Here is a 72089-nt window from a genome sequence, read left to right as displayed (position 1 = left end):
TTTTAATCCAGTCTGGGATCAATCATCTGTGGTCAGCCACGGCAGTAGAGTCATGTTACAAGGCATGAAAAATTATATCTGTGGCTAGGTTCTTTCATGAGAAGGGAGGGGCACTCCTTTTTCATGTGGGTGTGAGAGGTACTTCATATGGTCTCTCTGATACAGGCAGGGATTGAGGGACGAGATGTGATGACAGGATCAGAAAGATGTGACTTCAGAGGATTCCACCTGCTGTTGCTGACTTTGAAGATGGAGGAAGGGGATCTGAGGTAAGGAATGGGGATGGTCTATAAAAGTTGAAAAAGGCAGGACTCTCCCCAGAGTGTCCCAAAAGGCATGTGCTTCTACTGACACCTTGGTTTTAGCCCAGTGAGACCCATGTCAGCTTCCTGACTTCCAGAACTGTACGATAATAAATTTTTGTGGTTTAAGCCACTACATTTCTGGGTACTTCGTTACAGCAGCAATTGAAAATGAATACACTCAGAATGAATTTGTCAGTACCAGGAGAATGTGTGGATATAAAAGCAGCCAACTCATAGGTTCTGACATCCCAAAGGGGATCCTTACAGGGTAGTGGATGGGTGACATAAGGCACTGCTTTTCTTCTATGCAAGAGAACACCGGGATTTTGTGTTTTGAAGGTAAACCTATCTGTCTCTAAGGAGTTCACTCTGTTAACCTCAAGTTAGAGAATAGAGCTTGCTGTGGTTGAAAATGTATCAGGAATGTACAAAATAAGAGGCAGGATAAATACTGCTACTTTCTTATAGAGATTCAAATCGACAGAAAAATTACTCCTGAAAAATTCCAGTAATGGTGTCCACAGCACATAGCAGTCTGTGAATGGATGTTAACATTAAAAAATATTTTGTGTCTTCTTGTGCAAAAATTTTAAAATATTCAAGAAACATATATATGTATAGTGAAGCATATTATCTAAACTATATTGGCAGATAAATTAGGAATATTTGCCATTCCCCTTTGTCTTGGCTTATAGATTGTGAACTTTATAGAATACAATTAAAAGTTGGTATTTTACTCTCAAATTACTTACATTCTGGTATATCAGGAACTCAGAGTAAACTCTTCTTTTCCCCTAAAGTGGGTGAGGTAATCTGTATGCTTGTACACACACACACAGACACAGACACACACACGCACATATACACATAAAGACATCTGTTAATGGAATGAAAAAAATCACTATTTTAATCAAGGGACACAAAATTCTACACTGTTCTAGGACTTAATGACAAATATATACCTTGGAAATTTTCTGGAAAATCATTTAAGTTCCAGGGAAGTTGATGTAAAGACAGCTGAAGATTTTTCCAGAGTGATCTTGGTATGAAAATGGCAATTGTACCAATAAAAATACAGAGGAGTCAACAAATGGACAACTCTTTAGGTTACTGTTCTGAGGCAAGTAATCCATAGACATTCCAGCAAAAACTAAACAGAGGGTTCTTTGTTGTTGATTAGTAGCAAAAGGGCAGCATGGAAACATCTTACGAACAGGCGAGTTGGCACATATTCCCTTACGTGCTATTCTGAAAGCAGCAAGTGAAAGAAAACAGCAATGAAATTCTAAACTACATCTTGGCGGGGGTCAATTTATGGATGATTCATCTTACGGTTGAGTAAGGAACGAGAAAGATCTAATGAAGGAAAATATGAAATTGTAAGAACAACTTGGCTCACTTTCTTAATCTAGGGAATTTAGAGTCAATCTAAGCTAAATTAACAGATGAATTAACACTCTGACTTGAGATACTCACTGAAATTAACTGGTAAATGGCACAGTATTAACTGTTTTTAGCAAGTTACAGTATGATCATGACTCAGGGACAAAGCGACCCAGAAAACAGATGTCATAGGCAGCCCAGGGGTCTAAGAGTGAATGCATACTGATACAGGACAGAGAAAAAACTCCAGGGGGAACTTTCTTATAAGCTTGCAAATGTGGCCTTTCTCTTTCCAAGATAGCCTCACATGGGGAAAAATCTGATCTTGTGGGGAATATGGCGGCTTCCTATCAGTCTTTCTGGTATATTTGTACTATAGGGACCAAACATGAGTGACATTTAACATAGGTCATTAAAGGATACCAAGAAAGTCCCCTTTTAATTATTAAGCAACACCCTGGGCATATTCAAACCACTTTTTCTGTTTGATTTCCCCCTATGGGTGCAGGGAGTCACCACCTCTGCTCCCTACCAGATAAAGAGAGGGGGTAAGGTCTAAATTGTAAATCAGATGTAGCATTAGGAGAAAAAAATTACCTCTGCATTAATGAGCAATTGACAGCTTCCATGTGGTCAGAAAATTTTTAAGTTAGAAGAACTTTAAGCAAGCCTTCCTCATTTTACTGGTCAGTTCAATTTAGGTCAACAAATATGTACCATTGCCAGGCACTGTGGAGCTTTTGGATATTTAGGGATTAAATAAGATCCAGTCCTTGATCGGATGGAGTCTAAATAAAGTGGGGTAGGCAGAGGTGATATCTGTTACAGTGAGGTAAGAACTGCATCAGATGTATATATCAGTCAGTGTTCTTAGTTCCAAGTATTAGCAAATGACTTTGGCTGATCTAAATTGAAGAGCAACACACCAAACTCCCAGTCCCACAATTGCTGAGAGGGCTAGAGAATCAGGCACATGGCTTGTGAAGCCAAAGCAGCAGCCAAGATAATTGCTGCTGGATAAATTAGTTGTTTCTGCTAAGTCCTAGAAACCACAGTTTGCAGGACCATTACCAAGAGTCCTTGGCTCTACTCTCCACAGCTCCAGCGGACATATCCAAAGCAGGACATTGTTTGCACAGCTGCCTCTGTTCACTTCAAGAGTGGATTCTCCTCTGTCTCTGCTGCTTTGTGTCGCCAGTTCCTAATTCCAGGTCCCAGATAACTGTATCTGATTAGCCACTGTAAGTGCTTTGCTTCTCCCTTATCTACCAGGCTGGCTGGGACAGTGAGTCACTGGCATTTTAGCTTCAATGTTGGTTGTCACCATTAGAGTATGGATGGAGCACAGCAGATTTTAAACTCACAGTTTAGTACATCACAGTCTCTTTTAGCTTGAATAATCTCTTGGGTGACTTTTTTTTATTCTCAGTCTTGCAGTTTCTCCTCCTCCTTCTCCAGTTTTTAAGATGGTACCTAAGTGTACGTAGGAGGACAGACATAATATTATGGTATGGGGAAAAGAAGGGAGTCTGAAGCCATGTGATGCTATCTGGATCCTAGGTAGTCACTTGCTATGGAGGAGTTTGCTTTGACTCTGGTGCTTGACCAACAGGTCTTTTGGGGATGTTGTAAAAGCATTACATCCATTGATGTATGATTCTTACCATTTTTCTCAGGTCACAAAAGCATAATATAGCCTCTTTGTCCTAATCGCTAGCATCTGCAGGTCCACTTGCCCCCTCGACACCTTCACATTCCCACATGAAGAATGTAAAAATAGTTACTCCCTGATTAGCTCTCCTAACTGGGCAAATAATACAAGGGTGTCAGTTGTGTGATTGAACATGGAGGCCCTGCACCTGATATATTTCACTTTTCAGTACCTACTAGTATGTTTCAACTGAAGCCCCCTTAAACTTCCACTCACCCTCTGGGTTTCTTCTTCCCACACACTGGGGTAGGAAGGGCTGGCTTTCCATACCCTTTTGCTATCTGTCAGGAAATAACAGATGTCCATGTTCTACTTATTTTTTACGTACAATAAATCTCATGGCTACAAGTGATCATGATTTCAGAGGAGATATGAAAACATCTTGGTTTAGCGTGAACAGAATATCAACCCAGTCAGACATTTGTGTAAATCAGTACAAGAAACATGTAAGCGTTGTTAAGATAGAGGGGTCAGAAAAGACTTTCTTAAGGAAGCAACCCTGAACTGTGTGTTGAGGATGAACTCCCTGCCCAATGTTAGATAGCTTAGATAAGGGGCTAGCTGTCCTTACGATATGTTAGAGGAGAGTTGGGAAGACTTCCCTGACAACAATCAACTTCATTAGCCTGCCTTCGCGTCGGATGGCAGAAATTTCATTGTGTGTCAGCAGTGTCTAGAAGGTTCACTTCCTCCACAGTGGCTGACAGCTAGATGACTGAGCAGACTGTGGGAGGACTGGGAGAATCCCATAGAAGCAGACATGTGAGGAACTAACAACTACCGAGAGAATTCCCTTCCTGGGTGGGAGAGATCAGTGATTAAGAATTATTCAAAGTCTAAAGGTCAGAGTTTTGACTTCAGAAACAGGAGATTAGATTGTAGGGGAAGGGAGCCAGAAGTGCTGGAGATGATGATCAAAAATTGTAGATGGCGGCAGGACCAGGTCTCCAAGATACAGTCATAGGACTGGGGCCAGTCCTTGGGAAGCTGTTAGCAAGCCAAGTGCGCAGCATGAGGCAGAGCTGGTAAAACAATTAGTTCTGATCCAGGAAAGCATTCATTTCAGGTATTGACAGGGGTTAAATTGATAGACCTAGTACCTTATCATCCTGCAAATAACGGTTGTGGAAGCTACACCAGACTAGACTACAGGAGCATTCTGATAACAGTATTTTTCTAGGTATTTAGAAAGTTCTTTAAATGCAGATTATTTCTGGGAGACATAAAGATAGTATTAACATCCAGTTTAGAGTTAATATCTCAGTTATTTCATTCATTGGTTGTTTATCAGAAACATTTACATGTAAATTACTGAGTTAGTGAGTGGGAATAAAATAAGGTCTTGCCTTCAGATTAGAAGGTAAAACCACGTACACACACACACACACACACCAATGAAACAAAGTATAAAATCTGCTATGAGAGGACTAGATAATATATGGAATTTGTTAGGAGAGAGAGAATAATTCAGATTAGGGCAGACAGGGAGGGCTTCTTGGAGAAGAATGTTTTTTCATTGGGCTTTGAAAGAAAGGAAGGATCTGAACTTTTAAGGGTGGGCAAATAATATTTCAGAGAGAAGAAACAGCATGGAGAACAAAATCTGTAGGGTTTAGGGAAATGGCAAGCGGTTTGTTTTGGAAGTAATATAAATGACATAAGGGCAGGTGAGGTTCTGGTCAGGAAACTGTGGTACCTGTGACAAAGAAAAATAGAATGACTCAGTTTGAATTCTGGAATGACCCAAGAGGGAACTTCAGAACAGCTCTGGGTAGGTCAAGTAGGTTGGGCCACATGAAGCCTGTGTTCCTTAGGGGGGGCAGCATTTAGGGAGGAGAGAGAGAAAGTGCAGAAAATGGAAAAGAAATTTCTCTTTTGTCACCATTCTGCCATCTGCTTACTTTAGCTGAATCCTTACATTAGGTTCTTGGGTTCATACCAGGACTTGTCTATTTCCATTTTATGGGTTGTTTCTAATGAGAAATAAAAGAGACAGATGCTGTATGTAACAAATGGAGAATACACATTTCTTAGTTTTTGTTTGTATTTAGCACTTTCTGTTCCCAATGTGGCAAAGAAGCGAAACAATAGCGCCTTTAATTTTACCCGTTTTAAAATTTCTTTTTTCTATTTTTCCTTCCAATTTTTTTGCTCTTGAATTTTGAGCAGTCAGAAGTAATGCTGGAATGTACAGAAGGAAAACACAACATCAGGGAATGGAAAGGAAAATGGGAGAAAATATCAACAAAAGTTTCATCTTGCTCACATTTTTAACAGCATATTTAAAGAAATCCAGGCCATTTGGAAAATGAAGGGTAAAATGTCTCCATTATATCCTTAGCACCTGTGAATGACAATCACAATGCTGATGCAGGAGGAACTAGAAGCTTTTAGGCCTCACCTGGGAAGTCCTCATTCACCTGTTCCACCAGGTAGTGAGGTATCCTCAGCTCTGAATCACTGAAAGAGAAACTGGTGGTGCAGTTTCCTCGGCTGCATGAGGATTTGTTTGTGTAACGATTTTTTAGTTCTTGGCAACACTGAGGGCGCCTTCTTACTCCTTGGCAAACATCAAACTTTTTTGTTTTCTTTTATAAAAATAGTTTCATATTTACAAATTGTTCTTAGATATACACACCTGATACATACATGTTTATTTTTTGCTTTGCTTTTCGATCTTCCTAGGGTGAAACTGCAGCCACCCACCCTCTTCTCCTGGTTTCAGGTGAGGAATTTGAATTGTGCGTATTGTAGTTCTTCTGCCTTTTAGGGTTTCCGGTTAGGCAGCCTGGAGCCATACCAGGAGGACTCCTAGTCCCAGGTGGCTGGGTAAGCAGTAGTTCAGGCGCCACATTCAGAGCGAGGCACGTTTGCAGAGTCCTTGGTTTTGGTAGAACGACTTCGATTCTTTCTACCAAATAATGTTCCTGAACTGAAGAGACTGGGGTTCATTTCCACAACTGTAAGTGTTGTTTTTAAAAATTAATATCCTTTTCACTGTTGATATATGGTACAAATAGGAAATTGTGTCATTTCCAGAACAATTGACCAAACTAAATGTTTCTCCCTTCCCAAGCCCTCCTTGGGAAGGAAAAAGGGAAGGTAATTGATATCCTGTGGGTTTGTGGGACATGGTTTAAAATAAATTTTAACATATATAATAGACTAATACCTTGAGAGATGGCATAGAATGAAATGATGTATAAAAAGAAGAGTAAGACATGAAACATTCAAAGTCAAATGTAAACAACAGAACCCCACTTTGACTTGCTTCAAATATGTAGACGGTTGAAATCCTCTGAAATTTTTAAGTATTTCAAAAGGCAGCAGGTGTGTTGAAAAGAGTGTGGGCATTGAAGTCAGATAAAGTTGGATTCAGTGGCTCCACTTCTTTTTTGCGGTACGCGGGCCTCTTACCGCTGTGGCCTCTCCTGCCGCGGAGCACAGGCTCCGGACGCGCAGGCTCAGCGGCCACGGCTCACGGGCCCAGCCGCTCCGTCGCATGTGGGATCCTACCGGACCGGGGCATGAACGCGTATCCCCTGCATCGGCAGGCGGACTCTCAACCACTGCGCCACCAGGGAAGCCCGACTCCACTTCTTATTAGACGTGTGGACTTTGGCAAAATAGTTCACCTTGTCAAGCCCCTGTTTCTACACTTATAAAGTGGGTATAAAACCTACCTCACTGGATTAGTAGAATGAAATTAGCATAATGCATAATAGTAAATAGATACTTAGATAATAGCTGCTGGAGGATGAACTTGGCTTCTTCCTAATTAAGTTTCAGTTAAGCTTCAAAAACAGATTAAAGAGATATTTGTTGTAGGATTCTACTTATATGAGGTATTAAGAGTAGTCAAATTCATAGAAACAGAAAGTAGAATGGTGGTTGCCAGGGGCTGGGGAAAGGGGGAAATAGGAAATGTTTAGTGGGTAAAGAGTTTCAGTTTTGCAATTTGAAAATGTTCTAAAGATTGGTTGTACAACAATGTAAATATACTTAACACTACTGTACATTTACAAATTGTTAAGATGGTAAATTTTACATTATGTGTTTCTACCACAATTAAAAAAACAGATCAAAGAGCATGTAGTGAAAATTCTGGTGCCTCCCATTTACTAAGGTGTCTCTGACTCCTTAAAAGATGTCTAATTCCATTTTCAGTGGGTCTAATTTTAGGATCGATATTGGATCACCTATGTTAGTGTCTGGTTCTTACATAATAATTAGTGGAGAGGATAATACATTTTGGGTATATTCTTTTCTTTTACAAACTGACTGATTGATTTTTTTGGCTGCATTGGCTCTTCCCTGCTGCGCACATGCTTTCTCTATTTGTGGCTTGCAGGGGCTACTCTTCTTTGTGGTGCGCGGGCTTCTCATTGCAGTGGCTTCTCTTGTTGCGGAGCACGGGCTCTAGGCATGCGGGCTTCAATAGTTGTGGCACACGGGCTTCAATAGTTGTGGCACGCAGGCTTCAGTAGTTGTGGCACGCAGGCTCAGTAACCGTGGCTCACGGGCTCTATTACCCCGTGACATGTGGGATGTTCCCGGACCAGGGCTCAAACCCATGTCCCCTGCATTGGCAGGTGGATTCTTAACCACTGTGCCACCAGGGAAGTCCAATTTTTGGTATACCCTTAAAGTTATCTCCACTTTTGTGGAGATCCTTGTATACCCTCCATGAATTAATTATGTGATTATCTCTAATTCATAATAGTGATTTTTAGGGCTTCCCCAGTGGCGCAGTGGTTGAGAGTCCGCTTGCCAATGCAGGGGATACGGGTTCGTGCCCCGGTCCAGGAAGATTCCACATGCCGTGCAGCGGCTAGGCCCGTGAGCCATGGCTGCTGAGCCTGCACGTCCAGAGCCTGTGCTCCGCAACGGGAGAGGCCACAGCAGTGAGAGGCCCGCGTACCGCAAAAAAAAATAATAATAATAATAGTGATTTTTAATATAATTTCATAGTTACGGTACAGAATATAGGAATTGTGAAGTCATAATTTGGTTATAACTTACTTGAAAACTTTAGATACAGCTTAAATGTATTATTTATTTTGGTGTTCTCACCTTCCCTGGAGCTAATTTATAAACAGATAATTTTATGTGTCTGTCTTAGAGATAATAAAGACTATTAAGACAGGATCTGTTAAACACTATCCTATCTTAAAATACATTAGCTAATTTGGAGGACAAAAGACAATTTGGAATTAAATTGATTTTAAACTTGAAAGCGTGTCATTGTTGAATTTTTGGAAAATCTTTTCTTGAAAAACCACACAAATACCTAGCTGTCTATTAAAACTAAGTGTCTCCTGTGATATTTGGTGATAGCAACTAGTATTTGTGACAAGTATGCAAAGTTTTGCGCGTGATATACCATTTAAATGTAAACTCTCTCAGGAACTGTGTCAGGAAGTCCAGGGTAGCATTAGAATGAAAACAAAGGAGAAGGAAAGCTACAGAAGCAGTTGATAAATATAGTATACTATCTAAAAGGGCAGCATTATTTTTGCTGTTGAATGCCATCTATAGTCTACTCTCTCTAGGAAGTGTCATTTATTCACTTAACAATTACTTCTAGCAATCCTACAATGTCCTCCCACTGGGTTGGGCTTTGGGGTTAAAGAGTGACTGAGGCATAGCCCTTGAGGGGATCCTGGTCTACTAGAGGAGATATGTACTCATAAATAGCTAAAGGGAGAAAGTGCTAATTCATCAATCACTCAAGTCATTCCTGGCCTCACTGTTGGTTAATTCCTACTGCTTAGAGTATATGATGCCCAGTATCATGAGATTAAAGAAGCTTCCATAAATTTTTGCTTGAACTGTAATCATTGGAGACCTGAAAAAAATAAATTTGAAAACTTATATGTGAGTCAGTCAAAAACAAAGTGGAGTGACTTCCCAAAACTTGGAAGAAACGCATACCCAGAATGCCAGAGGAAAGAGAGGTCATAGTGTACTGGATACCAGGTGGGTACTCTGGGAAGTGGTAGAGCTTTATTTTTAGCCAGACCTGGAAGGATGTACAGAGTTGAAATCATCAGAAAAAGTTGAAGAAAATATCTCATCTATAGCAGCATTTCCCAAACTTTATATGGATAATATGATTCTAGGCAATATGTGGACTGGGCAGTCAATAACATTGGGTTACACAGTGAGAAAGTTACTATATGTTTAAAATTACTTTCAGTTCTTCAAGGACAAAGTCTTATTGTTGTAGATATGACTTTAAAATTCTTTTAACACTTGTTTAATCCTTTATAACAACAATAGAATAAGTAACACATTCAATGATTTTAGCAGGCAAAAAACGTTATAACTTAATAACTTTTAGGATAACAGTTATTTTTATAGCTATTGCCTATTTATTCCAATAGATACTGCTTTTTTTCACTTATGGTACTGATAGAAATGTGCTTTTAAAAGACTTATCTGAACTAAAATGAGAGTGGATTTAAAGAAAATATTAAATAAAAAATAGTTCAGATGGTAATGGAAGAATCATGAAGAGGTATCAGAATGCCTGAAGTTTGTGAAACACTGAAGTATGGGCAATGCCACGTACAAAAAAATCAGGAAGTGCAATTGAATAGGCTGGTTTTATGTATATCTGGAAAGGAGGGATATTGAGCATTCTATGGAGGGTAACCTAGGAGGCTTTGTGTGATTATGCTGGAATAAGTTTGATTGTGGAAGATTTGAAGGGATTTGCACATCAGCTTCTAGATGGTGGAGCTCCACAAGGGTCCTGACCCAGGGACAACGTGTTGAAATCTGTGCTTAGGAAGATCACACAAGGAATGGCATATGGGTAGGTTGGAGCACAGGGAACATGAATGCAAAGAGAGCACTTTGGAAATAGGTTTTAATGATCTGAGCATGAATAAATAACAGGTGCTGGGAATGAAAATGGAAGAGAGGGATGGGGAAGTCATTCAATAACAAAGAAAATAATAATAATGAATGATGACAGACAAGATGCTTTTGAATTTTTAAGCTTGGTGGCCTGAGAGAATAACAGTAACACTGAGGCAAAAGAGAGGGAGCTAGTTCTTGTGTGTTGGGGGGAATGATCCTTTGTACTTCAGGCAGTTTGAAATTGAGCTGAGTTGACCTTCCAGTGGAAAGGGGAACTGCGTTGCTAATCACGTGGAATTGGAATTCTGGAGAGCCATCAGAGTTGGCTAGAGAAATAGAGACAGAAAGCAAGCACCTCCCTCCTTAAAATGAAACTTAGTTCTGTTCTTCCTCCTGCCTAACTCATAGAGGAATGCTGAAGAAAGAGAATCTCCAATTATCTAGGGATGGAAAGACGAAGGAAGAGTTGACTGTTTGCTTTCGATATTTTATTTTGTCCTGGGTGTTCCCTCTTGATTACTATAGCTGCCACCTTGCTCAGAGATGACATTTCTTTGTAGGGTCCTCCCTGGGAATAAACAAAAACATCTTCATCTCTAGCCAGGAGAATGGCCACTAGGGTTACTTTCCAGGAATGGTAGAGGGGAGTTTTGTGTGTCTTATATTTCCACTGGGAAGAGCGCTTAATTTGGAAATTTTCCTAAAAAATACAATACATAGTAGATTTCTGTTTAAAGATAGATATTGCAAAGACTTGCACACTCACCTTGCAGCTTAACAAATAAAATTTTAGAAATTTTAAAAAATGAAGTGCTCTACCTGATTCTGTTTCTCCCTCTCCCACCTCAGCAGTCACTACCTTCTTGTCTTTGTAGATTTTCTCTCCACTGTATGCTTTTATTCTTTTTTCTGCTTTTATTTTTATATTTTATTCTTTCCACTGCTATGTGAACATATCCATAAATACTATGTAACATTGTTTTAATGTTTCAAAATGTTATATAAACATTAGAGTTACAGTGTTCATCTGCAACTTGCTCTTTTCTTTCAACCTTGTACTTCTGAGGTTAATCCATGTTGATTATTTTAGCACCACTTATTAGTTTTCATAGCTGTATGGTATGATGCTACTTACATTATTTATAAGTAGCATTATAAATAATATTCTTATACATGCCACTTGTGTACAAATGTAAGAATTATTCTAGTGAATATTTCATAGATTTGCTGAGCCGTAGGCTATGTATCTTCAAATTTATGAGATACTGAAAATTTGTCTTCTAAAATATTTATGCTAGGGCTTCCCTGGTGGCGCAGTGGTTGAGAGTCCGCCTGCCGATGCAGGGGACATGTGTTCGTGCCCCGGTCCGGGAAGATCCCACATGCCGTGGAGTGGCTGGGCCCGTGAGCCATGGCCACTGAGCCTGTGCGTCCAGAGCCTGTGCTCCGCAACGGGAGAGGCCACAACAGTGAGAGGCCCGCGTACCGCAAAAAAAAAAAAAAAAAAAAAAAAATTTATGCCATATTTTATTCATAGACAAAATGGATCTGAGTTCCTGTTTCTCCCATAATCTCAAGACTCTTGTTTATCTTAAATGTTCTAATGAAATAATCTTTCCAGATGTAACTGAAAACCAGACACTTGTGGCATCTTGCAGACTCAGATATGTTTGTAGCACTGTAATCTGTAAAATATAGTGCAAAATTTGATCTCAAATCAACTTCCTTGTTTCTCAACCTATGGTGTGAGAGATTGACTAACTTTTCCATTTAACAGACATTACTTTTGTATTAATAATAATCGTGATAATGGTATTGATAACACCTGTTAACACCAATTGACTGCTTACCATGTACCAAGTACTGTCCTAAGCCCTTTAATTAAAATATCTTATTTAATTAATTTTGGGGTAAGATAATGAGATTATGCCAATTTTAGAGGTGAAGAAACTGATTCACAGAAATAGCATGTCAACAGTAAGTAGAGATGGTGGAATTCATATCTAATCAGTCTATTTCAGCTAAGACAAGTGATAAAGGTTAGGTGGGAACAGACTGGGAAAAGAGACATCAAAGTACCATACTCCTTAACTTCCAAAAGTTTAAAATCTAGTTAATATTTAATAACATCAAAAGAGCATAAGTCTGTATTTGTATTGGGGAGAATTTAATTTTGTCTAGCAAAATTGGAAATGATTCTCATAGGTGATCAAACTTTACTGAGCCTTGGAGATGAGAGAGAGGAAGTTAAAGCAGCAAAAATAAAGGGAGTAGCTGTTTAGAAAATATAAGGCAGTGGAAAGTACAAGATAGATTTGGTAAAGTTACTTTATCCAGTCATTAACTCAACAAATAATTTCTGAATATCTGTTATATGAGAGGCACTGTGAGCTAAATTGTGGGACACAGCAGTCAACAAGAAAGACACCATCTCTCCCCATAGATGGGTGTGCTTGATGATGTACTATTTGGGGAACTGGGGGGAAAATATGAAAGGAATACGATTGGAAAGATAGGTTACCTCTAATTATGAAGGATTTTCAAATATCAGCCTAAGGATTGTGTACTTTATTCTGAAGGCAGTGAGGAATCAGTGTGAATCACTGTGAGATGAGTGGCATTATTCTTTTATTTATTCAGTAAACATTCTACCTGTGCTTTGCTTAGTGCTAGGGATATAGGGATAGAGGGAGTGACAAGTATGTATATAAAATTGATAATACTATGTGAGAAATAAGGCAGGGGTTACACAAGATAGAGAAGCCTAACCCAGGCTGGAGAGAGTGGTGAGAAGAGGGGGACCACGGTGGGAGATTCCTTAAGATGCTTTGGGGGATAAAGGAAACTGCTTGAAGAAATTTTACATTGGAGTTTAGTCTTTTATAAAATAACATTTTATACTGTGGTATATGTTGTCCTGTAGATTATTTTTCCTTCTTAATTTCTTTTTTCTTTTGTATGGAGCTAAATACTTACCTTTGTTTAATTCTATATCATAGCTTTCAATTTCTCCTCCTGACTGAAGTTACAGGAAATATTTTATAACAAAACTTAACATTACTAGAAACTAGCCAGTTTGACCTCATGAAAATTTATCAGAATAAAACTTTAGGTGGGTTTCCCTTCCCACTTTCTGCCACTCAAAAGAAAATAAATTTTGTTAATTTACATATCATTTCATATATCAAACTTCTTTTTCTGAAACTTTCTCCTTGATACCTATAGCATAAATATAATTCTAGACCCTCAGACTAGGGTGCCAAGAGGAGCCTCTTTATCCTTTGCTACTTGAAAAATAGCAGGTCTCAAGCAGAGTGAACAGTCTTTGCTTACTAGATCATTCTCTTTTTTGGATGATTTTAATAAACTGAATATTCAGTAAAATATTACTTGTTTTTGAATATCAAGAATTAAACATCATTTTCCAGTTGTAAAGGTTAATTCCTCAGTATTTACATGTAGATTACAAACTTAAAGTATGAATGTATTTTTATGTTATGCCTGTAATCCAGCCTATTTTTCTGTATTCTCATGGGAAAAAAAAGAAAGCATGTTTGTTAGAGCTCACCTACTTATAGACTCATTTATACTGTGTGTGGTGTTTCATTCAAGTTTCCAAATGTTATAAATGACCTGGTCAATTATTTGGGAAGGGTATTTCACTTGAATATAGACACACAACTGTGTCAGGATGTCAGGGCTGAAAAAAAAGATGTTGGAGACTTTGTACCAAATAGAAAGACTTGAAAATAATGTTTAAAAAATTAAACAATGAATAGAGGCCTTAATATGTATCCAAATATATTTACAAAGATATTAAAGAAAAAATGTACAGTAAGTTTTACCACAATAAAAAATTCAAATAATATAAAATCATATAGAATGTAAAGTAAGCTGAAACTCCAGGTTTCAGATTTTTGGTCTGCTAATCCTCTCCTCAGAAGTACAGCATGACAGCTTTCAGTTTCTCCTGACTCTTTCCAGTAAGAAATATTCTAAACATGGAATGTCTAGTGCCCTTCGTTTTTTTATTCAATATATTTCAGTGATTGACCCGTATCTTTGCATATGAAGAGACCACATTATTTTTTTACAACAATGGTTATGGGTAAGCCAAAGATTTTTATTGGTCTATTATTGATGATTTTTATATAATTTCTTGTCTTTGGCTACTATTACCACAGCTGCAGTGATCAAGGATGTTAAATTAGAAAAGTTGGCCAAGACTCTAAGATAACTGTTTTCAGATATCAAAAAGAGATATCTGACTAAAATCCCAAATTGGGAATATTTTCACAATTCTTGACTCCTCATCCACCTCCAGGTTATAAAGAAAAATAAAGGGAGAAAAAATACTGAGAGGATTTTGTGAGAATGATTTTTGAAGGGCTAACCCAGTGTAGAAAGGTAGACATGAGGGATGGTCCTTTTTTTTACCTCAAACTTAGAGGAAGTGGCTTTGTTGTGTACTCTTGGAAAGCTTGATGTGTTTTCCTGCTAGAAAACCAGAGCTGAGGGAGGCATAGCTAACAGAAGAATTGGATGCATTGCTCACTTCACAGGCGGTGCAGTCATAGACTTCTGAGGATTCCCTGAAGCTCACCCGTGTACATGTGCACACCCCGACATACACAGTATCAGTAATAACATTGCAGAGGCAAAGCCAGCTTTCAATCATACCAGTAGAGTAAAAATGTTCTGTCTTATTTCTCCCTTTTCTTCCCTCTTCTCCAGTTTTGGAGGCTTCAGTAAGAGGAGCTTGCAAATTGGGTGATAGAGGAGGTGAGGCAGATAAAGGGAAGACGTGCACAGCACCCCACTCCCAGAAGGCTGTAAACATGTAGGGCACGAGGGCAGGGAGATCGGTCTTACACTGGAATGTTGGTGTGCTTGATGGAAATATTGGATGGGGCATTCTAACTCACGAATCAGAACTGCATTTTGCAACTTTAAATAACCACAGAATTTTCTTTAAATCTAAGAGTGACCAGAAGGTACACGGGGCCAACTGGGGAATTTTCATCAGTGGTATTGGGAAAAACTCCCCCCAATGAATACATTTTTAAAAGGAAAGTGGTGGACAGAAATACAATTGCATTCTGATTCATCTCACAAATTGTTTAAAATGGTTACGTATATATCTTTGCCTATATGTAAGGGAAACTCGCATTCTTAAACAAGGACAATATATCTATGAATTTCCAGAGCAGAGTAGAGTTAATTAACTTGCCGTAAGAATAACTGAAACTAAAACTCTACTGGAGAGAGAATATGGAGAACATTTCCAGTATGATAATCCAGCATGGTAATCTGGTGTCTTTCAAAATTTAAATTAATTAAAATTAGCTAAAATGAAAAGATTTAGTCTCTCAGTTGCACTAGCCTTATTTCAAGTGTTCAGAAGCTACATGTAACTATTGACTACCTGATTTGACAAAGCAGATATAGAACATCCCCCAAATCACAGAATATTTGGTCCCTGTCACAGACATTAAATCATTTGATTCTCACAAAACATGGGGAAAAGGTATAGTTACTATTCACACTTAATAGGTATGAAAATCCAAGATCAGAGAGGTTTAGAATCTTGATCAAGTTCTTTGATTCCAGGTCCCATGTTCTTTCCTCTAAACCACATTGGTTGACCCTCAAGACAAGAAAATATAAAATCAGCTTCACTCTACTTTCAAAATACAACGGGGAATATTCTAAAATCTAGAAATCCCTAAGGGAAGGAAGCTTTGCTCATCTCTATATCATTACTGGATTGGTGGGAAACAGTCTTGTTTCTTGCTTCTATTTTACAATCCATGAATTTATTCACAGATGTAGATTCAACTAAAAGACTGTTTTAATGAATGAAAAAGGTTTTAGTAGCAATAGCAAAGTACTAAATAACTGCACTTATCTATATTTCCCTTCGCTTTTGTATGGTTCTCTAAGAAACTACTCAGTGACTTGGTTATGCATAGATTGTTTTCAGACCAGATTTACTTTCTATTGTTCTTACAAATAAGGTATATGAAATTCATAATAAAACTGTTGCTTCACACTAAACATCTAATGGTGTGTGGGTATAACTGTTTTATTGGAGAAAGAAAATACAGGAGCAAATTGAAAAAAAAAGATAATTAGCAGTAAGTGAGGTATGAACACACCCCCCCCCCTTCCATTATAGGAGGCCAGAGAGGTCCAACTGGAACTTGGACTAAGGGGTTTCCTCCAAGTCTTGCATTCTCAGAGGCTGAAGCCCAAAAATGGAATATAAGGAGGTCCTGAGTGCAAAAACTCAAGGGATGACTTGGAATCCTTAGGCAGCTCAGGAATGGAAGACAAGGAATGAGTTGGGCTCTGTCCACTTCTCTCCATTCTCATGACCAGACTGCTTTCCTAGTTCAGGCCACTGCCACCTCTCCTTGTCTCTAATTCTGCTCCACCTTTTGCTTTCTATGTTTCTAAAATGTAAATCATAAATTGGATCACATCATTCCCTTATTTTAAATTCCTCTGTGTCTTCTTTCTTTTAGGCTAAAGTTCGAGTTCCTCAGGATGTCTCACAAGGCCACTCAGGACCAGGCAGGTCTCTGCATCCTTTCCTCTTGCCACTTCCCCAGTCTTCCTACCTCTGTCCCTACCCCACTGCTACAGCCCAGCCTTCCTGAACTACTTGTTGCTTCCTGAATGAGCCATGCTAACTCTTGTTTCTACGTCCTGTGTATCATATTCCTTTTAGCTGAAGCACTCTTTACCCTTCTTCTCCCTACAAACTCCATTGTGGAGCTGGCTTGTGAACCCAGATAGCTCAGCCTCCAGAACCCATTTCATAAACACTGCATGATACCATGAGGCACACAGGATGAGGGACTTCTCCTGTCCTCTTGTATTTCATGATCCCAGCTGTTACTTTCATCCCTCTCTGCCCTCCCTGTTATAACTGCAGACTGCGTCCACCTTCCCCTGGGTCTCACCAGCAGCCATTAAGGTTGTCTTTATATTTGATTCATCAATTCAGATGATATAGTGTCACTACTTTCCCTTTACAAGGTATATTTTTTAATAAAGAAACATAAAAGTAGAAATTCATCCTGCCAAATAATACGCAGTCATCTTTGAAGACTAAAAAAGAGAGATGAACAACTACCTGAGTAGACTTAGGTTGACACTTTCCTAGATGCAGAATAATGTGAAAAATACTCAACAATGGACATGGCATGGACACTGACCTATCAGAATGGATGCTGATCAGCCTATAGTACCTGGTGTTCTCACTGAATATTCACTCTGCCTGGAAGCAGTGGATAGGCATGAAAATATTGCCTGGCTTTTATAAACTTCCATTATTGGGTAACACCCATGTTTCTAGTCTAGGATGGCAAGGGATGTCTTAGGAGCCTAACTATGAGGATATTTCCCTTGGTTCAAGCAAAAAGGAAATTAGGTACTGATGGTTGAGAGCATTGCTTCCGCTCCCCTCTTATGTAATGACTGATACATTGCTTGATCTCGCATGTCTTGAGTTGAGTTGGCTGTTTTCTGAAGTTGAAATTGCCTATAATTAACCTATGCACTCCTGCCTGTTGCAATTTGACAGCAATTTACTTTCTCTTCCAGGATTTGTTGTTATGATCAGTAAGTTGGTTGAGAATGTTGATACCGGAGTTCTCTCAGTAACCTGTTTTTTTCTTGGATGTCATGATTTTCTTCAGTTTTTATTATTATTATTTTGAAATATAAATTAGTGTTTGTTACTGGAAGAGACATTTTTATGTTTATCTGTAGCTGTCTGTTTCTAGTAATGTAAATGAGTAATCTAGTAATAATCTAAATGAGTGTGTGTGTATGCATATAAAATTATATAGCCACTTATTTTCCTTTATTCTCTATCATGCTAATAATTGTAGGATATAGTTAACTCACAGCTGCTTTAAAACTATTCACAAGGCCTTTTTTCCTCTATGAAAATATGTTTAATTCACAATTTTCTTACTGATTAATTTTATAGAACATTTAGGTTTATTTATTTTTCTATTTATTTTAATCATTTTTAATTTAAAAATAAATTAAAACTATTTTAAAATAAAAATAGTCTATTTTTTATTAAAAGAAGGTGGTGAGAATTGAAAGTGGATTCCTTAGTATTATTTTTGAATGACACTTTATGTACTCTTGACTCACCTCTGTGAGTTCGTCTTCATTTATTTTTGGTGTTTAATTCTCATGTTAATAAGTTCTTTGTTGTTGCTGTGTGCTTCTCATTTAATTTGAGCAATTGTACTTATTCCTTCATGCTAATTCTTATTTCAGAGCATGGTTCTGAAGTAATTGTTTACTCATGTTTATGCGATGATCTTCCTGGTGTGGGAGGGTGTGATGGGGGAGGATGGTGCTAGAGCACTGGCGAAGAGGATGCCAGGGTGTCCGTTGTGCTGAGCAAGGGAGGCCAGGCGTTTCACCAGTAACTGCACTGGTATGTCCTGGGTTGAGCTGCTGCCTCCAGCCCTCTGCCACATGCTCCCAGGTCCCTGTGTAATTCCCTTTTGCCCCAATAGCTTTGGCTGGGATGGTGCCTTTTTTTTTTTTTTATGTGCCTGAACAGGAGAAAGTGAAATCTGCCAACTCTTTATCTGTGGACCACATTCCCACCTTTGTAGCTAATGTTTTTCCTGTCTACTCCCAGCTTCCTTGCACAAGTATTGTATAAGCCACATAATCTGTCTGTGTCTCAATTTCTTATCTGCAAAAGGAGCTAATAACACTGGCTACTTTTCTGCTAAGATAGTCCTGAGGATTAATGAACTGACTTTCAAATGCACAAGTGTCTAAGATGATAGGCCGTCCACAAATTCAAATTACTATTCTTACCATCCTCCCTTTTTACTGCCACCAGAATATTAGATCACACAGGATCTAGTATTTATAAAGGGCTTTGCAGTTTTTACAATATCTTATAATCTTTAATAATTTAGAAAAGCCTCTCTCTGCACAGTCTCAGCCTCATACGTCTATGGACAAAGGATTTCTGTAGATCTTTTTCATGAACTCTTCATTGTTTTGCCAATTCAGATTATTATTTTTTGAATCCTATTTTGTCTCTCGAAGGATTTGTTCTATGTCAAGGCTGCTTGGGGTGTATGGGATTTATTCCTCTGATTGAATAATTTGGATAATACAAATGTAATTTGACTTATAAATTGGCAACCCTTATAAAAATATTGCCTCATTAGAAAGGAACTGGAGAGACTAAAAATGAGGCTGAGACCTGAATGGAGAACTCCAGAATGAAGGCTTAGACCAGGGACAGACTTCAGGAGCTTATCAAGTCATGATTGAATAATCAAAGGGCGGAGCCTGGACAAATGTTCACTTGTCTGGTTAAGCCTTAAATGTTTACCTTGGCCAGTTGATTCCCTTTCATCCCCTCTGGCCCAATAGGAGCCCAACATCCATTAAACTGATTCCTTGGCTACCCAGCTTTGTTCATTGTTTATACCCTGAGCTAGCAGGATACAGTTGGCTCTTTATCCCTCTTGATCTCCCATGCTGCCTTTGGATCCAGTGCTTAATTCTGGTTCAGAAAAGTCCCTGGGACTTTACCCAGGCACTAGTTTAATTAGTGGCAGGTTTTTCCCATCACTCATAGAAGGAGATCAGGCATTGCTTTGATCTATATCTTTTTGGCAATGGCTTGCTTCTCTTTCCACCACTTTCCTCCATGCCCAGGTGTCCTGTGCTCTCCAGGACATCCAGATGCATGTAGTCTTCTTGAGGTTTCTTTGCTAATAACCAAACTTCAGAACTTCCTATTATTTCCTTCTCTACCTGGATGAGTCAGTGCAGTAACTGGAAGGCAGTCTGCCCTCATGACTTTGGTGTTTCAGGGTTTCACCACTAGAGAGTGGTATTTTCTGCCTATGATCCTTGAAATTGTTTATGTTGAAATGGTTTTTATTAAATAAATATTTCTATAAGTGAACTTACCCATATATTCTAGTGGACAAAGTAAGCCTGTATACTGTAAGGAATAAAAATGAAAACAAACAATAAATGATAGCTTTGGAAGCATTTCTCCTAAAAGCCATAATGTTAAGTCTACTATTAGATGATCAAAATTTGATTCAAACTTTTCTGTTCCATCTGAAGTTGAGTGTGAAGAATAATGACTTTGAACTTTGTAGCTCAAATATGGCTTTTTAAAACTTTACATGATTTATTTAAAGTTTGTCTGAAATCTTTGTGCATCATGCAATGACATTCTATTTTCTTAGTTTTTGTCTGGAGGCATTTGTAAAATAAACCATGCTCCCAAGTTTATTCAGTTCTCAGTTTATTGATAGTGGTTACACAAGGACATGTACAGATTTTACTAACAGACAAAAGAATTTGATATGTATTATGTGAAAAATCAGAATCGGGTCAACATTTTAAAATGTCCAAGAAAGAAAAATAAGTTGTCACTAAGATTCCACAGAATCTTTATCTTAGCTATGCTTATTTAATACAGAAAAAATGCAGAGCCATATGATTTTTACTCAGAGGGTCAAAAAATTTAGATCTGTTAGTTTCGCATAGGGAATAGGCAACACACAGAACCAGTTGAAAGCAAACCTGAAAAGAAGAGAGGCCTATCCCTGCTGGGTGGGCCTAGAAGGAGGAAAAAAGAAAGAAAATAATGTTTGCTGCCTTGTTGAGTTTAAGAAAATCTTAGACTCTCTTTAATTTTTAACAAAATTCAAAACTACTCAATCCTTTTCAAATAACACAATTTTAATGTTAAGCCCATATTGGGATTGACTGTTCTGTTGTAACAAAAATAAACATCTGGCAATCAGGGAACCTAACCTGAGAACTGATGTTGACCTCATCACCACCTTGGTAAGTGTTTTTAGATAAATCACAATTTCAAAGCCTCAGTTTCCATATTTATAAAAGGAGACAATTGAATTTGATTGAGAGTTTTCAAATATGTACCATGGGAAACTGTAAGTTCTGTGGAGTGACTCCAGAGCCCCCCACTGCAGTGAAAGTGGTGGCTAGCAAGTGAGCGTGGTGGGCTATTCTCCCCTTACGTTTCAACCAGATGAACTCTGCTTTTATTATTTACTTTCCAAGTATATTTCTTTAAGTTTTGCATACTATTTCATTTGAAGAAATTGGTCCTCAATGCATGAGAGAATTATGTTTGAAACCAGTCAATTAAATTATTGCTAAGGTCCTTCATTTATAAAGATGTGTTTTCTATGACAATTAATATATATTATATACAGCACACATATACATATACCAACACACATTGTTATATATTTATATACTACCTTTCCCCAACCTAATCATAAAAAATACATATATAATAAAATTGAAAACCCTTAACAATAAAAACTAAGCGTCATATAATAATGAAAAGGTATAGTGGGTTGGGTGAAGAGATTAATTATATTAAACAAACAAACAAACAAAAACCAGGGATATGGGAAGCTATTTTAAATGCACTAAAACCCAGTCTAACTTTCCCTAGTAGCCAAGGTAAAACCCAAAGCATGAGGGGATACTAGTCTTTAAGAGAAAAGATTAAAATTTGGAGGAAGAAACGTTTCCTACCCCCCAAATCTGAGAATAGTTTGTCACACATGGCCTTATGTGAAACATACTGGGCAAGTTCCCTGATTACACTTTTACAAAAATATAGAGAAATTTCATATATGGTCACACGTCATCTTTACCAGGAGTAAAAACCAAGGAAGTAGTGCTAAGCCATCATTCTGTAAAGACCATTTTGATAACAGGCTGCAATAATATGCTTTACTTTTAAAGCTGGCTTCTGATTGGAATTGATCTAGGGATAAGCCTAGAAGAATTGTGTGCTGTGAATAGTTCATATGCCCTGTTCTAGGATTGGCATGGCTTTTGATGGAAACTACATGGTAGGCCATTTTAAATTCACATTGTGAGGCCATATCCAGAAGGCAGACTTTCCTTATTGTTTGTGAATACAGCAAAATGATGTTTTGTGTGGAAATAAAGTTCCTGACATGATCTTGCTTTCATAGTTGTCTGCTGGACCTCAGCCACAGGACCACACAAGTTGAGCTGGCGTTCAGCCACCACCTGAGTGACTCAGGTGTGAGCTTCTAAGGGTACAGTAAAAGGAGTGAGGACTACTTAAGAGGCTCTTTATACCTCTGCCACGGGGCCAGATTAAAATGTTTCTCCTTGTGTTTATCTCTAATGAAAACTGAAAAGAAAGAACTTGGAAGGGGGCCATCACTTGGCTGTGCTGTTTTCTAAGTTTGGAGAAGAGAAGAAAAGCTGGGTTCCTTGCCTCTGTCACCACTGAGCTGTGTGTTAGAACCTGGCTTCCTTTTAATTTCTTTCCATCACCTAAAATTGTATCATCTAAAATTCTATGATCTAAAATTATGTTGTAAAAAAGAGATAAAACCCCTCGGAGCAGCATGGCTTCACAAATTCCCTGGTTTTAAAATGGGTCCCATTTCATTTGTGAACAGAGTCAGATGATGGTGACAGGAGATGAGATCTTGATGATCACATCATGAGGATCCCCTCATTTTTCAGACAGAGACGTGAGGCTCTCAGCAAGCAAGGAGTCACTGCAGGTCATAGCACCAACTGGGCACAAACCCAGAACTGGCCTCCAGATCTTGCTCTTTCTGTTCTACCACTCCACAGTATCCAAAAAATTATTACAATAGCCAGTGTTTTCTTTAAATATATCTACTTGAAGGGGTGTGTGTGTGTGTATGTGTTTCTATATATATTTTGTGTGCAGGTGCATCCCTATTTGTGTAAAGATGGCAGATACAGGGATGGAGAACAGTGTTGGCTTTTTTTGTTTGTTTGTTTGTTTGTTTTTGCAGTATGCGGGCCTCTCACTGTCGTGGCCTCTCCGGTTGCAGAGCACAGGCTCCGGACGTGCAGGCTCAGTGGCCATGGCTCACGGGCCCAGCCGCTCCGCGGCATGTGGGATCTTCCCGGACCGGGGCACGAACCCGTGTCCCCTGCATCGTCAAGCGGACTCTCAACCACTGCGCCACCAGGGAAGCCCTCAGTGTTGGCTTTTTGATTTCTGGCTCCTGGTGGTTTTACTTTGCTGTTCATGAGGCGAAAAGGGAGTAGAAAGAAGTCAAACTTCCCCGAGAGTCTGAGTTTACCTTCTTAATGACATGTTTATTTTTCCACATCACACTTTGCAAAGAAGTGAGAACTGGCCTTCCACAACCTGGCCTGCTTTCCCTAGCTTTGGGCATTACAGTAATTCCCTTAGTTTAGCTGCATATTTTACAAGATATCTCATAAAACCTCAGAAGCTGATTTCTGAGAGAGCTTGCATCACTTACCAATGACTGTGATGGGATGCAACTGGCAAAAAAAGAAGTTGAAGATATGGACTTCCCTTTGAAGATATGGTGGTCCGGTGGCTAAGACTCTGCGCTTCTAATGCAGGGGGCCCAGGTTCGATCCCTGGTCAGGGAACTAGTTCCTGCATGCCACAACTAAAAAAGATCCCCCGTGCAGCAACTAAAAAAGATCTGGCATGCTGCAGCTAAGACATGGCGCAGCCAAATAAATATTTTTTTAAAAAAGAAATTGAAGACAAAGTTGCATTTTATGACCATTACCTCAACATAACTGTTTTTTCACCTCTCCAAATTTCTTTCCAGTTTTTATCTGTAATATATACATTTTTAATACTTGCAACCATAATTCATATAAACTTTCAAGATCAGCTTTTTCACTTATACTATAAACAATTTCTTGTGTTGTTAGAGACTCTGCAACTATTTTGTGAAAAGAGGACATTGTGCTCTAAGTTGATAGCTTATAATGTATTCAATTATTCATCTGTTAAAGAACATTTGGGTTATTTTCAGTTTATTTTTCTATTTTATATAATGCTGTGAAAGAGAGTTTTATAAACGTAGCTGTCCATCTTCCTTTTGAATTATTTTCTTGGGGAAAATACAAATTACTTAGAAGGACTATTAGAAGAATTATTGATGTGTCTTCCCCAAAGACAGACTCTATTTTATGGGGCCTGAAATTTATATAACTTGGAGAAAGGGGATCTTTGGGAAAAAGAATACAGAATTACAAACATAAGTTGTTAGGGTCCCTCCCAGTGCCGTGAAGGGACTCATCACAGTGAGGGGCCATAAGCTCAACTTGTAACAACTTAACATTATCAAAGTGGTTCCCTCAAATACTGTAATAATTTCAATTTCATCAGTAATATGTGAAATACTTCATCCCTGAAATTTCAAGAGTACTGTGTTTTGTAATTTAATTACTTTAGTATTTTAATAACCTGGCTACATTTAACATGGATAATTTGCTTTAGTGTACATCGTTTTGCTTATTAGAAAGACCATGTTTCATCATCTCTTGCTGTATAACAAACTACCCCAAAACTTAGTGGCTCAAAACATGCGTTTTGTTATATTTTACAATTTGATAGCAAGACGTTTAGGTAGGATTGGCTCGGCAGTCTTCTACCCTTCATAGTATAGGTTGTGGCTGTAGGCTTGCAGGTGGGCTGGTCTGGAGGGTTCATGATGGCTTCATATTCTCGTCTGATACTTTGCACATATGAGTAGAAGTTGGGGCTCAGCTGGGACTGTTGACCAGAGCACCTATATGTAATCTCTCCAGCATGATGGCCTCAGGGCAGTCAGACTTCTGACATGGCAGCTGGTTTCACCCAGAGCAAGTTTTCAAAGAGAATTGAACAGAGCCTCCACGACTTTTTATGAGCTTGGAAATCTCACAACATTGCTTTTCTCACACTCTATTAGTCAAGCAAATCACTAAGGCCTGTCTGGATTCAAGTGGAATCTCAGTGAGAGGATAGCAAATAATTGAATTGGAGATCATCTTTAATCTACCACAGGGTAATAAATTTTTATTGATTGTGTTCTTATATAAATTACCTGCTTAATAACATCATATATTGGAATGTCAACAGAATTATGAAGGTTTAAGTAGAACATTAATGTGGCTTTATGACAGTCAGGAAAGAGATATTTTGTAATTTGCTAAATCTATTAAATATGCCTTTAATAAAGTTGAAAACTCAGAATTATTTCAATAGCCGGCTTAAGTAAGGTCACTCGTTTACAGTTATATATTACATGTTTTATATATATTATATCCTTGTCTTCCATTTCTTTCTTTCTTATTTATTTTATTCCTTTAGTAAGATGATAAAAATAAATGCCAGATTGTCATTAGCAATTTTAGGTATAGTCATGTTAAATAAATACTACAGAAAAATTGGCGTAGAATATAGGACATGTGAGCCATTTGCCTGTTTGCCCTTAGCCTCCATTTCTGTCCTTTTCTGCTCTTCTATGTATTGTAGGTTTCTGATGCCCCACAGATTGCCTTTCCAGGTTTTTATTGCCAGCAAGATTCCAGTTAGGTCTTGCCAATGAGAGGTCCCGGCAAGAAACTGAGAAATGAAGGAGGGGGAAAGTGACTCACTTCCTGTTTTCAGCTTTTAGGCCTCCATCTGCAGCAACAAAAAGCTATGAACTCCAAGCATCCTCTGGCCGTTTCAGCACCATAGTACAAAATTCTTCCTTGATTGCAACACTTGCCTTTTGCCTCACTCCTTGGCTATACCAGCACCAGGATGTGCAACAGAGACCCTTGGTAACCTTGGCTCCAGCTCAGTGGTACTTCCTCAGCAGTTCCAGCACCACTTACACAGGGCCCAGTTATATTTCCAGCCACCCACCTCTCTCCAGCACCGTATTCGTGGTCCAAGTACTGACACAGGGGTCCCTGCTTGGTGTTTCCAAGATCTCTTGAGGCACCACACAAGTGCATTAGCAAGTGGACACCTGGATTCCACCACCTCATCCTCCCTTTTGTTTCCTTGGCCCTGGGGATAGTAGCTCCTTCCTGCAGGTGTCAATATTTAGATTAGTTCACATTCCGCGTTTTTGCTCTTTCACACTTCTACTCCCCTCTGCTTGAAAGACCTCATATAGTTTCTGTTTTCCTTACTGGACCCTGAGTGATACTGGAGGAGCTGTGTTACTACTAGTCATTTGCAGATATGGATAAAATGTGTACTAAGGGAGAATGTTCAGATTAGTGCAGCTGGTGTGACAGAAAGGTGAGCAAGCCATTCATAAAATATTGGTGCTTTGTTTTCCAAGTTTTTAATACCCTCCGTTGTTTATGGGCTTTGTGTCACAGTACCAGTTGTATTTTGCAAGGAAATACTGTCTTTTCACAAAACAGAAAGCAAACATTATTGGGAGTAATACTCATTTTTGTCAGTGTCAAATTGAATTTTGCAACAGTAGAAGTCACAGGAATAGGTCCACTGATTGTTCTATCATTAACAGTTCACAAGCAGCCTCTCAAAAATGAAAGAGTAGGTTATTATTAGAAAAAAACCTTGCATTGAAAATATTTCCATTTTTCTTAGTTTGACAAAAACTACAGATTTTGGCTTTGTTGCTGTTTTGAAGCTGTGAACTGCTCCAGATTTTTCATGTTTAGAATTATCTGTGCAGGCTGTGGGAATAGAAAAAGGCACTGCCAATTCCTTTTTGAAAAACAGAATCAACAATGAGGAATGTTTATTTGTTATGCCTTGATTCTTATGTTCATTTGTCAGTTCTGAAAAATTTGTATAAAGAAAAAAATTTTTGTATAATGTCAAGATCCAGTAACAATTTATTAGTTAATCTATGGCCTTAAATATTATACAAATATTAAATAATAATTAAAGTAGTAGAATCAAAATGTTTTGAATAAAGAAAGCTAAGCAGAAAACTGTTCACAATTAAACATTTAATTTGGCATGAATGTAATTATCTTCGATGTTCAGAAGACAAAAATGATATGATATACATATATTTGAACAAATCAGGACTGTAAAATAGTCCTGATTTATTTTTTACCACCTTAAGCCTGGTACTGTGGTTATCAAATGTCAAATTGGATAATTATCTTTCTATCTTTAGAGTACCACATATTTATAGTTATTCCATATCACAGATGTTCTTCTTTTAGGATTAAGTTACTTTGGAATACAAAAGACTGGCCTCAGCTAACAATTTATTTATTAAAGCCAGTTAGGGCTTACTTAGAATATCATTTCATGTGACTATTTTTGTGAGCTTGGAGGATGAGTGCTTGAAATTGATAAACAGGCTAGGTCAAGAATAGCTATTCAGATCTTCACAGAATGAGGTCTTAGGATGGGTATAAAGACTAAAAAGAATCCAGATGTTTACTAGCTGTCAAATGTACAAATCTGAAGATAATTTAGGAGACTGAAAATATTTGTGATTGTCTGGTCTACTCATTTACAGTGAGGCACTTTAATCCTCACGTGTAGCATAGATAGTAACAGATTAGAAGGTAGAAGTTTAGAAACTGGAGTCTCCTGGATCTCTCTCTCTCCTCTCTCTCTCTCTCTCTCTCTTTCTCTTTCTCTCTTTCTCTATTTCTATCTCTGTTTGTGTTTGTGTGTGTGTGTGACTATTTGTCTCTGTCTCTTTCCCCCATCTCATGTTAGTAGGCAGCCTCTCTCACCTTGGCCTAGAACTAGTAGATAGTGGAATTTATGCCATTTCTTGGTTAGTCTCCCCACAGCTTTCACACTGCGGTGGGCATTTCTTTCAGGAAAACTATTCATGTAAGCTACCTATATGCCAGATTTGCAAACCACCTAGAAAACCCTCACAGACTTCCTGTGATTTGTTGCAAATAACTTTTGGTCTGTTAATCCAGCTCTTTACTTTCTCAGCTCTCAAGTGGAAATTCATTCATCCATTTCATTTCACTGCATATTTTACTGAATATCTACTATGTACTAGAAACTGATCTAGATTCTAAGGAAACAACAGTGAACAAAATAGGCAAAGAAATAAATCTTCATTCTGTGGTGCTTATATTCTAGTGTAGGGAAAATAGGACATAACAAAATAAATTAGTCGTATATATTGCATATTAGAGGTTATAGGCGGTATGGAGAAAAAGAAGGTAGACACAGGCAACAAGGAATGTGTGTTGAATTACTAATTTTAAATAGGGAGGCCAGGGAAGGCATCATTTATGGGGTGATATTTTAGTAAATATCTAAAGATGCTGAGGAAATTGCCACAGTTATCTGGGGGGAAGAGTGTTTTAGGTAGAGAAAACAACAAGCATAAAGGCCATGAGGAAAGAATGTACCTGGTGTGTTTGAAGAACAACAAGTAAGGCCAATGTGGGTGGACTCACATGAGGAAGGAGAGGGTATAGAAGATGACCTCAGACAGGTTATGGGATCAGGTGTTTTGGACTAGGGCCATATAGGTCATATGACTTTGGCTTTTACTTGGTTGAGAAAGGAAGCCGTTGCAAGGTTTTGAACAGGTGAATGATATGACCTGAGTGAAATGATCTGACTGTTTCAAGGAGGGGAAAGTGATAAGCTACATTGCATTGATGTTGATGAATCAACTAAGACAAGGAATGAAAATTCACCATTGAATTTGGCAATGGGAGGTCATAGGTGACCTTGACAAGAGCATTTCTGGTGGAGTGGGGAATGGGTGAAAATGATGGGAAGGCATGAGAGTTAGGAAAAAATAATTGTGGATAAGGAGACAAGGTATTTTTTTGTGTGTCTGCTTTTGCTGTAAAGGGAAGGGGGAAAATGTGGAATCTAGAGGGTGAAGGAAGGTGAAGACAGGTTTGGTTGGCTTTCTTTTTTTTTTTTTCTTGAGGTGTCCAAAGTATCAGCATGTTTTTATGCTTATGGGAAACATGCAATAGAGGGGAATACACTTGTGATGCAGGAAAGATGGAAGAAAGTTTTTGATGCATTTCTCTGAGTAGGTGAATAGGAATGGGGCCTGCAGAGCGGGGGAGATTTGGCTGGCACCACCAACAGCTCATCCACAGTAACAGGAAAGAAACCCAAGTACAGGGGTCCAAATATAGGAAGTTCAAAAGATGTGTTGGTAGGAACAGGTGGAAGTTCTCTCTGATTGCTTTTTTTTTTTTTAACCCTCAGTAAAATACGAAGCAAGATTATCAGCTAAAAATAAAAACCAAGAAGGATGTTGGAGATTCAGCAAGAAAGGAGAGGGGCGTGTGTGTGCCAGGGGCATTAAGTAAGATTGCCTGGCAACATTAAGAACTAACCACCTGGGATTAGTTTGTATGCTTTTCTTCAGCTACAAGCTGCTTTCTGGATTATGATTATTAGGTGGAGTATGGTATGGTCCCAAGGTATGGTTCCACTAGTTAGTGGAAGAAACTTGTAGAATATTTGGAGAGTTAAGGGGGCAGGCAAGAAGGCGGTTGTAATGACCGTTCTTGTCATTTAAACTGTGAATAGAGGAAGAGAGTTTTGAAGGGGAGACAGGTGAGAGGCAGTGAAAAAGTGATAGAATTGGTAGGTTGCCAGTCCTGTAGGGTGAAAGGATTGTTGGAATCAAGGGATTGCCATGAAATATTAATTCATATTAGAGTTCATATCAATTTTAAGATTTTTTCTTTGTTCCCATTGTGGTTTCCTCTTCATCCTGTTTTATCCTTAAACATGTCCCTCTTCAGAAATTAGCTATGATTTAATCACTATTGTCCTCTCTATGTAAAATAATATTTTCATAATCAAATAATATATACTCATTGAAATTTTTAAAATATAGAAAAGGAAAATGAAAATCAGTCTCAAGAGTCTTACCACTTAAACACATGTACTGGTAGTATTTTTGAGTATGTCAGTCTTTGAGTGTCCTAGTCTTGTTTCTCTTCATGATTTTTCATGATTTTGTACCATGTTTAAGTTTTTTCATTTCAACATAGCCTTATAAGCATACTTCATGCTGTTACATACCTCTATCAAGATTATCTTTAATGACTGCATAATTTTCTAATGGTGGGATGTTTCATAATCCGTTCAGTTTTATCTACGTTACAGGATATTTATATTAATTTACTTTGGCATTAAAATTGTGTGGTGATCTTATAATTCTAAGAGAAAGAAAAGAGGAATACATAAATCCCAACAAAGCATGCTGAGGGAGAGAGTATTTGTCCTTAACTCCTAAAGCAGAACTGGTGTTAGAACTGATCCCTGGGCTATACCAGGAAGTGCCACGCCACTCACAGGGAAGAGAGAGTCCTACATTTCTCCTTTATCACCCCGAAATCCCATGTATCTCATAATGTCCCAATAAATGTTTTTGCCCCAGAAGAGTTGCCTTGTAGGGATAGGCATCTTGATCTGCCTATATTTTATGATGTCCAATAATATGTTAGTCTAAAACAAAATAAATTGAAACAAATATATTCTCATCACCTTTAATTATGACTCAGTGGCTCACAATGTTGGTTGTGCATCAGAATCTCCTGGGACATATGTATTGATACCTGGGTTCCACCTCAGGTTCTTGGGATATGTTCTAGACATCAGTTTTTAAAGTTCCATGCCTGATGATGCAGAAGAACAGTTGAGAACTGCTACCCTATATTACACTAGCTAGGGCAACCAGCCAGGGGGCTGGAAGCAAGACCAGCACAAAACTCCAGAATAGCAGTCCAGGAGGACCCCGACCTGGCACCAGGTGGTGCTGTGGGCACAGTACAGAGCCTCCTTCCCCCCCCAACCCCCCCACCCCTGTTTCCCCAGCTGAACACAAGGAACCCTCCAGCTCCCACAGAGCAGTGAGGGTCTCAGTAGAGGGAAACACAAACTTCTACCTTGAGTATTCCACCTACTTTGAATGAAAGGGGAGATGGAGAGGAAGGGAAAGGAAGAGTTCCTTCTGAAAAGTTTCGAAGTTCTTTTGGGCGAAGTGAGAGCGTTCAATTTTTCAGGCTGATTTAATGAAATAAAAAGGACAGTGATGGACAATTCTATTCATCTCATTCTGGATATTTTCCTTTGTATTAATTTGATATTTCTATTAGAATTTAACACATGAAAATAGAACAACAAAACATAATTTAAACATTAAAATTAGTCATTCCTGTATGGCTCAGTTATAGATATATTTGCTTTTTTCCTCATGATGGTTTTAAATATTTAAAAAAATTTTAATAATAGAAGGAATTTATATTGACTATTTCACATCCTTCAGGTCGGACCATATACTTATACCCTAATATGTGTAATTACAGGGACAACCATCCTGGTTTCCCTGGGCTGAGAGGTTTTAGTTTTAAAACAGGACAGTCCTAGGCAAACCCAGTTAGACAGTTGGTCTCCCTACTTATAACCCATATGTTCGTTTGGACAGCTGTGTTTTCCTGTTATTCATGCCTTTAAGTAGGACTTAACACCTCTTATTAGTGATTCACTATAAACTTATTTTATATCAGTAAGTAATATGGCATTTCTGAATAGTGTCTGGGAGGGAATTCCCTGAGGGTCCAGTGGTTAAGACTCCGCACTTTCACTGCCTGGGGGGTAGTGGGGGAGGTTCAATCCCTAGTCGGGGATCTAACATCTTGCAAGCCTTGAGGTGCAGCCAAAAGAAAAAAAGTGTATGGGAGAACTATAAGTAGGGTTGACAATGCATAGCCCTCAGTATTTCACTGAAAATACTCTGATTAGTTGCATCTTCTCATTTCCCTTCTTCCTTTTAGGCTGCAGTCACTTGCAGTCCCAAACCCCCAGCCCTGTGAGTTGGTTTCCTTTCTCACACAGAAAAATTTTCGTCTCTCTTAGGTTCTTTCTTTAGACTTCTTTCATACTCCATGATTACTTGATGCTATCTTCAACTAAGTGAAAGTTTGAAGATTTAATTGTCTCTCAGAAAGGAAATGATCTAGTTTCCAGTATGCAGAGAAGAGTGAGGCATTACTAATAACAAACATACTTCTTGTTCTACTAAATAATATATGTATATATACATATGACTGTATGTATATATGACTATACCTATCTACTTTATCTATCTGGTTTATCTGTCTATCTAACCATCCATCTACCTACCAATCTGACTATATATAGTCACATATGAACACATATTAGTTTTTTTCAAGTTTGTGTTTTAATAAACAGTTCATACTTTGTACACAATTCTCAATTTACAGAATTGATGAATAAAAACACTGTGATTCCCTGGAACATTAAAAATTAGACATGATAAATTGTTGAGAATTTAAGGGAAACTCCGGCTTTACATACTAGATGATGTGGCATAATGAGGGCTCCTTTCTTTAATTTTATCAATTCTACCAAACTTCATCCACGTGCTTCTTCTCACAGCAATTATTAGTGCATGAACATGGTTATCACTTAAGAGCAACTGAGCATTCATATTGACTCTCTGTCAAGAAGGTAGACTTAGATATGTAAATGATTTACACCAGCATTCTTAGGTCAAACCCAGGGGTACACAAAATGTTTGTCAGAGGGTGTTTTTCTCCTGGCAAAGACTATGGGGAATCTTATAATTAATCCAGTAGCAGTGGGGTAAGTGTTGGCTGAAAAATATTAGATTTTGTTGCAAAGGGACTGATAAAATCTAGTTAGAAAAAAATACAGTATTTTTCGATTACCCTCCTTAGAGAGTAAAAAGAGCATTATCAGGTTGAATAATCAATCATGCTAAAATAACAATTAAACTTCCACAGAACTTTTTCTGCTTCCTCTTTTCCGATATTCCTTAAGTATCTTCATCAGTAGCCTCTCATTACTCATGCTAAAACCAACAGAACTGGCACAGATGTGAAAAAATAAAACAAGAACTCTCATTTTCAGCAGTGATTGGTGTTAATTGGGGCTTTATGTTATTTAATTTAATCTTTATAGCAACTTTTTGTTTAAAAAAACAACTATTTAAAATAAATATTTTTATACTCTATTGTTGAGAAAGTTATGCTCAGATCAGTGAATTCATTTGTAAACTTTGCTTGGAACACAAAGCTGTCTAATTTCAAGGCCTGCATTCTTTCTACTGCACCCCAGTTCCTCTGTTGTCACGAGCCTACCACTCTTTTTGGCAGGAGTAATACAGATACCTATAAAAATATTCTATGAAGAATGATGCATAGGAGATAGGGTCCCAAGACACAACTGGTCAGCAATCATTTTTTCCCTTAGGGAGTGAGGTCAGGGTCTCAAGCCATCTGAGTGATAGGAGAAGCTTCTGGAATGGGCCCAGTTGGAGAAATTATTTCTATATGCACAGGAATAATAGGAAGGAGGGAAAAGAGGGAGAAAGGGAATCACCTGGTCCTGCCACTTTTTATACAGTACTTCATTTGACTGTTAAAGCAGCACTATGAAGAATGCAGGCTCATGAAGAACAATGGCAACAACAACAGCAACAATAATAATAGTTATTATTATTATTAATTTTTGACAGATGATAAGCGGAATCACAGAATGTTTAGTAACTTTCCCAAGTTTATACCCAGGGGTCCGAAACAAGAGAATTCTAATTCCAAAGCCTAATTTCTTTGTACTTTGCCAAAATGCATTTACACATAAGGAAAAACAAACAAGCGAATACTGCCGATAGTGGAAAACCAGTGAGATCTCATGATGTCAAGTATTCTATAAAGTAGTGGAGTTTTTCAGGGTATAAATCTTATAAGAAAACAAGTACAGAATTAGACACAGGGCCCTGGAAAGGGCCATGCAAGTCAGAGACCTACAGGTTCAGCTTCCTTAGTCACATTGTAAATCCGACTCTGGCTCCACTCCTTCTGAATCAGTACTTGACCTCTGTACCTTTTGAAAAATACAAGCCAAGAGACTTCTCTTGCATTTAACAACGCAAAAAAAAAAAAAAAAAAAAAGGCTTAAGGTCACTATTATACAGCCAAAGTCCTATCCAGCAACTCGTGCAATAATTAAACTTGTTCAGTTGCCTACCAGCTCTCTCCAAGTGTCACCCTAATTTATTCACTTACTTGTTTTGTTTTCTAACTTTTTTACTGAAGAATGATGTACACTTACTTGCTGTTTAAGTGCATTGCGTTGTTTGAGTATTTGTAAGCATTCTCAAATTCTTCGTAAACCAAGAAGGAGTGTGTGTGTGTGTGTGTATGTGTGTGTGCATGTGCACATTAAAAAAAGTTTTGTAGCTGATTCATCTTCTAAGTTTTGCTAGGAACATATATTGCTTAAACTTGAGAGACATATCACCAGGAATATACCGTGGCAATAGCAGGCATTTGATAACACCTTCATTAAACGTTTTCCACAGTGAAAGTACTAACCTTGCTCTATGGCTTAGAAGGTTAGTACCTATATGCTTCTATGTGGAAGCATTAATACCACTGTGATCTCAGGAAAGTTTCAGCCCATGTCCTAACTGCAACATGCAGAAGTAAAGAGATCTTCTGTTCAGGTCCACGATTTAGCTACTCCTCTTAATTTCCCAAGAGAGAGTGACTCCCATCTTTAGCTTAGCTCATTGTTTGGATCAAGAGAAAGTGATTCTTTGGTTCCTCACCAAAACTAGAACATATAAATCCACGTGGGTTGAAATGTGGAAACAGAAACTCAGTTGAGAGAAACTAAGTAGGGTGGGCTTTACTGGCCCTGATGATCTATGCTGTCCTTTTGTAACCTAACGTGTTTTCTTCTGTTAGGATAGGAAAACAGCTGCTTAGCCGGACCCACTGCTGTCTATCCAATTTGACAGAATTGCCGCTGGGTGAGATGCCATCAGCACATATTAAGAAAGAGTTCTGTGACAGAGACTCACTGTTGAACATATGATAAAGTGTGGGGTAAGGATGTCCTTCCCAGCAGTCCTTCCTCACCACTCTGGGTGATGTTGGTGCTTCTGTTAAGTGGTTTGTTTGTATCATATGCTCACTGTGTAGCTTGTAACTAGTAATGTTTTCCTTATTGTGGTCTCTGAGAAAGTGGAGAGCCAAATTTTTGGTCTATTGCTAGTAATATACTGGAACTTAAAGCATGATGTTTGTAAAATCATTTATTTTTATTTTCCTACCAACTTTCTGCAAGTATCATTTATTTATTTCTGCAAGTATCATTTATCATTTATTTACTTATTTGTTTTGTTTTACTTTTTACTGAAGAATAACATACACTTACTTGTTGGTTAAATGCATAGTTTGAGTATTTGTAAGCATTTTCAAATTCTTTTTTAAACCAAAGAAGAGTTTATGTGTGTGTGTGTTTGTATGCATCCACACACAAAAGAAATCCATCTTTAAAATGAACATACTGAAGGGACTTCAAATTAATAAAACAAATGTCTATTGATCATCAGTTATATATGCTTAGGTCAATATTAAAAGATTGGTGATTTACAATGAATATTTATCAGAAGTCTATAGTATTCTCTTAAACACTTCTATCTCCATGGAATAGCCTCTGAACTTTTGAAAGATTTCTTACCATTTTTTGAATGTTGATTACATAGTTCTGCTCTCTGAGGTGAAAGGCAAGATGTTGCAAGAATGAGGTAAGGTCAGGATGAGTAGAACCAACCTTGCCAAGGACTTGATTTTCTTTTGCCTTGGCCAAATGTCCTATCTAAAAAGTCCTTGTTTGGAGGAGGTATGGTGCGTGAGGCTGGGGACCACTTTATTTCACTCTCATTGAGTTAAACTTTTTATCATTTTTGCTTCAAAGTCTTAAAATCTAAGCCATTGTTACTTTTTTTTTTTTTTTTTTTTTTTTGCGGTACGCGGGCCTCTCACTGTTGTGGCCTCTCCCGTTGCGGAGCACAGGCTCCGGACGTGCAGGCTCAGCGGCCATGGCTCACAGGCCCAGCCGCTCCGCGGCACGTGGGATCTTCCCGGACCGGGGCACGAACCCGTGTCCCCTGCATCGGCAGGCGGACCCTCAACCACTACGCCACCAGAGAAGCCCCTGGAAGCATTTTTAATATCACATAGGTCGAGAATTAAATGCAGTACAGATCATAGAAACATAACGGAGATCTGAGGTATTCAAGGACTAGTTGGAAAATACCTTGAACCTACTGAGTGGCTAAAAATAGCAATCTTCACTGTATAATGACTACCATAATGACTTCAAATGAACACATTTTAAAGGGATAATTCTTTAAAATGGTATTGCTTGCCTGGTTACTCTTGCAAACACCACCCCCCTTTAGAAAGAATCTGGGATCTTTTGCTAAGTTATACAGTTGGTAAATATTCCCAGTCACTTAAGGCCTAGTTTAATCAGTAAAATAAATGAAGATCAAAACTTTATTCATTGGTTCTTTAAGAAAAAAAATAGTGGATCATGTAGAATCAGAATAATTGTGTTCTAAAAAGCAAGAACATGTCCCCAGTTAAGTGGGTAGTAAACTGCTCTTTTCCCACTTAGTCATTCCAACAAAGACTGACTCATGCTTCTTTAGATGAGGTTTAAAAAATTCCCGTTTCAGACAGCAATTGCAATTGAGTATAAAGTTTAATTGGAAGAAAACACAAGGAAAAGATAAATGTGCCTAGTGCTATTTGCACCTGTGTAAACATGCGCTGCCCTCTGTATGTCAGAATCACAGTCCTTCCAGTCAAGGGATTTTCTCTTATACCACCTTTCCCTGTATTCACAGAAAAAAAAAAAAAGTCCAGATTTAGGACAAAGTCCAGTGAGGGGTGTGTGTGTGTGTGTGTGTGTGTGTGTGTGTATACACAAAAAGATTGGGAGAAGAAGGATTCATTGGGGGATAGTAGGAAGAGCCAGAGAATAGGGAGAAGTCTATTTGGGAAGGAAATTAGCATGGTGATTTTTAGAATGTGATTCTCAAAATGTACCCCTCAGAACCACTGCATCACATCACTTTTCCACTTTCTTAGAAATGCAAATTCTCAGGTGCAACCCCAGACCTTCTAGATCTGAAACACTGGGGTGGCTCCAGCAAACTGTTTTGTATCGTGTTTGTTCAAACCCTCCAGGTCATTCTGGTAGGGTTGAATTTTAGAACTACTGGCTTAAATGACAGTGAAGATCTGCTTGGGTGACTGGAGAAGAGGACTACTCCATAAAGAATTCCAGCTAACAACCACCTTGTCCCTCTGTTTCTGAAATGTTATAATTCTCCAGGAGCATAACTTCATAAGGCATCATTCCTGGTTCTTATGTGGTTGAGACATTCTCACTGTATTCCACTGGGTAATTACTATTTTTTATATTAAGGATTATTTGCCTCAAAAGAATCCTAGGTATAAATTGTTCCTTTCTGGTCTTTTCTCCACAAGAAATTAAAGAGTTTAGGTAGACTTCTGTCTAAATTGGTTTTCCATTTAAAGTGTACTTTATCATTTTGAAAAGTACTTTTTTATTTAAATATTTTTTCTCATTTTAATTTAATCTGCTTAATTTTGCAGAAGGATGTGAACTTAGTTTTCCTGTTTCAAAGTTTTGGCTACCTTCTCTGTGCTAAAGACTTTAGTTTTGGACATTACATATGGTAAAATCAACCACATAATTTTGAGGATCTGCCAGGAAACTTGCGGTTCAGTGTAAAATGCATAGTGCAAAACTCTACTTTTCATCCGAACTTTCCATGTAGTTTCACCTATCAGAGAAAAAAGTTGCTATTGCAGTATTTGACTTTTTTTATGAGATAATTTTTGCATTTGTTTATCCACCATGTTTGGAAAACATTACCCCTTTTTCCGTTCCTTTCTTTCTCTTTCTTTTTCTTTTCCTTCCTCCCTTCTCCTCCCCTCTCCTCTTCAATTTGTTCTTTCTTTTTTTATACCAGAAAAGGCTTTTGATTTCTCTAAAAAAATAAACTGCTTTGAAATAAAATGTCAAGAACTTGAAAGAAATGTATGGCTAAAAAGACAAGTCAAAGGTGAAGGAGGTGTGATTAACAGATGAAGGACGACAAGAAATAAGGTTCAGCATGACTGGAAACTGGAAATGGAAGGTGGGATAGTCTCAGAATGTACTCTTGGGAACCTTGAGTCTGAGAAGGGGTATATGGCAACCTGATTATGGGCTATATGGTGTAGCTGTAATGTGCATGAGTAATTATGGCTGGTCAGTCACTCACCAGCTATTTGACCTTGTAGGTTACTTACGTCATATTGTTGAGATTCATTTTTGTACTCTATGAAATCTGATTTAACATACGCATTTTTCAGTGTTGTCATAGGGCTCAGAGAAAACATATATGTAAAGAAGACTGAAGCTCAGCAATGCCATATCTACAGTTAGTACATATGGATACTTTTACTGGTAATCCATCTGTTTTCATAGTTGCATGGTACTCCAGTGTATTAAAACACCACAATTTATCCATTCATATGGCAAAGGATATTTTGATTGATTCCCATTTTTTAAAATATGTAATGAACATTCTTGTATATATCTTCTGATGCACATATGGAAGGTTTTACTAGAACAAATAACTGGAATTGAAATTGCTGAGTACTGGGCTGTAAGCACCTTTCCTAGATAATACCAGATTGATTTCTAAGTGGTTCTACTTATTGACACTTCCACTAGTAGTGTATAAAAGCTCCCTTTGCTCCTCATCTTTGCCAATAATTAGTGTTGCCAGATTTTAAAACTTTTGCAAATTTGATGGTTGATAATTGTATCTCATGTGGTATCATTTAGCATTTCCCTGATTACTGATAAATTGAGCATATTTTAATATACTTAGGGATCATTTGTGTTTACTTTTTATAAGAAATGCTTATTCAGATCTCTTTTCAAATTTTTCTGTAATGTTGTTTTTATTTTGCTTATTAATTTGTAGGAGTCTTTGATGTATTTTAGGATACAATCCTTTTTTCTTCTTCAGTCATATGTAATGCAAATATCTTCTCCCAGTTTTGAGCTTGTGTTTTTACTTTTTGTAAACAATGTCCTTTGATATGTAGGATTTCTCTTTTTTTTTTTATGGTTTGCATTTTGTGTGTGTGCTCTGCTTAAGAAATTCTCCATTTCCAGAAAGCATAAAGATAATTCCTTAGACTCTATTTTTAAGTTTTAAAGTTTTGTTTTTCAGTCTTTAAATATCTTAGAACAGATTTCTGTGTATGATCAATGTAAGTTTTTTCAGCATGGACAACCAATTGTACCATCACTGTTTATTGAATAATCTATTTCCACACTGCTCTGCCTGGCTACCTCTGCCATATATTCAGTTTACATGTGAGGGTGGGTCTATTTCTAGGGGTATTGTGTGTCCTTAGTCTATTTCTCTTCCAAATCCACATTGTCTTACTTAGCACAAATTATAATAAATACTGATATCTGGCGGCACGTATAACTTCTATCGTGTTCTTCTGGTTTGTCTTTGCTTTTCTACATAATTTTTAAAAAGCCTAAGTTACAAACACATATACATAATATATGATTTTTCTTGAACTGCATTAAATGTATAGAAGGATTTGGGGAGAATTTTGTTTTGTGATTTTTAGACTTCCAGTCACCAAACAAGGAATGCCTATTTATTGAAGTTTCAACTTACTATTCTTTTTGTTATCCTTGGGATTTTCATTATTACTTTTTTTTATTGGATCACTAATGTATTTCTAGGTTTGCTTGTTGGTATTAATCCAGGATCTGAGGGTTTTTCAATGGAGTAATAATACCTATTTCAGGATACCTAGTCCAGCATCCTATCAGAAGTAGAGAACCTATGCAGAGTGTTTTTATATGCAGTTTTCTATTTAAATATGTAGATTACTTTGAGTTTGGTTTCTATGCCAATCTGTTTATGTATTCTTACAAGAAATATATATATATATATATATACACATATATATTATATTTACTTTGTAGGTGGAGTAATGTTAACCAGTGAAAAAGCCCATTTTTGGTCAGGAGGAATTTCACGAAGTACGTCTGAAGGAAATTTGTTTGACATGGAAGCCCAAAAAGCCTCAAAAAATAGCAATATTACAGGTACAAGAATTTATAATTATTGTAATTTTTTCCTCTATCACCACTAATTACTGGAGAACTACCTCTGAAAAGTGCTACAGAAGATTAAAAGAATGGTAAAATCTAAACTTTACCATGGATATACTTAAACTATCATTAAAAAGATGAGGAAAATAAAATAGTCAAACAACATATAATAAATATTTTGAGGAGACAAAAACTATTAAATGAGTGGTATATTGCAGTAAATATAATGAATTTTGGGGTTAAAGAGATCTCTGTATGTTGGAGTGGGCTAATAAATACAGTATAAAAGAATTGAACAGATTCTCAGAGAAAAAGTAAGTTTTAAGAGAGTCTGATGGAAATGGGTTTGAAGAAAAGTGTAAAAATAAAAGAAATGCAACATTTATTTTTCAAAACACGTCTTCTGATTTTTAATATAATACACTTAAAGCTCATTTCAATCAATGTATAGTTCTATATATACTAAACAAAAAAGTCTGAAAGCTTATTGAACTCATTTTTCTATTTTAGCTTTCATTTTCTCTAAAGCAGCACCAGCTTCACAAAGTCCACAGAATCATTATCAATATTTTGCAAAATGACCAAGTATAAGTTGCTCTAAACATAAAAAAATTCAAGATTTTTGAGATATATAGAAATTCATTATAGTTGATATGTAAGTATTTTAATGTGTTGCTGATGCTTAAAATACCCACTTTCCAAAGTAACGTGTTTCCATTTTACAGTGGTAATAAGCATGTTCTTTGCCCTTTTAAACTTGAAAAAGTTCAGGGAATCCCTTCAGGTAGTAAATCTAATGGTGGTCTATTTTTTCAACGTTTATTTTCATGAAATGTTCATTTTTCATGAAAAAATTCAGTGTTATTAAAATTTATCATTACGAAGTTATCAGAAAATAATCTAAGAAATGCATGATTGTCTAGTTCAGCATATTATTTTTTAACAAATTATTTAAGCTGTTCACAGATGTATTTGATATTTTTTTACATATTGACTATTATCAGAAAAGAAAAACATTAAATGAATAATTTAGATGTAATGAGATGAACCATTTAATGTTTAGAAAAATCTGGATAATTGACCAATTATTCTGTTTGTTCAGAGGTATTCTTTCATGAAAATGAAATATAAAACAACGCATAGGAGAGAGGGGGAAGATGGCGGAAGAGTAAGACACGGAGATCACCTTCCTCCCCACAGATACATCAGAAATACATCTACACGTGGAACAACTCCTACAGAACACCTACTGAACACTGGCAGAAGACCTCAGACCTCCCAAAAGGCAAGAAACTCCCCCACGTACCTGGGTAGGGCAAAAGAAAAAAGAATAAACAGAGACAAAAGAATAGGGACGGGACCTGCACCAGTGGGAGGGAGCTGTGAAGGAGGAAAGGGTTCCACACACTAGGAAGCCCCTTTGCGTGCGGAGACTGCGGGTGGCGGAGGGGAAAGCTTTGGAGCCACGGAAGAGAGCACAGCAACAGGGGTGCGGAGGGCAAAGCGGAGAGATTCCCGCACAAAGGATCAGTGCCGACTGGCACTCACCACCCCGAGAGGCTTGTCTGCTCACCCGCTGGGGCGGGTGGGGCTGGGAGCTGAGGCTCGGGCTTCGGTCAGAGCACAGGGAGAGGACTGAGGTTGGCAGCGTGAACACAGCCTGCAGGGCGTTAGTGCTCCACGGCTAGCCAGGAGCGAGTCCGGGGAAAAGTCTGGACCTGCCGAAGAGGCAAGAGACTTTTCCTTCCCTCTCTGTTTCCGGGTGCGCGAGGAGAAGGGATTAAGAGCTTAAAGGAGCTCCAGAGACGGGCGCGAGCCGTGGCTAACAGTGCAGACCCCAGAGACGGGCATGAGACGCTAAGGCTGCTGCTGCTGCCACCAAGAAGCCTGTGTGCAAGCACAGGTCACTCTCCACACCTCCCTTCCGGGGAGTCTGATTAGCCCGCCACTGCCAGGGTCCAGGGATCCAGGGACAACTTCCCCGGGAGAATGTATGGCGTGCCTCAGGCTGGTGCAACGTCACGCCGGCTTTTGCCGTCGCCACAGGCTCACTCCGCACTCTGTACCCCTCCCTCCCCGTGGCCTGAGTGAGCCAGAGCGGCCAAATTAGCAACTTCTTTAACCCCGTCCTGTCTGAACGAAGAACAGAAGCCCTCCTACACGCAGAGGCGGGGCCAAATCCAAAGCTGAGCCCCGGGAGCTGTGCGAACAAAGAAGAGAAAGGGAAATCTCTCCCAGCAGCCTCAGGAGCAGCGGATTAAAGCTCCACAATCAACTTGATGTACCTGCATCTGTGGAATACATGAATAGACAACAAATCATCCCAAATTGAGGAGGTGGACTTTGAGAGCAAGATTTATGATTTCTTTCCCCTTTTCCTCTTTTTGTGAGTGTGTATGTGTATGCTTCTGTGTGAGATTTTGTCTGTATAGCTTTGCTTTCAGCATTTGTCCTAGGGTTCTATCCATCCGATTTTGGGGGTCTTTTTTTGCTTTTTTCTTACTTAAAAAAATTCTTTTTTCTTAATAATTATTTTTATTTTAATAACTTTATTTTATTTTATCTTACTTTATTTTATTTTATACTCTTCCTTCCTTCCTTCCTTCCTTCCTTCCTTTCTTTCTTTCTTTCTCTCTCTCTTTCTTTCTTTCTTTCTTCTTTTTCTCCCTTTTATTCTGAGCCATGTGGATGAAAGGCTCTTGGTGCTGCAGCCAGGAGTCAGGTCTGTGCCTCTGAGGTGGGAGAGCCAACTTTAGGACACTGGTCCACAAGAGACCTCCCAGCTCCACATAATATCAAACAGCGAAAATCTCCCAGAGATCTCCATCTCAACAGCAAGACCCAGCTTCACTCAATGACCAGCAAGCTACAGTGCTGGACACCCTATGCCAGACAACTAGCAAGACAGGAACACAACACCACACATTAGCAGAGAGGCTGCCTAAAGTCATAATAAGTCCACAGACGCCCCAAAACACACCACCAGACGTGGACCTGCCCACCAGAAAGACAAGATCCAGCCTCATCCACCAGAACACAGGCACTAGTCCCCTCCACCAGGAAGCCTACACAACCCACTGAGTCAACTTTAGCCGCTGGGGACAGACACCAAAAACAACGGGAACTACGAACCTGCAGCCTGCAAAAAGGAGACCCCAAACACAGTAAGATAAGCAAAATGAAAAGAGAGAAAAACACACAGCAGATGAAGGAGCAAGATAAAAACCCACCAGACCTAACAAATGAAGAGGATATAGGCAGTCTACCTGAAAAAGAATTCAGAATAATGATAGTAAAGATGATCCAAAATTTTGGAAATAGAATAGAGAAGATGCAAGAAACATTTAACAAGGACCTAGAAGAACTAAAGATGAAAGAAGCAACGATGAACAACACAATAAATGAAAATAAAACTACTCTAGAAGGGATCAATAGCAGAATAACTGAGGCAGAAGAACAAATAAGTGACCTGGAAGATAGTGGAAATAACTACTGCAGAGCAGAATAAAGAAAAAAGAATGAAAAGAACTGAGGACAGTCTCAGAGACCTCTGGGACAACATTAAACGCACCAACATTCGAATTATAGGAGTCCCAGAAGAAGAAGAGAAAAAGAAAGGGACTGAGAAAATATTTGAAGAGATTATAGTTGAAAAGTTCCCTAATTTGGGAAAGGAAATAGTTAATCAAGTCCAGGAAGCACAGAGAGTCCCATACAGGATAAATCCAAGGAGAAACACACCAAGACACATATTAATCAAACTGTCAAAAATTAAATACAAAGAAAGCATATTAAAAGCAGCAAGGGAAAAACAACAAATAAAACACAAGGGAATCCCCATAAGGTTAACAGCTGATCTTTCAGCAGAAGCTCTGCAAGCCAGAAGGGACTGGCAGGACATATTTAAAGTGATGAAGGAGAAAAACCTACAACCAAGATTACTCTACCCAGCAAGGATCTTATTCAGATTTGATGGAGAAATTAAAACCTTTACAGACAAGCAAAAGCTGAGAGAGTTCAGCACCACCAAACCAGCTTTACAACAACTGCTAAAGGATCTTCTCTAGGCAAGAAACACAAGAGAAGGAAAAGACCTACAATAACGAACCCAAAACAATTCAGAAAATGGTCATAAGAACATACATATCGATAATTACCTTAAATGTAAGTGGATTAAATGGTCCCACCAAAAGACACAGACGCCTGAATGGATACAAAAACAAGACCCATATATATGCTGTCTACAAGAGACCCACTTCAGACCTAGGGACACATACAGACTGAAAGTGAGGGGATGGAAAAAGATATTCCATGCAAATGGAAACCAAAAGAAAACTGGAGTAGAAATTCTCATATCAGACAAAATTAGACTTTAAAATAAAGATTATTAGAAGAGACAAAGAAGGATACTACATAATGATCAAGGGATCGATCCAAGAAGAAGATATAACAATTGTAAATATTTATGCACCCAACATAGGAGCACCTCAATACATAAGGCAAATGCTAACAGCCATAAAAGGGGAAGTCGACAGTAACACATTCATAGTAGGGGACTTTAACACCCCACTTTCACCAATGGACAGATCATCCAAAATGAAAATAAATAAGGAGACACAAGCTTTAAATGATACATTAAATAAGATGGACTTAATTGTTATTTATAGGACAGTCCATGCAAAAACAACAGAATACACATTTTTCTCAAGTGCTCATGGAACATTCTCCAGGATATATCATATCTTGGGTCACAAATCAAGCCTTGGTAAATTTAAGAAAATTGAAATTGTATCAAGTATCTTTTCTGACCACAACGCTATGAGACTAGATATCAATTACAGAAAAAGATCTGTGAAAAATACAAACACTTGGAGGCTAAACAATACACTACTTAATAACGAAGTGATCACTGAAGAAATCAAAGAGGAAATCAAAAAATACCTAGAAACAAATGACAATGGAGACACGAAAACCCAAAACCTATGGGATGCAGCAAAAACAGTTCTAAGAGGGAAGTTTATAGTAATACAATCCTACCTTAAGAAACAGGAAACATTTCGAATAAACAACCTAACATTGCACCTAAAGCAATTAGAGAAAGAAGAACAAAAAAGACCTAAAGTTAGCAGAAGGAAAGAAATCATAAAGATCAGATTAGAAATAAATGAAAAAGAAATGAAGGAAACGATAACAACGATCAATAAAACTAAAAGCTGGTTCTTTGAGAAGATAAACAAAATTGATAAACCATTAGCCAGAGTCATGAAGAAAAAAAGGGAGAAGACTCAAATCAATAGAATTAGAAATGAAAAAGGAGAAGTAACAACTGACACTGCAGAAATAGAAAATATCATGAGAGATTACTACAAGCAACTCTATGCCAATAAAATGGACAACCTGGAAGAAATGGACAAATTCTTAGAAATGCACAACCTGCCAAGACTGAATCAGGAAGAAATAGAAAATATGAACAGACCAATCACAAGCACTGAAATTGAAACTGTGTTTAAAAATCTTCCAAAAAACAAAAGCCCAGGACCAGATAGCTTCACAGGCGAATTCTATCAAACATTTAGAGAAGAGCTAACACCTATCCTTCTCAAACTCTTCCAAAATATAGCAGAGGGAGGAACACTCCCAAACTCATTCTATGAGGCCACCATCACCCTGATACCAAAACCAGACAAGAATGTCACAAAGAAAGAAAACTACAGGCCAATATCACTATGAACATAGATGCAAAAATCCTCAACAAAATACTAGCAAACAGAATCCAGCAGCACATTATAAGGATCATACACCATGATCAAGTGGGGTTTATTCCAGGAATGCAAGGATTCTTCAATATATGCAAATCAATCAATGTGATACACCATATTAACAAATTGAAGGAGAAAAACCGTATGGTCATCTCAATAGATGCAGAGAAAGCTTTCGACAAAATTCAACACCCATTTATGATAAAAACCCTCCAGAAAATAGCCATAGAGGGAACTTTCCTCAACATAATGAAGGCTATATATGACAAACCCACAGTCAACATCGTCCTCATTGGTGAAAAACTGAAAGCATTTCCACTAAGATCAGGAACAAGACAAGGTTGCCCACTCTCACCTCTCTTATTCAACATAGTTTTGGAAGTTTTAGCCACAGCAATCTGAGAAGAAAAGGAAATAAAAGGAATCCAAATCAGAAAAGAAGAAGTAAAGCTGTCACTGTTTGCAGATGACATGATACTATACATAGAGAACCCTAAAGATGCTAGCAGAAAACCACTAGAGCTAATCAATGAATTTGGTAAAGTAGCAGGATACAAAATTAATGCACAGAAATCTCTGGCATTCCTATACACTAATGATGAAAAATCTGAAAGTGAAATCAAGAAAACACTCCCATTTACCATTGCAACAAAAAGAATAAAATACCTAGGAATAAACTTACCTAAGGAGACAAAAGACCTGTATGAAGAAAATTATAAGACACTGATGAAAGAAATTAAAGATGACACAAATAGACGGAGAGATAGAGCATGTTCTTGGTTTGGAAGAATCAACATTGTGAAAATGACTCTACTACCCAAAGCAATCTACAGATTCAATGCAATCCCTATCAAACTACCACTGGCATTTTTCACAGAACTAGAACAAAAAATTTCACAATTTGTATGGAAACACAAAAGACCCCGAATAGCCAAAGCAATCTTGAGAACGAAAAATGGAACTGGAGGAAAAAGGCTCCCTGACTTCAGAGTATACTACAAAGCTACAGTAATCAAGACAGTATGGTACTGGCACAAAAACAGAAAGATAGATCAATGGAACAGGATAGAAAGCCCAGAGATAAACCCACGCACATATGGACACCTTATCTTTGATAAAGGAGGCAGGAATGTACAATGGAGAAAGGACAGTCTCTTCAATAAGTGGTGCTGGGAAAACTGGACAGGTACCATGTAGAAGTATGAGATTAGAACACTCCCTAACACCATACACAAAAATAAGCTCAAAATGGATTAAAGACCTAAATATAAGGCCAGTAACTATCAAACTCTTAGAGGAAAACATAGGCAGAACACTCTATGACATAAATCACAGCAAGATCCTTTTTGACCCACCTCCTAGAGAAATGTAAATAAAAACAAAAATAAACAAATGGGACCTAATGAAACTTCAGAGCTTTTGCACAGCAAAGAAAACCATAAACAAGACCAAAAGACAGCCCTCAGAATGAGAGAAAATATTTGCAAATGAAGCAACTGACAAAGGATTAATCTCCAAGATTTAGAAGCAGCTCACGCAGCTGAATAATAAAAAAACGAACAACCCGATCCAAAAATGGGCAGAAGACCTAAATAGACATTTCTCCAAAGAAGATAAACAGATTGCCAACAAACACACAAAGGAATGCTCAGCATCATTAATCATTAGAGAAATGCAAATCAGAACTACAATGTGATATCATCTCACACCAGTCAGAATGGCCATCATCAAAAAATCTAGAAACAATAAATGCTGGAGAGGGTGTGGAGAAAAGGCAACAGTCTTTCACTGCTGGTGAGAATGTGAATTGGTACAGCCACTATGGAGAACAGTATGGAGGTTCCTTAAAAAACTACAAACAGAACTACCATATGACCCAGCAATCCCACTACTGGGCCTATACCTTGAGAAAACCATAATTCAAAAAGAGTCATGTTTAAAAAAAAAAAAAAAGAGTTATGTACCACAGTGTTCATTGAAGCTCTATTTACAATAGCCTGGAGATGGAAACAACCTAAGTATCCATCATCGGATGAATGGATAAAGAAGATGTGGCACATATATACAATGGAATATTACTCAGCCATAAAAAGAAACGAAATTGAGTTATTTGTATTGAGGTGGATGGACCTAGAGTCAGTCATACAGAGTGAAGTAAGTCAGAAAGAGAAAAGACAAATACCGTATGCTAACACATATATATGGAATCTAAGAAAAAAAAAATGTCATGAAGAACCTAGGGGTAAGACACGAATAAAGACACAGTCCTACTAGAGAATGGACTTCAGGATATGGGGAGGGGGAAGTGTAAGCTGTGACAAAGTGAGAGAGTGGCAGGGACGTATATACACTACCAAACGTAAAATAGATAGCTAGTGGGAAGCAGCCGCATAGCACAGGGAGATCAGCTCAGTGGTTTGTGACCACCTAGAGGGGTGGGATAGGAGGGTGGGAAGGAGGGAAACGCAAGAGGGAAGAGATATTGGAACATATGTATATGTATAGCTGATTCACTTTGTTATAAAGCAGAAACTAACATACCATTGTAAAGCAATTATACTTCAATAAAGATGTAAAAAAAAAAAAAAACCAAGGCATAAATGTTTGTAGTCTGGATCATTTTCAAGAAGATGTGTTAAATGATTATTATCTAAATTGCTATACATTTGTTTATAAATCATAATGTCTTAAGATAAAGTAACATTACATATGGTCAAATAATCTGGTCAAACAATATCTCTTTCCTCACAACATGAAAATTTGACCAAATTTAACATTAATTTTGTAGTATTCATTAGACTGGAGATCAAAAAGCAAATAAAAACTCTTAAATTTTTTAGCTATAATAAAAATTAATCTTGGTTATATCTCAGAATGCCACTTCATCTTTGTTTTTCTTTGTTTTTGTTTAAATAACAACCATACCCAGGTTTGCCTCTCAATTGGCCCGATGATTTCACACTTCATGGCAATAGTGCTTCCAATGCTATGAATCCATTCTGGAGTGAACTGTCCACATCTAACCCATTTTTGGATGACATAATTCAGCTAAGAAATAACCAGAAAAGAGATAATATTTCCATGTTGAAGGAAGATCCTTTTCTTTTTTTTAGAGAAGTAGAAACTGGAAATTCTTTTGGTTCTTCTGGTGATGAACTTGACGTGCATCAGTTGCTTAGGCAGTCTTCCTCAAGGAAAGCTGAAAGATCTAATTGTTTCAGAACTTTTGGACATTTTAGATGACACAGCACATGCCCATCAGAATATACATAACTCTGACCAGATCTTAGAACAAGACTTAGAATGGCTTCAAAATGATCGAGAGGGTTATAAAATGTCTTGGTTAAGTCAACATCACCTGGCCTGCTCCTGCTTAGATTTGAATACAATTAATCAGAGTCCTGGATGGGCCCAAACACAAGTTGCAGAGACCACAATAGTTTGCAAATTAAACTACCAGGGAGGGTCAGTACAATTACCTGAATCAGATATCACTGTTCATGTGCCCCAAGGCCATGTAGCTGTGGGAGAATACCAACAGGTATCTTGAAGGGCTTTTCTAGATCCTCCACAGATGCTAAACCATTATCTTTCATGCACTGTAAGCCCACTGTTGGAAATCATGTTAGGTAACCTTAACACAATGGAAGCCATTTTGCTAGAGATGAAAATTGGAGCTGAAGTGAAAGAGGATCCTTTCAGCCAAGTCATGACAGAAGTGGTGTGTTTTCACAGCCTGGGTAAAGAAGGCCCTTTTAAAGTATTAAACAATTGCTACATTTATAAAGACACCATCCAAGTCAAGCTAGTAGACTTGAGTCAGGCAATGTATCTAGTGGTTGCTGCACAAACTAAAGGTACTCAGTCACCAGCTGCCACCATTTGGGATTATATCCACAAAACCACCTCAGTTGGAATTTATGGGCATAAATATATCCATCCCAGTTTCACCGCTATTTTCACAGTTTGTGGACATAGTTATATGCCAGGAAGGCTTACAATCTCTGATATTAAGAAGGGTGAGGGCTTCCCTGGTGGCGCAGTGGTTGAGAGTCCGCCTGCCGATGCAGGGCACACGGGTTCGTGCCCTGGTCCGGGAAGATCCCACATGCTGCGGAGCGGCTGGGTCCGTGCGTGAGCCATGGCCGCTGAGCCGCAAAAAAAAAAAAAAAAAAAAAGAAGGGTGGGAAACAGCACATCTCCAGTTGTGTTTCAGCTCTGGGGGAAGCATTCCTTCTTACTTGAAAAGCCACAAGATTTAAGTATTTCTGTCTTTTCATGTGATCCTGATTTTGAAGTAAAGGTAGAAGGAAAAGGGAAAGAAATTAAACAAAAGCAGTTGCAATCAGGTCAAGTAGTTCATCAACAATTTTTATTCTCCTTAGTTGACTCCAGAGAAATGCACTTGTTTGTTTTCCGTGTTCAAGTGGAGCCTCCCAATGGTAGGCCAGTTACACAGTTCTTTATTACTGCACCCGATCCAGCCCCAAACCTAAAAAGCCTCTCAAATCTGCCAGGTGATTTGCAGAAGGAGAAGGAAATCAAGTCTGCTCCTTTATTACCAACAGTGCGTGTTAAATATCCTACATTTCAAAACAAAAATTTGAACTTTGCCAACTATGGGGTAACCCTGAAGACAGTGCTAAGACAAAGCAAGATTGACTACTTACTTGAATATTTCAAAGGGGACACAGTAGCTCTTCTTGGAGAAGGTAAAGTAAAAGCCATTGGATGGTCCAAAGTGAAAGAATGGTATGTGGGAGTCCTGAGAGGTAGGATTGGACTTTTACATTGCAAAAATGTCAAGGTGATTGCAAAGGAACAAGTAATGTCTATGTCAGATAATGTCTTCAAAACCAGGAATCTTCTTGAACAAATAACCCTGCCTCTTAAAAAACTGACTTACATCTACTCAGTTGTATTGACCTTGGTGTCAGAAAAAGTTTATGAGTGGAAAGTTTTAGCTGATGTCCTAGGTTACTCACATCTGGCACTGGAAGATTTTGATCGAATACAAGCAGACAAAGAATCAGAAAAAGTTTCTTATGTTGTAAAGAAGTTAAAGGAAGATTTTCATGCAGATAGAAATACCAGGAAGTTTCTTTATGAACTTACTGTGGTGAGTATTGCTTGATCACAGTAATTTATTTACCATAGAGAACTTTATTGGCAATATTTATAAGTAAACATATGAGAGTAGTTAAAAAATTCTCAGCAGTCTCAAGTAAATTGAAGTCACTTTACAGCAAATATAGAGCTTTGCCTACAAGATCATATAACTGGTTTCTTAGATTTGACATTCAATTGTGATTTTCCCAGAAACTAGGCCCCCAAGGATCATCCTTTAATGGAAGATTAAAGATTCTGTTTGTGCTAGAGCATAACAGTTAAGAGATCCCTTCTTTTCCTTTTTCAAATATTTAGATAGCTCTTAAAATATCAGAGAAGCTCCAATTACATGAAAGTAAATAAGAACAAACTGAAACAAAGCTAGTTAACTTGGCCATTGGTATCGGTTCACTTTTTAGTGTTTTTTAGACATATCACCAATGTCTTTAACTTTAGCAATTTAATATTCATCCTTTGTATGCAATGCATCACAATCCAAAAATGATATTGCTAATTCCCTTCTTAATCTTCATGTTTTAATAGGACTCTTAGGATTCTTTTTTTTTTAACATAGCATTCACCCCAGTGTAAGGCTCAGCAGAGATCTATAAAAAAGATGAAGAACTATTTTGCCTTAAATGTAGAAATTCAGTATTTTATAAAAGTAAAAAAAAAAAAAAACAAGAGCATTATTTCTAAAAATGGCTAAAATGTGACTGTATAAATAATAATAATGATATATACCGCTTCTCTAGGGTTCTCTATGTGTTTGGCACTGTCCCCAACATTCTATACATGCTCTCTCATTTAGTCGTTTTAACCACTCTACAGGGTAAGTCTAGTTAGTATCTTCATCTTCAAATAGAGGAAACTGAGTCTTGGGCGGTTGGGCAACTTGCCCAAGTTCTGACAGTTGGTTAGTATCAGAGATGGGATTTGAAACCTTTTTGGTTCCAAAGCCACACGTAAAACCACTATGTCTTCCTGAAACAAAGGTATTAACAATGCATGCGTGTGTGTAAAAATATTTGTTTGAGTACGTATGTTGGTGTGTAGTAAATATCACTATTACTGTGCAAAGCTGGTGCTGTGTAAGAGATGTAGATCTTCACATAGATGAGGCAGGTTCATGTAGAGGAGCAAAGTTTTAACCAAAGTGCAAAAGGAGGAGAGAAATTTTTGGAGAGAAATTTATTCTGTGATGTTAACAATAATTTATATAATAAAGAACTATATATATAAAACAATCCCTCTCCTTCTGTTATTTTTATGTTTCTACAGTGATACTGTGAGGGGTGAATTTTTAAAGTGCAATATCTGATTGTTAAATAGGTGGTTTTATGATGGTGTGCTGCATTCTCACTTAACCCAGGCCATTTACAGTCATTGGCTGATCTACCTGGTTGAAGCTGCACATGCATTTTACAATAGCTCATTACCTCTCATAGCTCATGTTCAGCATGGAGCCATGAAAGTCTGAATTGAAAATTGCTTTCTTGTTTCTCTTAGTGGCAAAAAAGGTTATATTGGCCGAATGATCTGAAAGTTTAAGCCTGGTTACACCTGCTCTGTGTTGGTGTGTGATAACTGAGTAGCTTTGGTGACTAACTAGACAGTGCTGGTGGAGAGCTCATTCAAGGGAGTAGTTCCTAAAATTTTATATTTTGCCTCAGTGCAGGCTTCAGAATTTCTGAATGGAAAGAGCTAAGGCCTGGCTATCTGACCAGAAGACAATGAAGCATATTGTATAGAGGCTACCCCTTGAAACTTCATTTGCATAGTAAGTGTACTTACTTGGTAATTCATTTTTACTTATTGTTTCATAATGATAAAGCTTTTCAGTGCCATTAAATGATGAAGGGCTACCAAACATCTTTATCTGAACAGAGATAGATAAATCTAATCTCGTATTTTAAAAATATATTCAAGGCAAAAGAGAAAGTCATAGACTTGTTTTAAAACATGCATGGTGACTGACAAATCTCAGATGCTTAATTAAGGAAGAAAGAGTCTGAAGGTTTTCCAGTGTGCATTGTTGAAACCTCAGTGTTTTATATTTGATACCTTGAGATTTAAATTTAGCAAAACTACACTGGTGGTGAATGGAGAGAGTAAATTTTTTTTAAGTCATAAATATTAATAGCTTTGTTCAAGGTTGTCGGAGTGTTTCATTTTTTATGCAATACACATGATTCTGGGAAGTTTTAAATCACATTTTGATTAAAAAAATAGAATAATGTACCAGCAACTGTGTGCTCCCCCTATAGAAATCCTGTAGCCAGTCCTCTGGTAAGGAAAGTAATTACTGTTCATATAGTAAATAATCATCTCTGGGTTGATAAATTATTGACTGCTAGAACCTCAGGGTATCTTTGGAAGTGGCTAATTCAACTTCTTCCTTTTGTAATTAAGGATATTAAGAAATATATTAGTTCAGTGGTTTACACAAGCCCCTATAATTAGTTAATGAGTTAGTCCTAAATCTCCCCTAATTCTGGTCTAGTTGTGGTCTCTGTACTTTGCTTGTTGGATTTACTTAAAAAGTAAATCAGCTCTTTGAATTTTAGAAAATTCAAATATATGTGTGGTGAGAAAAAGGATGCCAGTTTCCAGAATATGTAATGACAAATTTAATTTATAGAAAAAAGCTCAAATTAGTTGCTTTTAATTATGACATGCAATTGTTGCTGCAGGCTCTGCTGAAGACTGATTGCCAGGGGTTAGTAGCACATCTCGTCCAAGAGGCTGCTAGTCTGACTTCAGCTGTCAAGCTTGGAAAAGGCTGGAGGAAACTAGCTGAAAAATTAGTACGACTCACAAAGCGACAAATGGAGGCATATGAAATTCCTCACCAAGGAAAAGCTGGAGATGTTGCTGTAGAGGTAAGATTTCTATTTGTCTAAATAGTGAAAAACTGCAGACCAGGTAAATCAAATGCAATCAAGAGTGCCCTGCATACGTGGATTGATTGAGTGTTCTGGAGGATCCACTAACTGAAGTCACTGCCCCTATAACCATTGATATTATCTGAAATATACACACATCACTCTTTAAAGGTATTAAGAACCTTTAAAATATACTGATGTTTCTCCTATTGGATTGCATATCTCCATGGCCTTTTATCAAATAAATTGACCAAATTAAATAGGCAGTTAGTATGTAGGGCTATAATAACTTGAGGCAGAGAACAGATAAACTTTGAAGGGAAGAGTTGGGACCCAGTCATGACAAGGAAAAAGGACATAGTAATTAATATTTATCAGCCTCAGGCACAGACTTAGTCATTGGTGGTAAATAATGTTTGGTGACAAAAAGCATTAAGAGAGTAGATGGTGTGGGGTTCATTGGTAATGATAGCTAGAGATATCTACGAGCATTATCTCCTTTACAGTTTTGCATACAATAACTATAGACATCAAATACAGAATGACAGCATGTAGAACTAAGTAAATATTTAAAATGCAAATTTTTATTAATATTAAAACAAAGGTATACTATTAGGTGTAAGTTAGATAAATATTTTCTCTATTTAATACCATAAAGAAATGTGAATCAGTGTTTATTGACTTAAATAAAAATATTCCAGTGATGAGCACATATAAAATTTTCTGTATCTTTCTCTTACATGAGTGTAAACATTTTCAAGATATTTCAGTTAAGGAAAGATTATCTCTCTAGTTAGATGATGACTTGACAGGAGGCAAAAGCTGTATTCGCTACTTCCTTTATGAGCATAGAACTGGGTATTAATTTCTTGAGAAAATTTTCTTACTTTGAAGTAACTATGTCAGCTGGGTGTGCAGGACAAGACAAGCTTTTCCTTGAAGGGTCAAGAGTCAAATCAAGTTAGTTGAATTCTAGCAGCTACAGTGGATGTCTCAGCAGTCTGGCTTCTGGTTTCCTGAAACCTGACTCTCTAAACAAGATTCTTTAGCCACGACTAGCCAAAGGCTGAGCCATATTTCCTTTGCATAGGTTACATTTATCTCTATATACTAAGAAGGGCATTACAACCTACAGATCAGTTTTTACTGAATGAGCCAAAAATGAGAAATCTTTAGGAAATAAAAAAGGAACAGTACTGTACGTGATATGCTACTCTGATATTTTAGTTAACTGACTAAAAAATTGTGTAATTGAGATACCACTACATACCTATTAGAGTGGCCAAAATTCAGAACACTGACCACACCAAATACTGTTGAGGATATGGAGTAGCAGGAACCCTCACTCATTGCTGGTGGGAATATACAATCACTTTGGAGCACCTTGGCTGTTTCTGGCATATGAAACATACTCTTGGTATGTGATCCATCAGTCATGCTCCTTAGTATTTATCCAAAGGAATTAAAAACTTTTGTCCACACAAAAACCTGCACATGAATGTTTATAGCAACTTCATTCGTAATTACTAAACGTGGAAGAAACCAAGAGGTCCTTCAGTAGGTGAATGGATAAATAAACTGTGGTACAATGGAATATTGTGTGATAATGGAATATTATTCAACACTAAAAAGAAATGAGCTATGAAGCCATGAAAAGACATGGAGGAACCTTAAGAGCACATTACTAAGCAAAAGAACCCAATCTGAAAAGGCTATATACTGTACGAGTCCAAATATATAACATTCTGGAAGAGTCAAAACTATGGAGACAGTGAAAAGATCAGCGGTTGTCAGGGGTTGAGAGGGAAGGATAAATAAGCAGAGCACAGAGGATTTTTAGGGCAGTGAAAGTACTCAGTATGATACCATAATGATGGATACATAACATTTTATATTTGTTCAAACCCATAGAATGTACAACACTGGGAGTCAACCCTACAGTAAACTATGGACTTTGAGTGATTATGATATATTAATGTAGATTCATCAGTTGTACCAAATATACCACTATGGTGAAGGATGTTGATAATGGGGAGGCTGTGCATGTGGGGGGGGGGCAGGGCATAAACAGGAAATCTCTATACCTTCCTCTCAATTTTGCTGTGAACCTAAAATGGCTCTAAAAAAAAATCTTTTAAAAAACGTCTCATTGAAATCAGGACTTATTTTTTTCTTAATAAGCTCTGTTTTTAAAAAGGTTTTATTTAGAGTTGTTTATCAGAGTGCTATTTATCAAAGAGTTTTTTGTTAAGTATCCAACTTCTCTCTGATTGTGGTTGTTTACAGTTTGTCCTCCCCAGAATCTTCATGGAGGCCAACAAACAGGCTACTTTTCCTTTATTTACTTTTGCACAGCCCAAATCACAAATGACTAAGTCTACGCCTGAGGCTGATAAACACTCAGAAGCAGAAAGGAAAGCCCCTATGTGTCTTTCTAGGGGCTATTGTTCAATCTATTGGGATTAACACTAACAATCATCACTTTGATGCATGTTGTTAAATGTTTAGAAAATAATTCACGGCATATTGGCCTGAAGCTATTCCAAATAATCTATGAGAATCTTTACCTTTTAGGCCATGTAAAGTAAGGGTAAATATATGCTGATTTCCATCTCTCTGAAAAAAATATAGTTGTACAATATTTTTCTCCTAGGAAGGAGATGATTCTTAAATATGATCAATTTACAAGTTAAGCAGTTGATTTCAAAACATACTTATATTAGTTCTGGGTAGGGTGTACAGAGGGAGGGAATTGAAATTGGGGCAGGAAGATAACAAGTTCTTGTGGTTCCCATGCTGCTTTTATTTCCTTTATCTCACTTCCTCAGTGGGCACAAATTTAGAGAATTTCCTCCTATGTGTGCCAATGTCTACAATCATGTTCTTTTCACTCATTTTCCTTGCTTTTCAACTTCTCCCTTTTTCCTTTGTTCTATTTTTATTTTATCTAATAGTTATGTGGCACTTACTCTGTGCCAGCCACTATTCCAGTAACATTTCAAAAATTAACTTATTTAATCCTTTCAACAAAAACTTGTGGGGCAGATACTAATGTTATCTAAGCTGTAGGGAGGCTAAGTAACTTGCTCAAACATGCATAGCTAGGAAGTCATGGAACGAGTTTTGGAGCACAAACCTTGACTTTGGGGTCCTTGCACTTTAACCATTACACTCTGACCATCCAGTCCAAATCCAATATAGTGGCTGAGTGGCAGAGCTGGGAGTTACGGTTAGGATGGAGAGTTTAAGCAACTAATTTCACTTTTTCTTTTTTCAAGCTATGATAGGATACTATCAAAATTTGCCTCAACATCTTCATCAAGCCTCAGCCAATTAAAGAATGGATTATTAATAGTGTGTCAGATTTTTCTTCAGTACTTCTGACCACTTCTTATTCTTTTCTTTTTTTTAATTTTTTAATTTAATTTAATTTAATTTTTTATACAGCAGGTCCTTATTAGTCATCAATTTTAATACACATCAGTGTATACATGTCAATCCCAATCCCCCAATTCATCACACCACCACCCCCCACGCCCCACCACCCCCCACGCCGCTTTCCCTTATTCTTTTCTAAGATGAAAAAAGTCTCTCTCTGGAGACTTCTGAGAACAACACTTTTAAATTAACCGTCTCTCTAAGTAAAATTTTAAGAAAATTTTAAGAAATTTTCTAATGACATTGTAATTCCTACGTGAAAGCAAAATTATAAAACTTGGAATATGATTATAAACAAAACATGTTTTTCAGAGTATTTCTTTTGGGAAAAAAACCTATTTATACTTATACAAAGACGTTTAACTCTTGCCAAGGTTTTCCTGTGAAAGTTAGTAAAAATTCATTGGAATTTTTCTGAGCTTTAATTTAAAAAAATAGGTATCAATAAAATGCTAGAAAAATAGCGCATTTTAAAAACAGTTGTATTTTACAAGTGGAAATGCTGGGGATTTCAGGACCAAGATATTCACAGGTCTAAATTAGGTACTCTTTATTTAACCTTCTGGAGATTATTACCATATATGATAATAACTTCCCTAGCAACTCTCTCACCTTGGTTCCCTGCCTAACAATAAAGGTTATGCTCTTTCCCTCTTATTCAATATGGACATTTATTCACTAAGGACACTAAGGGTTCGCTTCCCCTTTTAAATTACCTACTACCAGTGCCCACTGGGCTCCAATAAACCTGTTGAGGCTGATTTCTTATTTGACTTATCAGAATGGGCCATCCTCCCTATTAAAGCCCAGTGAAGTGAACATTCCTAATTGTAATGTTTTCATCTCAGAAACCACTCACCTATAGACAGCTGTAACCAGCAAGATATATATTTATGTCTTCTTGCCATCTGTACTTAATCAGTGAGGATCTAATTCTCTGTTCTATCTTCTAGCTACAATCTTTTCCCTCCTCATTCTCTAACTGACAGCTGTAGTGTTCAGAGCACTTTATTCTCAGTCTAGATTAAAAATGGGAAAGTAGGTAATCCTCAAACAGCTAATTTTATTAGTACTTTTATAGGTGAATAAAAATTCTATATGGAGTTCTTCCTACTTTTTTAGAATCTTGCCTCTGTATCCTTGCTTTCAGTATTAAATTAATCCGTACAATTAATATGTTTTCTGGGATTATCAGTTCTCCGCATTATCAGTTCTCAGCATCCCTGGGAGCTACAACAAACACAAACAGAATGAAAAATATGAATTTTTTTCTCTAAAGCCAAGTTTCATTTGGCATGGGAATTGGGATAAACTGTTAATATTTGAATTTTTATATTTTAAACAAGTATATGATTAGATGCTGAAATAAGTAAATATAACTAATAATGAGAATGGTAATAGTTGTTGCAATTTATTGCATATTTACTGTGTGTCATCTAATCATTATGATCATTTTCTTTGTAATATCTCATGTACTTTAACAGAGTTTGTAAGGAAGACATTAGAACCATCCTCTTTTTTTTTTTTTTTTTTTTTTTGCGGTACGCGGGCCTCTCACTGCTGTGGCCTCTCCCGTTGCGGAGCACAGGCTCCGGACGCGCAGGCCCAGCGGCCATGGCTCACGGGCCCAGCCGCTCCGCGGCACGTGGGATCTTCCCGGACCGGGGCACGAACCCGTGTCCCCTGCATCGGCAGGAGGACTCCCAGCCACTGCGCCACCAGGGAAGCCCTAGAACCATCCTCTTTTTACAGATATGCAAACTGAGAGTGAATGCATTTGTGTAAGCTATCCAGAATTACATGGCTGTTAAGTGACAGAACTAGGATTTAAATCCAGGTTTGTTTTACACACAGTTATTCTCTTGCTCTGCTGATGATAAATTCTTTCAGAGTTAACTAAACGAAAGAAGATCAAAGAGGCAGGAGCTGTCAGAGGGCACATCCTAGTCCTGAAGGATGGGTAACATTTGAATAATTGGAGAGGACTAGAAGGGGAGTTCAGTGCTTCTGGATGCAATGACTTCTAGAGACCACTGAGGAGAATATGTGGGCTTGAGGAGAGAGTGCATCTTATTAATTATGGGGAGACACGGTTGGATATATATATTTTGGAGAGTCTTGAATGACTGCCAGAGCAGAGGTTAAGATTCCTTGTCTGGATTTCTGTTTCAGCTCTACCATCTATTAGCCCTAAGACCTTGGACAAGTCATTTGACTTTTTTAGGAATCTTTTTTTTTTCTGTAAAAAAATCATTTTTTTTGTAAAATCATTTTTTGTAAAATGATAGTAATAATACTGTCGTATTCATCAGATGTTTGGAGGATTAAGTGAGATAATATATGTGAAATATTTGGGAAAATGCTTTGCACATTGTAATAGCTAAATATATGTTATATTATTATTATTTATTTTGTCTAAGAGGAAGAGGTAAATTTGACAACTGTGTGACACTGAGTGATTTTGGAAAAGGGAATAAAGTATACTAATTTTTTAGTAATATGGTGGAGAGTAACTATAGAAAGAATGTAGGTAAGGGGAAAGTCAGCAGTGATTTTGAGCCTTCTCTTCTAAGAAGCTGGCAGAATGATAATGCATGGAAAAAATGAGAAAAAAAATCCTGGCTGACCAGCTTTTTCTTACTGGCTTAACAACATTTAATTTTCCTTGGAAAATATCTCTTGCAAAAGGTAAAAGGAATGTCCATCAAGTCTTATGGTTTTCTGATTTTCCGACTCACACTGCAATGCCTGGATTCTGCTTACAGGGATGTGGCATTGTCTGGTTCTGTATCTGGGCCCGGCTCAGTTCTAGCCTTAGTACTTAAATTTATGATTTGCTGTTCTTTTACAGTAAGAAGTATATTTATAATTTCTTTAAAAAGGGGAGAGTATTATTTGGAAATTCATCTACCATTGGTAAAATGTATAGAATAATTTCTCAAATCTTCATTGTTTGTATTAGAGATTTGACACAGTGACATAATATTTAGATTATCATTGTTTATTTTGTACAGTACTATAATGCTTTGTGCTATAATCTTTAATTCGGAAAGCATACTCCATTTTTTGAGACGATGGAATAAAGAAAAAAGGATATCACAGTGTAATACATTGGGGTAACACATTGTATTCCTATGATCTTTGGTTTAATTCTGCATTATATATCTGATTACCACACTGAAAATCAAATAGAAGTAATAAAAATATTAGGTTAAATATTACAAAGGTATTTAAAAATGTATTTAGAGACACTAATATTTGAATTCAATTTTAGATTTTTCTTTATTAAGATTTATTGTTAGGGATCACAAACAATAGGAAATTTCAGAAAACCAAAGCCCAGCTAATTATAAGACTTAAATTAGCATTTATTAAAACTGTTTACTACTGAAATAAATTCGTTGCAATACAATAGTGAGATGGCCTCGGATTTATAACCAGGTGACCTGTAGTCTCTTCCTAATTAAGAATTGGTTGGAATAGCTTAGCCAGCAGGTTCTCCTAAGATGTTAGACTATTTTGATGCAGTAATAAGGAATGTGTCCTCTGTCTTCCTGTGGCTCATGCTTAACCCCTGAAGTTTCAAGTGGTTATTTCTAGAGCAAACACAGCTGGCTGTGCCCAAAGAGACTTTTCCAAGAAAATCTTAGGTCAAGTTTTAACCAAGTCCAGTACCGTCTCCTTTCTAAAGAAATAGGGACCCCAGATATGTTAGTCTCCCTTCTTTTCTAAAGATAACAGCAACCTCATTTCAATAATATTTATGTAGTTACCAATTAAAGGTGATGGAAGGCCCACCTCGATATTGTAAATGATGCACTGAAGATAAAATGCATATAATAATCATTAATGAGACAAATTTCCCTTGATACTTCTTCAGATAATTGTACTTAAAATGAAATGTTGCTCCAATCGTTTTATGAGAAAAGTAGGTGGATTATTAATCCTTTAATGTGGCAAAATGTAATTATCCAAAGGTAGTTAAAACCACTTGCATTCTTTATACTATTCATATTTTATGAGCTAAAAAAAGACATAGAGTGCTTTGCTCAAATTTGAATTGCTTTTGTTCATGTTGCATTTCGTTATCTAGTGAGTCTGATTGGCTTTTGGAAACAAGCACTCTAAATTTAGAAAACTTTTTTTTTTTTAATCTCTATTCCATTTCATTTCTTTTGGCATCCCACTTACTACGTTTTCATTGCTCCTTTACCTTCTTATTTGTCCTCTAGTATCTGGAAGATAAACCAAAGACATATTCCTACTATACAAATTCTGGGAGCTTAGAAACTGCTCAGCTTTGGTAGATTAAATGCCTACTGATGCTGCTGCCCTTTATATAAAGAGATCAAAGCACATAGATGAGGAATTAATAACTCTCTGCTTTTATTAGCCTCATGCTTCTTATTCAGAGATGAATGCATAAACACCATGAAGTTAACATCAAAAAGCTAAGAGTAAAGGGGCAAGAATGATGCTTGTGTGTCAGATATTTGTGATAAAGATGAGAAGCCTGATGGAAGTTGTTTTGTGATCAGGAATAATTCAAGAAAAACAAACCCTGAAGAGCATGCTTTCCTTCTGATTAGTCAAAGCATTAGTGCAGTGTTTCTGCATATCTTCCATTAAATCATAACACTGAGCAAGAGAGGAAGAACTATTTTTAGACCACTGAATAGGTATAAGATAATGTAAACCTGGAAGAGATCTTGGCAGTCCACAACTCATTTCCAGTTTTAGATGACTTAACTTAGATCATTCCAGAAAGAAAATTGTTTATTCTACTCATTCATTCAAACTTTTCCAGAGAAAATGATTTCATTTTCTGTTTAATTTATTACAACGTTTAGAATCCTTGTGGCCTTAATGTGTATGTATATTTGGACATAATTTCATAAAGTCTGTAGTTAATTAATGTATGGAAGTTACCTTTTGTGTCTTTGCCTGTGATAACATATGTTCACTTGCTGAGTACGAAAATAGAATGATCTTAGAAAATTAAAAAATGCTGAAGAAAAATGTAAGTATTTAAGAACTTGAGTCCAAATGTCATATATCTATACCGCAAAGGATGACAAACAACTGATTAGACTTTTGCATTGATGAAAGCTGGACTTCTATCAGGCTTTGTTAAGGCAATCTCAGTATAGAAAAAGTTGTATTTACTCTGCCTGGCAGAGACTTTCTTATTGAGGGAAAACGTAGTTCTTAATATTTTTCATCAGTGTATCAAGTACATAACTACAACATATGCTTTTGAACCCATTCCTTCTCTATTTTTCTTGATACTTGCCCCCTTAGTTACATGCCCCAACTCCATAATTTTTTTTTTTTTTTTTTTGCGGTACGCGGGCCTCTCACTGCTGTGGCCTCTCCCGTTGCGGAGCACAGGCTCTGGACGCGCAGGCCCAGCGGCCATGGCTCACGGGCCCAGCCGCTCCGCGGCACGTGGGATCTTCCCGGACCGGGGCACGAACCCGTGTCCCCTGCATCGGCAGGCAGACTCTCAACCACTGCACCACCAGGGAAGCCCCATAATTATTTTAATGTTTGTCTGTGTTTATGTCTTTTCTGTCTAAAGAAAGTTAACTTTTCTCCTTGAGTATGTTGCGTTTGCTACCTCTCTAGTCCTCAACAACCCTAAATTCTCCATCTGGCTAAGTTAGGATTCAAACCAAACTCTCCTTTCAATTAATATTACTTTATACAGACCTTTTTCCTTTTAAACATACTTTCATTTTCCACTGCTTCTACTTCTAGCTTTGTCTCTCTTCCTTTAACTTCCAAATTCCAGACATGACCCATTTGTTCTGTGGCTTCCAGTTCCTTGGCACCTGCTCATACCTGCAGTCTGCCTTCCACCACTCTCTTGAAACTGCCTCCTCCAAGGTTACCAAAGTCCTGTCAATTGCCAAAATCCTGAATTTTCTCAGTTTTCTTTCATGTTTCCACATCCCTTGATGTTCGAGGTAGCAGAAGACGTAACAGAAAAGAGATGTCCTGAGTGAGTGCCATGCTGGTAGATGTTTTACAAGTTCTTCAAGGGAGGAAAAGCCCTAACTTAAAGCTTTTGCCTATTTCCTTGGTGTAAAAACTCCCAACATGGGTGATTTTAATCTTACAATGTGATGTCACTGAACATGGAATTGGGAGGCTATATGAACAATAGGCTGGTGTGAGCCAGCTCCAGCAAACCACTGAATGTCCTTTGGGGGATACTATCAGCCCTTAACTTTTGCAACATGAAGCAATCTGCTTCATTTTCTATTACTCTGACACTAGCTTCTCTCCATCCTTTTATTGCTTCTCTTTCTTAGTTGTGGTCCCTAACTGTAGACTTAATTAAAGGTTAAATTTTTCATCCCTTTTTTTTCCTCCGTGGCATTTTCCTCTACTCTCATGCTTTTCACCATCAGTTTAGCACAAGTGATGCTAAACTCTTGCCTACTCCCTAGAGATCATCTCTCTATTCCAATTTCTTATTGGAAATAAGAGATAGCCCCTTTTTACTTCAAACTCAGTAAGGCTAAAATCCGACTGCTTATCTTTCCGTCACCCAAAAAGTACCCACTTTCCACCATATCCTACTGAAAAGCATTAAATGCAAACAATATGCCAGACACTTCATGAGGTACTTTGGACACAGACATGGAGATTATTATCCATATTTTATAGATTAAAAAATTCAAAGCTCAGTTAAGTTAATAAATTTACTCTAACTGACCCATCCAATACCCAATGGAAATCAGATGTGAACCCAGGATTCTGAAATCAAAACTCATCTTTCTTTCTGTTACACCATAGTGCTTCTCGGTTGATGGAACTATCCCTTTTTTTCTTACACTGAATTAGAATGTGCAAGTAATTTTTGAGTTTTTCTTAATCATTATTTAGTATAAAAGCCTGTCTATTCATACATTGGGCCAGTGTTTGTGCAAGTATGTATCTCCCTTCTATGCTTTAAAGCTTCTAAAAACAAGAGCCCTGCTATATATCAACATTTTATTCCTTTTTGTAACAAAATTCCTTATAGCAGTAACTCAGTAATTTTGATTTAATAAGTGAAATAATTAATTAATGAACAACAATGTATTTCAAATATTTTCACTGTATGTGTACTACAGTGGTGTTTCTCTGTCATCTGTATTGAGAGCCACCAATGATGTTATATATAGCAGAACAAATTTGGCACTGAAGGAATATTCAGGCTTAATTTGCTACAAAGAGGAGCAAAAATGGGATGCAAAATGTGCTCGTATTTTAGTACAAATCATGCAGTTTACCATTGCCATAGTATTTTTAGCCCAAAGCCACTGTACCTATTTCTAGGTAGCTTATGGTTTAGACTCCAGGGGATCTCCAATGAGTGTAGAGCAATATGCCTCCTTGTATTTCTGACTAATTCAGAGGACTCCTGGAAAGTCTTTTTACACTTTCAGAGGTCCTAATTAGGGTCCAGGACTCAGCAATCTTCCCACATTTCTCTGAATTGCAAGAGCTGACCATACTGTTCTGCTATCAGTACAAATTGCCAGACTTGAGGAGATTATGTGGCCCTCTGCATAAGTAAGTTGGTAAGTGTATCATTGGACTTCTGCATCTGTAGTTTCTAATTCCCATATCACCTTGGTGTATTTCCTGCTTCTGACAGCAGCAAGGGGCTCCTTCGTCATTGAGTTTGCCTCAGGCCTTTTCTATACATAGCAATGCACTGTGCTGCAGCAAGATATGTGATGCAGAGCTTTTCTACCCAGGAAAGTTAGTGAAGATGTGTACTTTGAATCTGCACTGTAGTGCACAACCTGTAAATTACCCATCTGCAATTCTTAAGAGACATCTGTTTTCAGTGATACTGTGCCATTACCTTGGTACTGAAATGCTCTCAGTTGCTGTTTATCATAAAATATCTTCAAATACATTTTTTTTATCAGACTCAGTCACTAAGGGGCTTAGAATAAAGTCTTAGAAGCCTTTAGCTATAAACACTATTATTTTAAACAATATATAACAAGTTGAAAAATAATGTAACAGCTAGTTGAGCATCAGGGAATTTTAAATGAATGCAACATAGAATACAGGTCTCAAAGCTTTTACAATGGGTCACGGGATTATTCCCACTACAGAATAATCTACTCATTTAGTGCTTTTTTGCATCTTAGCAGTGATAGGCAAGATTGAATCTGCCAAAAAGGCTCTATTAATATGCCTCACCTCATCTTCCATTGCAGAGTATTAGTGGGACTTACTCTTTGGGAGGTTTGATTTCAGTGTGAATATTCAGAAAAATAGATGAGAGAACACCTCATTCACAGTTCTTTATAAATCAGCTTGGTGAGGATAAAGCTTATATACAGAAATATGGGATGATTTCTGTTGCTGCATTATGACTACATAGATAGGGTTTAACTTTGATAATTATCTTCCATTCAATACCTGAAGACTCGAGCTTTGTCTAGAGAGGTGAAAATATGGGTGTTCATGGCTTCCCAGGAATGCTAATTGGATAAATAACATCAAATTATCCTTTGAGCCTGATGCATAGCCTTTCATATAGATTGAATTGAAACATAACAGAACTCCTTATTTAGGTCTTTCATTCTTTTAACTTCAATTGTAGGGTATATGGGGGTATCAGTGGAAGATGAAGGATTATATCCCAAGGCCCTTTATCATGTGATATTACTGTTAATTGAGTCTCTGTTTTAAGAGGGCAACTCTGTATAATATGTAGCTAACAATCTGTGTTCCTGCACTTTGAAAGTGATAAAATCACAAATGAATTAGTTTAGTGAACCCAAATAAGTAGCAAGTAACAAAGTTTATATTCCAAATATTCCAGTTACAAGTGCAGAGATCGTTTTGTTGTTTTCCTAGAGAAAATGTATTTTAACCTGGGTGTGTGTCTGTGTGTGTGTGTATTCCACAATTTGTCTTATTTGGTCGGCCTTTGTCTCTATTCTCTCTAAGCCTGGTTGCCTTGGTTACCATTACATACACCCTTGTATGTGAGGTTCCTTTTTGGCGTACATTTATTTCTATGGAAACAATGAGGTCATTGGTATGGGTAGGTGCTTAGGGAAAGCATAATAAGTATTGAATATCTATCTTTCTTTTGGTCATTAAAATGTATCATTAAATTATTTTTTAATTAGAGAATTATATTTTTGCTTTCCTTTTGACTTGATCGTGAAGCTACATTTTTCCTCGTTTATAGACTTCGTCAAATAAAATGACTTAAATCATTAGATATACTATATACTTCCTTCTTGTTATATGTGGTATGGTAAAGATCTCCACAGACACATAACAATAAAAGAGTTATTATTTTAACCTTAAAAGTCTGTCAGAGAGCAAAAAGTTTATCGCAATAACATCTGTTACAATAAAAAAATTGCACAAGGAATTTTGTATTCCTATGAAGACAATGAACAATGTTTAGATCATGAATCAAGAAAAAAAAAAAGCCCTACTTCTGGTCATTATTTTTTAAATCTTGAGGTTTAGAAACAGGAATATAACAGAGGAGTGATAGTTATTAAAACATGTTTTCTGTGACATTAAATAAGTATATATGTAATTGGTATTCCATTTTCTTCTTAAGTTTTAAGAGGCTTTTAAACCTTTTTTTAAAGCATCTATTTTCCTCTCTGATTTATTTCCAAACTACTCCAGTTTAATGTTTTTTTTCTTTATAGATGATGTGGAAACCTGCCTGTGATTTTCTCTATACTTGGAGTGCTCACTACGGAAATAGTTACAGAGGTGTGTTACAAGACCTTCAATCAGCTTTGGACAGAATGAAAAACCCTGTGACCAAACAAAGGCGAGACTTAACTGGAGCTTTAATACTAGTAAATTCTTTAGAGGTTTTGAGAGCAATTACATTCTCCACTTCTGAGGAAGTATAGAATTGAAGAGTATGTTTTGGAGGAGGGAGTAGGGGGAGAAAGGAAAATAAAGGGGTGTGTATGTGTGGTTGTGTGTGTGTGTGTGTGTGTGTGAAAGAGAAAGAAACTCAGAAAAGTATTACTTTTTTTCATGTTTGAAAAAGTATTTTTTCCTGGTGAAAGCACAGCCTAACACAAAATCCAAGGATGTGTTTTATAATCAAATATGCATTTTTATATATGTTTCAAATGCAAACATTAAGCTGCTTTGTTGCTGAGAAGGGAAAGAAAAGCCCTCTCTCCCTTTCAAAGTTACTTTTAATTTCTTTTAGTTAAAACAAATGACAGCTAACATAGTTACATCACACAGATACCCAGATAATCTAGAGACTCTCAATGTGAACACTGGAATTTTGCCAGCAGACAGGTAGGGAGAGAGGAGAAGCAAACAATACTCTGTGGCCAGGGACAGGGCTACAAGGCTTTCTATGCCTGATCGCTTTTATTTCTCAGTGGTGTTTGCCAGCATTATTCCCATTTTTCATGTGAAGAAACTAAGGACTGGAGAGGATGCTCAGGGCTCTACAGCCAGTGTGAAGGAGGTTTTCTGTTTGCAGAACTTGGTTCTGGATTTTTAAGAAAACATAGAACATAGGAATATAGTTTAAAAAAATCAAAATGCATATTAAAACTTATAGGGAAATGGTAATGCTTTCATTTTCATTGGAGCTCACTGCTCTTTTGTACCATCTCTTGAAAGACTGCCAGAAGGAACATATGATTTATCAGAAATCTGTTGTCTGTACCCACTAGCTGGAGTTTTCACCACCTTCCTCCAGCATCTTGAGACCTAGCTAATCCTGCCTAAGTTTTGGACTTTTTCTTCAGGATCATAGTGCAGAGTAGTTCTTTAACTCTCAAAGATTTTTAAAAACAAGAGTTATTTTTTAAAAACCTGATTTATCACTGCTGAGTGCAGTAGTCTTAACCACTAGAACCACTGATAACTGTGTGTGCATGCTCATGTGTTCATGTAAACACGTGTGTGTGTGTTTGTTTGTGTGCACCAGAGTGTTTTCTAAAGCTTTTGGAAGACAAAGATGATATAGAAATTTGGGCCAGTATAAATGCTAACTGTTGGAGAGTTGATAAAGAGATGGTCTGTGCTTACTCCTATGTTCAATCCTCTGCCGCGTGCCAGTGTTTATGTGTTTTAGACAGTCATTCATTTATTGGCATTCAGTTGGCAGATGGAGTGTGTGTACCTACTCTGTGGCAGACACATAGATGTTTGAGGTTAATAATGGGGAAAAAACAGCATGATCGTTGACTTCAATTCTGCTGAAGTGATAGAGACAATAATAAAAAAAATACACAGTTAAATCTAAAATGGCATCTGCAATACCTGCTGCAATGGAAAGGCTGGGAAGCTAAGAGATATAGATATTGGGGGACATCATATAGATCAGGGAGATCAGATAAGTTTTCCCTGGTAAAGAAAGGATGAGCCTGAAGGAAGATTAGACACTGCTTCTGGTCTGGGGAGGTTGGAAGAGGCAGTTCCTCAATGCACTGAAACCCTCAGGCAGGAGGAGAGCCCAGGAGATGCAGGGAGCCAGGATGAAGGGCTGGCTGGAAAGGGTGAAGGAGTGAAGGAAGGAAAGACATATCCTCAAAGGTAATGTGGATGAGCTGAATAAGGATTTTATTTAGGGATCCTGAATAAAACATGTCCATTTGGCTAAAAAGTAAAAGCAGAATCTTTTTAGAGCTTTTAATACACCCACCCTGGGGTATTTGGTATGCTGGCAAAGGTAATTTGAATTAGGGTTTAAGATCTTTAAGGCTTTTAATATTTATATTTGATGATAAGAGAATATAGCCTGCCCAAGGAGTTATGTACACACATTCAAGGACAGAATTTATTTTAGTTGAAAATGAATTCAGGGAGAAGAAAAAAGACAATTTGTAACTTCAGAACACAATCATTTTTAGTAGTGATTTTTCTTTTTTTAGAACATTCTTGGAATCTTATTAGCACATCAGCAAACCAGAGAATTTCGGGAAAGGATAATCAAGAATTAATAACTGGGTTTTTCCAGGCTCTGAGATCTGAGATGACAGAGATTTTGCTAGCTGATTAGGGCAGTAAGATTTTATAAATCACTTCAGGTTTATCGCATCATCTGTTGTGATTGTGGTTGGGAAGTTTAAGAAGAGTTTATAAAATGAACAGCATGATCTGTGTAATTTAAGGATGAAACAACAGTTTAAATATTAATATACACAAAGATATTTTATAATCTTGTAACAAATCCTTTCAGAGGAATTTTAAACCCATGTCCAAACATTCTGTTCTTTTAAATATATTCTAACATTTTTATAAATCATTTCCACTTTTCTGAATTTTATATTTTTCTTCCTATAATGGATTTTCATAATCAGAAAAGATTAGCTCAGTAATCACGAATTGCCTTTTAAGATTTGGTGGCAAATCAAGGGAATTAATAAGGCACTTAAATCCCGTCCTTGACATCATTAAAAGCATCAAAAGCCATTAATATAAAACTTCTTTAAACATTTCGAAACTGGAAAAAGCATAGATGGTTCTTTCAGTTCTTCAGGCTCTTCCCCTAATGATGCATTAGGATGAGATTTTTGTTCAGTGCTCAGCTTGCAGTGTAGTAATTTTTCTATGTAAGCCACAGAGCCTCCGCTTCCTTCTGTTAAAGCCTTAATATGAAAGCCAATTAATGAGGTGCAAGCAATAGTGAGTCATTAACTGTTCATGCCAGTCATCAATACAGCACACTTTCATGTCCTGTAATGTAGAAAATACCTTATTAAGTTTTGAACTTGGGGATGTCCAGGTCTCTGGAAGGAACAGAATGCATTATATTAATGGATGGTGTTGGTCTAAGAAATTTTGCTGCTACTAAATAGCTTTGAATACGTTATGTGAAAATACAGGGGCTTCCCTGGTGGTGCAGTGGCTGAGAATCCCCCTGCCAAGGCAGGGGACACGAGTTCGAGCCCTGGTCCGGGAAGATCCCACATGCCGCGGAGCAACTAAGCCCGTGCGCCACAACTACTAAGCCTGCGCTCTAGAGCCCGTGAGCCACAACTAATGAAGTCTGCGTGGCTAGAGCCCATGCTCTGCAACAAGAGAAGCCACCACAATGAGAAGCCCGCGCACTGCAACAAAGAGTAGCCCCCGGTCGCTGCAACTAGAGAAAGCCCACGTGCACCCAGCCAAAAATAAATAAACAAAAAAAGAAAGAAAGAGGAAATACAATAAAGAAAATACAATCAAAATCATACGATGCTATACATAATTAGAAGTTTCAGAATGAATTTTCATACTGTGCTACTGTAAATTATATTTTCCATAATTTTTTAATGTCCAAGGAATATTTAAGGCACTATAAAGGAAAAGGAGAATAATAAGAAGTATGTCTCTGAAGGCTTTTCTAATTAAAATAGATTTCTTTTCTTTTTATATGTGCATACTTCTTCCCCCCTCTTCTGTATGAAGTTTCCTTCATGTGCTGCTGTATAATTTAGTGAGTTCCAAAGTTCTAAAGAGGTGGGGTCAACCCAAAGACATTCTTCAAAATAACATAATTGTTGAAAGTTGGTTTCTTGCATGCTTATTTACTAGTCCATAATACAAAATAAAAAGTGACTATGTATACACTACAATATTTTATTATTTCACTAAATGTTATGGAAATTTGTGGCCTTTGCATGCATATTTTACCTTTTGTTTTTATGTATATCTAGGCTTATGTAGGCCAGAAAGCTTTAAATCTAATAGCTTTGCAATTCTGAATAATAGTTTATACATGAGGGAGTGCAGAAGGAGAGATTAGTACTGGATAATAATTAGTCAGGGCAAGGGAGAAAATTCCAGAGTAAGCACTGCTGTTGTAGTAGTGAGTACAACCTGAATGGCTTCTTCTGTAAAATACTAGTCCAGGAGTTGAAGCTGTGGCTTCTAATCTTTGCCCATTACTTCCTAAGAGACTTTTGACCTGTCATTCAGCCTCCCTGGGCTTCAGTTTTTTCATCTGTAAAACGAGGGGCTTGAACTGGGTAATCTTGAAATTCCTCTTAGGCTTAAATGTCTATGAATGTATAATGAGTAGGATATTTTGTGGGTTTTGTATATTTATTTTGCTGCGAGGGAAAAGAATGTGAACTAAGACTAATAGTTTGAATATCAATTATTTACATTAAAATAAGGTCCCCTCTGTGTGAGGCATAGCACGCGTAGCATGCACACATAAGCACACTAATCACTTTACAGATAGTATCTCATTTATTACTCATGTAGCCTACTGAAACTGGTTATGCAATATGCACAATTTTGAATAGTTGAAAACCACCAGCTATTCAAAACAAACTCGAATATGAGTATGAGGACTGAGTTAGAAGGTCAGCACTGGTTTTACTAGGAGCTACCCAAAGCACATTGTCAAACATGCTCCAGTCTCATTGCAAAGGCCTTAGACCAAGCAACCTCTACTACAGAGGTTCTTCAACTTTAGCAGCAGCAGAATCATCTAGAGGGCTTGTTGGAACACAGACTTCTGGGCTCCACCCCAGAATTCTGATTCAGCAGGTCTAGAGTGGTGCCTGAGAATTTGCATTTCTGATAAGTTCTCAGGTAATATAGATGCTGCTGGTCCAGGGACTATACTTTGAGTACCACAGCATTAATTTCCTTCATCTCTATAAGAATAAAGGAATCTTTGCTAAACCAGAAAACCTTACTTCTAGGTAACAAATTTTTATGTCATTCCATCAAAAAAATAGTTTTTAAATTGTAAAACAAAAAAACCCCTGCGAATCAGATTATATAATGGCTCCATTTATATATATAAAGTGAACT

At 37.4% G+C, this 72089-nt stretch overlaps 1 protein-coding gene across 1 annotated transcript; it reads left to right on the top strand.

Moving 5' to 3' along the window:
- Positions 1–19512: 19512 nt before the first annotated feature.
- On the top strand, positions 19513–67216 carry MACC1 (MET transcriptional regulator MACC1; the record flags this gene model as incomplete). Its single annotated transcript, XM_082661795.1, is given in 10 exon segments — positions 19513–19545; positions 19549–19593; positions 19597–19624; positions 39989–40111; positions 48806–49088; positions 49090–49423; positions 49427–49895; positions 50061–50995; positions 53679–53867; positions 67004–67216. Coding segments are annotated over 10 exon segments (2652 nt in total).
- Positions 67217–72089: the final 4873 nt, after the last annotated feature.

This window comes from Grampus griseus (assembly GCF_964374135.1).
Source record: "Grampus griseus genome assembly, chromosome: 9".
In the NCBI taxonomy this organism is placed as follows: domain Eukaryota; kingdom Metazoa; phylum Chordata; class Mammalia; order Artiodactyla; family Delphinidae; genus Grampus; species Grampus griseus.
The sequence above is the reverse complement of the archived record's forward strand: the minus strand, read 5'-3'. Positions and strand labels throughout refer to the sequence as shown.